Genomic DNA, 72,089 nt, shown 5'->3' on the forward strand with positions numbered 1-72,089 from the left:
AGTAGTTGGGAAGATTCATTATTTCTCCTAACTTGAGAATCAGTGCAAAACAGAGAGATAAAAGATAACTGATAAGTAGAAATACATCAACAATTCCCATTCTCTGTATCCCAATAGGGATCCATGTTAAATGTGATTTCAACAGTTGGCTATGAAGGTGACCATCCTAAAGCACTGCACTGAATATATTTAAATCCTGAAAGCACTACTTTTTCTCAGAAATTAGGTGCTTGAAGTTATCAATGGGAACTCATATTTCACATTGTTGATGATTGAAAACTTCTAAGATGGCTCCCACTGGTTCACTCTTATCCTGATGTAACCCTTTTCTTGTGGATTCTGACTGGACCTAATGACTTCCTGCAAAATCAAAGAACATAGTAAAAGTAACCATATGACACTTCAGAAGTTTTGCTTGAGAAAGTTACAGTTAGTGCTGTGCTTTTCTTCTCTTTCTATATTTTTCTCTTTCTCCCTTTCTTTCTCTCTCCCTTCTTCCCTTCTTCTCTCCCTCCGTCTCTGCTCCTGGGCTTCCTCTAAGGGAAGCCAGTTGCCATGCTGTAAGCTGCATGATAAACAGACTCACATTTCAAGGAGCTGGCCAAATCCCAGTGAGGACATGCAGTGTATCAACAGCCACTTGGAATGAAGGTAGAAGCAGATTTTCCTACAATTGTACCCTGAGAGTCTCCCAGCCCAATCAAAATCTAATAAGAAATGCTAAATCACAGACTTAGACTTTTGAAAATGCTTTTTTTTTTTTTTTTAAGAAATTGACACAGAGTGGTATAGATAAGTAAAGACAGAATGTCCTTCTCTATTGTTAATTCCGCAACATCGCACAATGGCTAGGGAAGCGATGGAGCCAAATCCGGTAGCCAGAAAGCCAATCCCAGTCTTCCATGTGGGTGCTATGGAACAGTATTTTGAGCCATTACTATTGCCTCCGGAAGTTCTAAATCAGTAGGAAGAGGCAGGAGGCAAAGTCAACCACCCAAACTAGCCATTCCAACTATGTAAAAAATGCAACACAAAAGGGATAAAGTAGATACTCTAGATATGGGATGTGGGTATCTTCATCACCAGTCCCAATACTTACCCTATCAGCTAGATTTAAGATCCACAGACACTTTGATTTAATAAATGTTTTTAAGCCAGTATATTTTAGATTAATTTGTTATGAGACCAAAGATACACAATGCATCATATAAAAGTCTCATTCATTTCACCCTCAGGAAGTTTTGGAACCTTGGAAAAATTCTATTTTATGAACAAAAGAGAAACATTTGTACTAAATACTTGTAGACAGGTAATGCTTGAATAAAAGCATAATCAAAGAAGTGATGGAGAAAACATACAATCAAGAAAGAACACAAAGCCTGAGTAATTGAAAACTGTGACAGAAATCTATGGGAGGACATATGCCATGGCTCAGTGGCTAAATCCTCATCTCACATGTGCCAGGATGCCATGTGGGCACCAGTTTGTGTCCCAGTTGCTCTACTTCCCATCCAGCTCCCTGCTAGTGGCCTAAGAAAGCAGTAGAGGAAGGCCCAGAGCTTTAGGAACCTGCACCCACATGGGAGAACCTGAAGAAACTCCTTGCTTCAGATTGGCTCAGTTCAGGCTGTTTGAGGCCTCTTGAGGAATTAACCACCAATGGAAGATCTTTCTGTCCCCTGATCTCTTCAGTAAATCTGTCTTTATAACAAAAATAAATTTAAAAACAAAAGAAGAAGAAGGAACAGTCTATGGGAGACCTACATTCAGGGTTTCTCAGGAAATTTACACTGGCTCTTATCACAATTATCCATACATTTTGAGTGGCTATGTTATTTCTAAATATGTAGGAATTTCCTCAGACATAACAAGAGAAAACAAGAAGGAATTTTGAGATCTTACTTAGAATGACTGGCATTTCACTGGGATCAAAAAGTAAACATAAATTTTAACCCTTCTTCTACTTTTTAGTGCGCTGTATGGACATAATAATCTTTGTAAAGAAATTCTCTACAGTGACTCAAGCATAGCAAATGCCCATTCTTGTTTGGGTGACTTTCAGGGTGCAAAGAATGCAGACTAACTATAATAAACTTTTAATGGCTGCAGTTTAGATACCTCGTATCTATTTATCTAAACTAAATGTGGAAAAATGTCTTTCACTAAGAAACATCTTCATTCATGAGTCACTAATGAGAGGTCAAAATGCAAAGGGAAAAAAATTAATTTTGAAAAGTAAAAATTCCGGAATGACTGCATTTTTTTTTTCTTAAAGATAATGATTCTTTCCATTTTCACCTTGGCATGCTCTTAATTTAAGTTTAGTATGAAAATTTCTACACATAAGCAGAAAGGGTATTGGACCCTTCAAGATTTCTAATACCTGATTGAGAAATAAAGTCTCCTAATTGGTCATCAGCTAATATATTCGAAAGATTCCTAGGGTACAACTGCACTCACATCTTTTCTCTTGGCACAGTATTTTGCCCCAGGCCCATATCATCAATTAGAGATAAGGGCTCTTAACACCCAGATTTGCCAGATATAGAGAAATTGCTATTAATTCTAATGTGTTTCATCAAATCAAAGAGCTGAGATAATGGATCCTGTGCCCTCTGCTTCCCTGGAATGTGTTTATACACTCTTCACATCCAAACTCTTTTTCAGAAATTATTTATTAAGGTTCAAGTTGAGTTTGTAACAAAATTTAGGAAAAGTTTTTCATTGTAGTACAGTACTCACAAAACACTTGCCATTTTGAACTCTAGGTTAATTAAACAACTACAAAGTCTAACTTTATTTTTTTTCCACTGCTATAAAGCTGATAAAACTCACTCTTACTATAATTTCCTGGCTTATTCATTTATATACTTATTTTTAAATGCTTCTACTGGAGATTCTATTGATTCTTGATCTCTGTGTCTCTGCAGAGGTTCAGAGTAACATCAAAATTTTATAAGCACAACACTGGCAATTTTTCATCATGCACACAATAGAACATGGAAAATTCTTTAGTATTCTCCAGCCCCACCTCCAATCTTAGGGTGCTGGAGTTTTATGGTCATTCTTCAACACTGTGTGACAGGTGGCAGAATCTGGGATTCTTTGTGACTCTGTGCCAGCAACAACAGCCCTAGAGCCTTTTCTCTCTTCCTCTTAAATGACAGGAGAGCTGTTTCCTTCACTTTTGACAGGAAGATAGTGATTAAATCAATATGTCAGAAGTCAAAAAGAAAAGTTATTTTCAAAAATATAAAGAATCAAGACCTCAAATAGACAGCATTCGGAAAGCTGTATTTGCTGTAGCCTTCTCGGTGTTTTTCTGAATGGTGTCCCGACCTGCAGGACACAACACACAAACCCTGAGGGAGGACTGGGAATGCCAGGCTGCTAGGCTCCGGGCTGCTGGCCCAAGAAACACACGGTCACAGGTACATAGTGAAAGAGAGTGCCCAGTGCTCTTTATTTTACTCCTCATATATATATATATATATATACCATCTTCTCTAGGGGAGGAGGAGAAAGGGAGGGGTTTCTGGAACTAATTATCTTCAGTGAAGCAGGGAAGGAACTAATCGTCTATATGGAAACGGGAGAAACTATTTATTAGAACAGGAACAAGGGCTGAGGTTCTGTTCTGCTTGCTTTGCGTGGGATGTTCTGGCCGCAGTATCCTGCTTGCTGTAGCCCTGCTTGCACAAGGTAGGTTTTGCAATGCAACACGTTGTCAGACATGCCAAGTCTAAAGCATGTAAGTCTGTGGCTCCTAACAGAGTGGGACACGTTTCTATGTATCAATACAATCCAGAGAAACCCTTACAAGTCATATATTAGAGTGTTGGATTATTGAAAACTCCAAATAATTCCTAATTCTGTTTTTAAAATTATCTAGGTGTCTGTTTACAGATAAGTAGCAAGTTGATATGATGAGAAACTAATGCTGAAGTGTCTCAAGTCATGTAAATATTGGAAGTTATAAGGAAATTTTTAAATTAAAACAATTAAATGACACTTTTAGTTTTACTTTTTATCTATTAGACACTTAAAACTTCCTTAGAAAAAAGTGTTAAATTGTTTCTCCTTTACTTTCCATGGCCTCATCCTTTATTACTTCGGTCGCATTTCCTCTTAGATGCTCTAAAGAGAGAGATGAGTGGTAACCGTGTTCATTTTGTTCATATTTTTTCTCCATTTGTCGGCCCCCTGCTTAGCCTGGGGTCCCATCTCTCCTCTACAGTGTCCTTTCTTTCCACATTTCATACCATGTCAACCATCCCTTCCTGGCTCTCGGTACTTCAGCCATCTGCTTCTCCAAGTTTCCCTGGTTCACATAGTTACTTCTACTTCTTAAGCCTGTGCAATTCCCTTTCCATCATTTTACCTACTTTTTACAATTGCTTTTCTCAGTATCCAGTTTTGTCCTTTGTTCACAAACTCCCAAATACATTTAACTAAATTCCCACCAAAATAACCTTTTTGGAGTGGAAGTATGGCCCAGGATGCTAAGCTTCATCTTAGGACACCCATATCCCACATAAGAGTGCCAATTCCAGGCCTGGTTACTCTGTTTCTGATGTACCTTCCTACTAACACACCTGGGAGTGCATCAGATAGTACCTTAGGTACTTGGGTTTCTTCCAACCACAGTGGAGATCAGGATTGAGTTGAAGATACCTGGCTTCAGTTGGTCCTTCTCTAGCTATTGTGGCCATTTGAGAAGTAAATCTCCAAATACAAATTAACTGAAAATTAAGATTTTTTTTAAATATGTTGGTATTCATTGCCTAATAATGCATACATAGGAACACACAAGTATTTTATATAGGTATAAACATGTGGTAAAAAATAAAATATAAAAGATGTCCCAAATCAAATGAAATATAAGATTTGATTTGTTAGTTATAACTATTATTGATTCAGAAACTCTTCTTACATAAAACATATTAATATTCCAGGAAGAAAATGTGATTAAACATACAACAAAAATATAAAATCTGCCTCTAAAGTCTATTTATTGTGATTTTTAACATTGATCACTAGTACACTTAAAAACCAAACCAAACAAACAAACAAACAAAAAACCAGCCTTGAGCCAGTGTTGCAGCATAGCACCACCTGTGATGTCAACATGCCTATGGAACCAGTTCAGGTCCTGGGTGCTCCGCTTCCAAACCATCTCCATGATAATGGAACTTGGAAAGCAGCCAAGAACAGCCCAAGTATTTGGACAGCTGCTTGTGGGAGACCTCAAAGAAACTCAAGATTTCTGGATATTAGTTCTAGCCCAACCCAGCCCTAGCTGATGCAACCATTTAGGAAAGGAACCAGCCAATGCAAGATCTCGCTCTCTGTGTCTCTCTCTCTTTCTGTGACATTCTAACTAAGTAATCTCTCGGAAACTTCTATATCTCTTCTATACCTCCTCTTCCTTACTTGAGAATGAATGTGATAATTTTACCAAACTCCATGGAGTCGTGGTATGTATAAATCACTAAGAACAGAGCTGATCACGGAGGAAGTCCTTAGGGTTCCTGGCTATCACTGTTGTGACATTCATGTCTCATGGACACACTGTGGCGTTTTTCTGTCCTCCTCCTTCAACTTCTGTCCAGTATCATCCTGTACTCTTCGCCGCACAATTATCCTTACACATTTCATTCAAGCAGCCACCTTGTAAGAGTACACTCATGCATTTTCTTTATAAAATACAAAAAGAAGTCTTAAATCCAATATATGTTTTCTTTAGCCAAATGGCTCATAAAACAGTTACTTTCATATTTCATTACTAAAACAAGATCATGAAAATACCATAAGCTCAGGCATGTTGGAAACATCTGCTCTCTCATCCAACTGCATGACAACCCTCCTACACTGTGAATTTGCTCTAATACTGTTTCCTCCAATATTAAACAGTATTTTTCCATGCCAATATTTATTGGCAAAGGGATGTATTTTAGTTTATATTTTACTGTTCTCTGTGTCTACTTTCAGTCATTTTGTTATTTTGTGAAATCAAAGTAAAATTTTAGTATTAATAGAAATAAACAAGAAATCTCAAGAGAGATTTTTAATCATATGTCCCCAGGCTTAGTGAGCATCTGTAGAGTGCTGAATTGGGCACTGCAACATCGTTAGTGTAGCTAAAACAGTATAGAATTTAGCCTCCTTGTTTTCAATTTTTACACTGTTTTGTATCATTAACTAATTTCTCAAGACAATCTAGTCTTTTTGAGTGGATCATAACTGTTTTAACTCATAATATATTGTAGGAGGAACTCAGTCTGGGTAAAAGAGTCAGCTCTCCAATTTTCTTGTTCATTTCTTGCATTATTAATATTTTCCTTGATCTATAATATACAAATAGCCATTTTGGAGCAAAATATCCATTTTGCCAAGTTTGGTTTACTTGACTCAGGCAAGACACCTATTTTTTTCTTTTTTTTTTTAAGATATATTTATTTTATTGGAAAGTCAGATATACAGACAGGAGGAGACACAGAGAGGAAGATCCTCCGTCTGATGATTCACTCCCCGAGTGACCACAACGGACAATGCTATGCTGATCCGAAGCTAGGATTCAGTAACTTCTTCCAGGTCTTCCACATGGGTGCAGGGTCCCAAGGCTTTGGGCCATCCTCGGCTGCTTTCCCAGGCCACAAGCAAGAGCTGGATGGGAAGTGGAGCTGCCGGGATTAGAACCGGTGCCCATATGGGATCCCGGGCACGTTCAAGGAGAGGACTTTAGCCACTAGGCCACGCTGCCAGGCCCAGGCAAGACACCTATTATCTATCTCAACACACCAAGAGAACAGCCTCTGAGTTTTGAGCCTCCATTTTCATTCAGAACATCTCAAGTCTTTATTACAGCTCAGGTCAAACCTTGAGATCAACTTAGAATGCATAGGGGTATGCCTGTAACAAAGAATAATGGTTAAATTTGATTTGTTTCTGATTTACAGATATTCTATTTTCTAGTCTCTAAATTCTAGTATTCTCTTTTCATTCTTCCCAATGGAACACTTTGTTCATGGTGTTAGGTGTATCTATTACATTTTGGGGAAGCATTTCTTCGGCTCTCTGTTCAATCATAGTTCTTCTGAAAAATCTGTCAATAACTTAGAGACCCCAGTAAAGTAGTAGCTCTGTGCATTAACTCTAGAAATGAGTTCTTTTTGCCCAGTACAGTTGCCTAGTGACAAAATTCTTGCCTTAAACATGCTGGGATCCCATATGGGTGCCAGTTTGTATCCTGGCTAATCTACTTCCCATCCAGCTCCTGGGAAAGCAATCGAGAATGGCCCAAAGCCTTGGGAAGCTGCACCTGCATCGGAGACCTAGAAGAAGCTCCAGGCTCCTGGTTTCGGATTGGCTCAGATCTGGCAGTTGTGACCACTTCAGGAAGTGAACCAGGGAATGGAATATCTTTCTCTCTGTCTCTCCTCTATGTAAATCTACTTTTTCTATAAAAATAAATAAATCTTTAAAAAATATGTTCAAGAGATTCCTGAGATACTTTCCCACATTTACTAGGTACCAGGTCAATGTAAGGATTGTGTAGACTAGTCTATCATTAATCTACATTATGCCATAGGATAATGAAAAACGATGAACTGGTTTTATTATGTCATTCTGCCCACTTGTGAGCCCAGTACTCCCTGATTTTGAATTAGAATTAATAGAAATGCTTATTCTTTTCTTTTTAAAATTAATTTGACATTTCTCAAATTGAAACTCTTGGTAACCTTCTTATCCCCTCATCTTAAAATTTGTAAGTTTTTTTTTTCTCAAATTGAATTGGAACATGCCCAGAAAACAGTCTGAAAAGAGGTAGAAAGTCATAGAATATAAAACCTAATGCTTAAAGTAAGAAGAGTTCAATAGGCAAAAAAAAAAAAAAAAGAATACACCCCTTTCAGAACTGATATATAACTATACGGTGATTAAAGTTGATAGACATGGCAATTGTCTACAAATGTTGTAAAGCAAGCACATTGAACAGTGAATAGTATTATGAAGTAGAAACCAAGGCGTGAAGGTAACAGACAGTAAAATCTATGCATTGTTTCTGGAAATACTTTTGAAAGCAGAGAATGTTAGAATAAGAAAGTTCTGCAAGGAAAAGGATAAACAAATAACAAAAAAAAAAAAGAAGAAAAAAAACATTTGTTGCTCCTAATTACATAGGACAAAATTCTCTTGTGGGTATGTTGTAAAGTATAGCCCTACAATCCCAAACAATCTATTGGACTGGTTGAATTGATTTTCCACATCTGATTTTTCAAATTCAATCAATTTCCAGCCAGCTTTTCTACTGTGCCATCTGCTTCTAGAGGAAAAGTTAACACAAATCTGTGGAGGATGAGGTTTGTTTTGATTCTTTTCAATCTAAGATTTAGTGAATCATGTCTAGGCTAAATTCCAGGTTGAATGGATCATCAAAACCCAGCATCATCTCCACATGCTGTCTTAACTTCAGAGTAGAGCATGTCATCTTTCTTGTGCATTACTTTGAACCATAGAAATAGATTCACGTTGCTAAAAAGCATCCTGATCGCACATGCAGTAGTATTTCCTAAGTAAATAGGCAGTTAACAGGCATTGCTATCCTGCTCATCTCAGCCGAACACCAAATTCTCTGCCGTGCTAACCCTAATACCTTTTAGAACTGTTTACTCCGAAGCTGATTGCTCTCATGCAAATGAATTTTACATACTTTGTGTAGGAATATCTGGCTCATGTAAGGATAAATGAACCTCACACATTTACTGTTCTGATTCTGAAATGAGGTTTCAATTATGTTACTGGGGTATTAGATTCCATTATCATATCACAATAAATTTCCATTGAGCAATAACTTTTTGTTTACTCTATAGATGAAGGATGTAGTTACTCTGAAAGTTTCTGGAAAAATACAATAAAAAAAAACTGTGTAAAAAGCCAAAAAAAAAAATTGTGGCAAAATAATACTCCATACCAACGGAGGCAAAAATATAAGGTTCCATTGCCAAGTGACACAAAAAAAGTCATTGGTCATGAAAAATCAGCAAATAATATTTGATAAGACTCAAGTACTGCAGTTCTTGTTTTGAATATTTAAGGGAATGCCTTAACCAATGATAAGATCTCCTTCTCTATATACATAAAACTATGACTCATTTAGGAAAGATAAAATTCACTTTTTTGGATATCAGTGGGCATGGGTGCTTGGTGCAAGAGCTAAGACACCATTTGGTATGCCCTCAGCAGATTGTCTGGATTCAAGTATTGGTTTTTCTTTCAATCCAGCTTCCTGAAAATGTGTAAAAAAGCATTTTCAATGGTCAGTGTACATCATCTATTGCCATATTTTTGGAAAATAGGAGGGTAAAGAATGAAAGAGTTACTACTTTTTCTTGCATAAGGTCTTTGGAGGTAAAATGCAGAAAGAAATGAGGAAACAATATCTGAAATAATGCATATTTAATCCTGGCTATCATCAGATACAAAAACAGTAGAGAATATCAGTGTGTATAAATATACACACATGTAAATGGAAACAGTTGAGAATGTCAGTAATTGTTCTCTGTGTTTACATATATACATACATATATGTATACAGATAAATGTGAACTTCATGTAACATTCTCATGAAAGCAAACTGCAGTGTAAGAGATCACTCTGTATTTGTAAACTCATAAATATTTACTCATTTGAAGATAAAAAGTTGCATGAGATTTTTATTACAATCACTGATAAATAATGTTCTGTTACAAAATATAACATCTTTCTAAATAGTCTGTTTTTTATACATGTAAAATTAAAATATCAACTTATTAATATTTTTAAATGACTCACAAAACTGATACCACAAGTACTCAGCTTATTTCAAATAACATTCATGATAAAGTTTACTAGGTGATTATATAATTTTATAAGAATTACTAAATCCAAGAAAAAATAGTTAGATAAATTTTACTGGTCACCATTCTTTTCTCTCCTATTTCAAGTTAACATTTGGCATGACTCAAATGTAATGGCTGCTTGCTTCAAAAACTGTCTTTTAAAATTAGTATATTTCTCATTTGAAATGTCAACTATTCTCCAAAGGCTATATTTAGGATAAATAAATTTTTCCCTTGAAATTGCAGTTCACACAATACTTGCTGAGATACTAAAATGAAATCTAAATGAAAAACACCTAATTATTAACTAGTGAAAATGTTTCACCAATGGAAATGTAATAAAGACACATCAATGGCTCACTTTGGTCTCAAAAATATCACATTACGACTTCTTTTCTCTACTTGATTCTCTGAAGCTCTTTCTAAATACGTTTTGCATTGACCCAATTCACATCTCTTTATAACCAATCGTTGTCATTCCAGCTTTTGAACTCACTCATAGTCTTGCTTGTCTTTCTTCTGCAGATTTCCACAACAGTTATAAATAAGCAGGGTGTGGAAGACAAGAAAAAGAAGATCAAATTGGTTCAGCAACAAGCTTTTACTTTCCTTTCTCTGTTGCTCATAGAGGATTTAGCTGGTTTTGTCATTTTCCTCCTGTGCTATAGACCATGAAAACAAAACCTTTAAAGTTCAAATACACAAACTTGGCTAAAGGAACAAATAAAGAATTGACTTGTTTCAGCAATTCAATGCTAATTGGCATCTCAGAGGTTTGGTTTTCATCAGAAGGGATACTGGCACTGATTCCTGCTAGTCAATAGTAATTAAAAAAAAAGTATAAAAAGAAAGAAATTCATTATGACATTAAGAGTGGACAAAAGCGGGAAGAGAATACAAAGAATGTTGACCATTTGAATAAGGAAAAGTTCAAATATTCTTTTCAAAATTAGTTCACACTCAGATGATTTCTTAGGCTTTTACATGTGGAGAAAGAATTCTCCAGAGTCTCTCAAATTTCTACACATCTTGCAAGCAGTACACTGAGAAGTTTCATACTGGACTATTTTTTCCAGGATATTTGTATACAAAACACCCTTGGGAGAATGAAAACTGTCTTCCTCCAGATTATGAGGTAGATTTGTTATCCTCTATATAACAAAGATAATGTCTCCCTCTGGGACAAAGTTTGAGCAGGTTTGTTTGTGGTTCATTAGAAAAATTGGGTTTTGGTAGCTTGAGTTCTCTCAACTAACACACAAACAATTGTCTTAGCAGTATTCATAGTTCTATGTGTTGTCCTATGGGACCTGAAGAGCAAGGAGACTAATGGGAACTCAGTGCTCATGCTTCCTGATACAACTTGGGTAATAGCTGCCTTTGTCTATAATCTAGGAGTCTTATGTTTTCTACCAGTATTTATGAAGCCACAGGTGGCTAACTTCAACTAACAAGCAGGGTAAATTGGAGACGCTTCACAGATCTTCAACCATTTGTGAATGCCCAATGCACCTGCCTTCCTCAAGTCTCACAGATAGTGAAGATTTTCTCTTAAGAAGGTGTTGTCTTGGTGACAACATTCATTGCTTGTTTACATTTAATCCACAAGCATCATCGCACCAAAAGCTTTTTAACTTGTCAATAACTTTTAGTGAAATAGGTACAATACCTATAATATTTAGTGAAATAGGCACAATATCTTCAACATATTTTATATAATTGTCTCTTCTGTTTGCTACTGATATTCTATGCCTGCCAGAAGAGACTTGAACTGGTGCATGAAATAGTCAGCAAAAACTATTAGGAAAAGAGTCTGGGTAGGGCTTGTCATGGTTCTTATAAGCACTACCCATTTATAAATAGATCAGAGAAGAGGCCAAAAGATGATTGATCACCATATGGACACTCAGCTTTCACAGACATGCAGATGTACACTTTGGATATGGAAGCATTAGGTGCATTAGGGTACTGGTCCCTCATGGCTAACACCTCCCCTGACTGTTCTTGATGCGTTAGCACTAGGTACATTCTGGTACCAGTTACTCAAGACTAACGTCTCCCCTAACTTGTCTTGAAACAAGACTGCCTTTAGTCTTGGCTATTACATGCTCTTTGCTACTGAAAAAAAAAAGCAATCATTTTTCCCTTTTTTGAGTGAGACATCCAGAGTCAGGTGTTTGCAATATCAGAATCTCTTGCAACAACATTTCATTTGAAAAAAAAAATCTCTCCTAAACTAAGTAAGGATGTATCAGAAATAAGGAAAAGGTCCCAGACTGAATTAGCAACCCGTTACAATCAGAAATAGTTTGGTTTGGGGGAATTACTACTTACTATGGAACTTACTTACTATGAAATAGAGGGTTGTATACCGTAGACTCAAAATTAATAAAGTTCCTAAATGATACCAAATTAAAAAGAGATATCTGGATTTTTAGACAACTATAAAAGTAAGAGATTAGTACAATAAAACTGCTTGAAACTAATAAATTATTCCTGCTATTTATTGACTTAAAGAATAAAATTCTCTTAAACTCAAATATAAGTAAAGGTATATGCTATATTCTAGGCAAGGACAATTAATGCAGCAATCATAAGAAAGTTACTACTAACCCATATTTACAAATGAAAGTTGTTACCTTATATACGATAAAGAGTTAATGAGGTGCAAAACACAAGTGTAAGCCTACACTTCTCTAACTTCAAATCCTTGTTAATTTGACCATTTTAGCATAAATGTACATACAGCACAAGATATGCAAAGTACTAGCACATAATAAATAACTGAATTGCTGAGAAATTTGCTAAGTTAGAAAATGTCAACTGTTATTTGTCAAATTCCACTTTAGCACAAACACAAGTCTGATTAATCCAATGATTTTTAATTGTCCTATACAGACACAGCAACATTGTAGCCTTGATGTGTACAAAGACAGTTAACCCTCAGAGGGGCTACACTTTATAGACCCAACTCCTTTCTACTGGACCATTCTAAATGCCCAAAATGTGTAGCACTGGGATGGGGGCTGAAGCTAGGTGCTAAGAACCAGGAACCCAATCTAGTTCTGCATGGTAAAAGGAGCTCAACTATAGGAATTATCACTATTGCCTCCCAAGGTCCACATTAACAGGAGAACAGAGCCAAGAGTCAAAGCTGGGACTCAAACCCAGACACTGAGATGCAGGCATCTTAATTGCTAGGCTAAATGCCTACATATTCCTAACCACTTCCGCACTTGGTCACTGTCAACAGCCAAAATGACAATATTCTGAGGCAAACAGCAATACCAACACACACAGTTGAACATGTTATTTGACTGTAACAATGAATTACCTTCTACAGCTGATTTAGCTTCCTCCTGAGACTACCTTTCAGGATAGAATCAAATTATGGTATCTTGGGCCTGGCATAACGGCTCAGTGTTTAAATGCTTACCTGGCATGTTCCAGGATCCCATATGGGCACCAGTTTGTGTCCTGGCTGCTTAACTTCCCTTCCAGCTCCCTGCTTTATGGCCTGGGAAAGCAATAAAGGATGGCCCAAAACCTTGCGATTCTACACCCACATGAGAGACCAGAAAGAAGCTCCTGGCTTTGGATCAGCTCAGCTGTGAATATTGTAGCCAGCTGGGGAGTGAACCAGAGGACAGATCTTTCTCTCTGTCTTTCCTCTCTGTATATCTATCTTTCCTATAAAAATAAATAGATCTTTAAAAAATTAGTAATATCTTCCTCCCTCAGTTTGTCAACACTCAAGAAAGGGTGAATGAACAGTAGTACTATGCATCAATTGTTCTTGGCATATCCAAAACGAATAAAGAGAGAATATCTGAGGAACACATTCCTTCTGTTCAAATTGTAAGTCCTCCTTGACTTCATAGACTCCACAAATCTATTTGGATTAAGTAAGACAGTTGTAAGTAAAATCATTTAAGCTACTTCTACACTCCAAAGTCACAGCTCAAACTCCCAGAGGTTCTCAGTAACACCTGTGTAAAGTTTGGAGCCAATTCAAAGGTAAAATGAATCCCCCAGACACCAGAACATTTGAAGAGAATGCTAATTTCCTTGGGGAAGTCAATATTGTAAAGCCACATTTCATCCTTTCTGCCTCCTTATAACCTCTAATAAAGAAGAGAATGGAAAAAGGAACACATCCCATCCTCCTCTGTCCACTTTGGAGCTGAAACAACTTGCAGAGTCGTAAGGGTTGAAACAGCAAGAAAAGGGACAAGTACACCATGAAGTGCCTTCTGCAAAAGCCACACTGGAAAATGCCATCCTTCATTCATCCCTTAATCAACAACTGTAAGCATAGGGCAGGTACCCAGTCCTTCTTTTACCACAACAAGACCAAAATCTGAAGACACATCATACTCATGGTGGTGGGGCTGACACATTCTTTCTGAGAATCGCCAAGATCTACCAACAGAGATAACTACCATGGGTAAATCCATAACATCCAAATTGTTATGGGAATTTACTATATACATGAATGAATGAAGGTTTGTAGATGTGGCAAAACTTTAAACCTGATAATGCCACCAGACCTACAAACAGCAAATTGAGGAACTAAAACATATTTTAAAGTTATGCTATTTTTTCCTCATTCAAAAATTAGGATACTTTCATCTTTCTACAGGCAGCAAAACTCATCAATGTCCAATGATTTGGCTCAATATCTTGGAGCAAAACTCAGCAAAGAAGAGGCCAAAGTGGACTCTGTGAAGTAGACAGATTGTACCCAAGTCAGTACATACCCGCCACTACCAATGAGTTGTGTCTCCGAAAATATTTGCTTCTTAAAACCATCTTGAGTAGACGAATATTTGTATTTACCTATGAGGTTCACATGGTAGAAGTCCTGAAGGGAAATGAGAAAGAGAAAAGGAACTTTGATTAATTCTGATGTGAGGGGCATTTTACGCAATAGAAATTAAATCTCAGAGCCTTGGGGACTGCTAGTTTCTGTAGCTCTTGAATAAAATTGGAGGTTTGCAGAAGCTTTTGTTAGGAGTACAGTCTTTTGACTTTTAGAAGAAAAAGGTTAACTGCTTTGTTTCTTTTTTCATCAACAGTTATTCATTTAATAATCTTAGACTTTTCACTGGAATTTTCTTGAAAAGCTTTCATTTCCATGATAGGTATGGAAATGTGCTCTTTTAAAAAGTAAAAAGTTCTTCCCTTGCTTGTCTGTACAAGAGAAACACACCCTTTCGGGAAGGAACAAGGTGGGTTCTCTTTTCATATTGGAAAGGAAACAGCATTTTGAAGAAAACATATTTATCTTGGTCACTTCAGTAACTTAACACAAGTAACATAAACACTGATGTAGCAGAATCACCATCCTGTTGATGTCAAATGACCGTAAAATTAGAACCAGTATGCTGTTATTATTTTCTTTATTTTTGACATTGTTAGATGTGATGACAGTAGTAGTTTTTGGGCATATGACGCCTACCAACCCTGCAGGTTGCACACATTATATAAATCCTTTCTAATCCTCACAACTATGCTGACAGTGCTATTCTTTTCATTTCGTAAAGGACACGCAGACTTTAACTGCTTTTTTCTATTCGTCTGTGCTTTCATCTATTGGCTCTCTGAGTTTCTCCATGTATAAACCTGAAGCATTCTTCCTCCCCTGATGTTTCAGTCATTCTGCTAAAGCTCTCTGAGGCCTGCCTCTTTAGTTGCCCACACAAATATTTCTTCTATATTTTAATCACAAAAATAATCCTAAATTTTCATGCATCTGAGAGTTCTGTCAATTAAGAGTAGTTTAGGCAAAACCAGCAGCTTCATTTGTTTGTAACCGTCCTGACTTCATCTTCTGTGGAACTAATGCAGCAGCATACTAAGAAAGATGAATCTAAGACACCCTTTCACATCAGAGATGGATCTGTACCTTTCCCTTCTTGCAAACTACCACTCTAACTTTCCTCTTTAAAATAATTTTCTGCTCTAGCTGGTGCTTACCGAGACCTGGATGAGAATAAGAATACAGGCATTGTAGAAAACAAAGAAAGGTACAAAGAAGATTTGAAACTAACTAGAGTTACAGAATGCTGGAAAACAGTTTCAGCTTTGAGGTCAAAGTCAAGACCAAATCCCACATTTACTGTTTTTCCAGCTGGTTTGTGTATTAAAATTTCTTTAACCTCAAAAAAAAATATTTAACTTCTACATATGTCAATGTGCTCATTTGAGAAGGGACACCACAATACCTCATTACAAGAGTTTTGTGAACATTAAATATTAACTAAAGGTAAAGCTTTTACAGAGTTTGCATATAGCAGGTACTATTTGAAAGGCTTTATGCATAAAAACTCATTTTAATCTTTACCTAACCACATTAACATATGCTATCATCATTGTCCACCTTACAACAACCACAGTGCAGTGAGACAAAGGAAATTGTTCAAGGACACATGACTATTAAATGACAGAGCTCAGATTGTTTTCCCCGGTGACTTTTGTTCTAGAATACTTCCTTCTAACCACTCTACTATTTTGTTTCTCTACCAATCATTTTCCACTATTTGGTCTTATCAATGGTTGTCAAAAGCATAATCTTTTGGAGAAGTGACACAAAGAGTGTAAAAAGATTCTTAAGAAAACCAAAACATTCAAATTTTGTGCTCTTTAAAAATGAACATTAGTCCTAATAGCACAAGCAGGAAAAAAAGTGTTCTAACACATCCCAGAACAAAAGGCACAGTTACATTTACTCTGTTGGCGCAGAAAATGGATAGGTTTATATTAAGAGGATAACCACAAAATTAAGCTGAATGATTGAATAAATATGGCCAACTACTTTATAAATTTTTTCTCCTACTATCAACCTATTTTTTCTCTATTTATTCTCCCACCATTCACCCAGAAAATAGTTCTCAAAATCTTTACAACCCTCTTCCACTCAGAGGTAAACTAATCCAGATCCTCAGCTCTATTGCCAAAGTCCATCCTGTTCTTCTTTCTTCTAATAATAAAGCATTATTTATCATCCTAGAGGGGCCTTTCTCCTTGTCCTCAGAATTTAGAGGTGGGAACAGCAAAAACTTCACAACAAGATGCATACAGTTGCTTTTTGATTCCCACTGCTATATTTTATTTTCCAAGCACAGCTCACATTTATTTAAGCTACATTGCACCATTGATGACTCACAATCTGTATGACACTCAAAATAAATCAACCAACATCAATCAATGCATATGTATTGAACACCTATTTTAAGTGTACAGGAGAGTCTGACCTTCATTTTTACCCTGCCAATGATTCCCATTGTGCTGATGAAGAGCTTGTTTTCTCTCCAGGGGCCTCCTACCCTGCCCTTGTCTTCTCTAACCCTCATTTCAGGTCTGGACTTCCTGCCCAGATCAACAAGAATCTTTTGAAATATGATCCTATCTTTCTGGATATTGGCCACTCTCCTATATCTTACGCAAGTGGAAAATGTAATGAAAATTTTCCCTAATGGTTTTCCCTTCTTGCCTAGGAATGACTCATGATTCTAAGTCCAAGAATGGAGGTCAGTGGCAATATTCTCATCATGATAGATGCAAAACTTTCCCAAACCACAAGAACTACCCAAACCACACTGGCTTTATGGAGTAAGTACTTGAAGAATCCAGGAGCATCTTGGTTGGGTGTATCTGGTTCTGGATCTCTGATGAAGTAGCAGTCAAGATTTCTGCCAAAGATTGTCTTTTGATAGCTCAACAGACAGTGGAGAATTCATGTTCAAGATGGTTCACATTGTAGTTGGCTAGAAGCCTCAGTTACTCGTGGATTTCTCTGTGACACTTTGTGAGCATGCTTAGGGCTTGCTAGCCTCTAGAGAATTTGATCTAAAAGGGGGAGGGGAGAAGTCATGAAGTGCTTTTATGATATGATTATGTGTGTGTGCTAATCGCTAGAAGCATTAAGTCAAGCCCTAAAGTCAAGGGAGAAGAGAATTAGGACCTACCTTCTAAGGAAAAGATGCTAAAGCATCTGTGAGTCTATTTCAAAATCAACTTGATAGGTTAGGTCAGAGTTCTCTAAAGAAACTGAACCAATAAGCCAGTGAGACAGGCAGACAGACAGACAGACACACACACCCATAATTCAGAAACATATCTAATGTAAACAGTTGTTCCACATAATGGCAGAGGCTGGCTATTTCAAGACATGCATACCTGACATCTCAGTTCAAGTCAGAAAACTGGACTGGGGATGAAAAACAGGAAAAGCTGATGTTTTACTTCAAATGACACCGAGACTGGAAATTTCTGTCTTACTCAGATGAGGCACAACCTTTTATTCCATTCAGGCCTCAATCACCCTCACTCACCAGTCATCTGATTTATTCAATTTCAGTAATTTATTGCTAATCTCATCCCAAAACGTTCTCAAAGAGACACCCAGAATACTGTTTGGCCAAATAGTTATGTATTTTGTGGCCCAAATTGACCCATACAATTAACCATCATAATCAGCTTTCAAACAACTTATCAATAATAACAAAATTGTATTGCTCCTCCAGAATTTCATTAATTTGCTGACCTGTTCTCAGAAAACAATAGCTTGTGCTTCGGTAGAATATTAAAATTTGTTAACTACTTCTCAAAAGCTTTTTACATTTAAATTTCACAGCATTCATGATGAGAAAACAAATTTGGAGAGATAAGTAAATTCTTCAAGGGCTCACAAATAATGAAAAAGTGCAAAATTAAAACTCAAAGGAGAGGTGCTGGATCTAGGTCTGTGGAATTTTCCTTCCTACAGCCTTTGCAGCAATTGTCTATCCCAATATTTGTGGTGATGATCTTTGGTTTTTCATAATGTTAACAACACTCAAATTCCTTTGGTAAGTGAAAATTTCTAGAGAAAGAAATACACTCATAAGATAGCTGTGAATCCACCAGGTAGAAGAGAACTGGGCTGGAGATAATGTAGCATGCCTGTTCTGCCTCCCCTTTGCTCCCCTGCAGGGATCTTTGAGACCATCAGTCATCTGTCTGTGGTACCTGATTTGAAATCTACTAGCCCAGTTCATATTTATTTTTACCTCCAGAACAGGGCTCTGTGGGAAGAACTGAAAGTCTATTTCTCAAATCAGAAATCAAGAAGGGTTATCGTTGTTATTTTAATTTTCATCAGATGGTCCTCTCTGAGGTTTCAAAACAGCTCCAAGAAAAAAGTTGAGATTAGCTATAGAAGGCAGAGTATTGCATTGTGACTTATGTTAGACCAAACACACTCACACTTTCACATCTGTTATAATATTTCTGCAGTTGAACTCCCTTTAGTTTTCTGTGTTGTAAGAAGAGATTTAGAAAAAGTAGAATGCCAAAGGAAGAAAAGGTTTTAAAAAGGTACTTGGCAAAGTGAATGGGAACATAATTTAGAATGTCTGACTACATTACTTTTTATAATTAGAACATTTCATGATTAGAAATGGTTGATTATAAAACCTCAGCCAACCTGTCAGCTAGATATTTCCAAAAGCTCTAAAAAGAATAATTTCTAACCTCAAAAAAGCCCACCTCCATAAAAAGTAAGAAAATAACACTCCTATGTCCCATGTGAGAAAAGAACAGAGGTTCCTGAAAAGTCAGGGAAAAACCAATCAACGCAGCTCCTCCTGTCTACTACAGACAGCTATGCCACCACCCTCCACACTACCATTCTCTACATTCTTTCAGCTTAGGCTCACTCTGTGACATCCTGTCATGACAAATGGCCCATAGCACCAATGACGTCCCATTGCCTGTAGCACAACCCTTTAATATCTCATCCAGCATATTGGAAACCCAGTCATCACATGAGGGAACTGAATTGCATTTCCGAGTTCTGACTCCCAGCTTCAGCCTGGCTCAGCCCCAGCAGTTCTGGGCACTTGAGGAGTAAGTCAACAGCTCAGAATATTTCTCTCTTTCTCAGCTTTGTGCCTTCACTCAATTCAGTGGAAATAAATCTGACAAACATGAGTTGAGAATTAGTACACACTAAGCTGTTATAAACACACATTAAAATATCTTAAGAAACTCTCAGATCAATAGGATGAATAGTTACAAAAAAATCTCAAATATGTCATGACGCTTGCACTGACACATACAATGCAAGGTTACATCAAAATTTCATGAAAAGATAGAATCAGAAAATACATTCCTTTTGCGGTAAAACATTACAATCCATGCATAGTATGAAAAAAAATGCATGGACTTTTTAGAAATGCCCCGAAGAAACTTATCTTTTAAATTCATTTTTTCATGAACTTTTGAAGTGTCTTTGTACAAGGGACAGAGAAGGGAATAATAAACCTGCAGACTTCTCAGTATAGCAATCTTGTTCCAGAAATTTTAAATTAAAGTATTTTCTTACCAAGAGATAAGCTAGAAAGCTAGTCAGTTGCGGGGGAGGGTGGTGCACTGATTAGGTATGGAGTGAGGGTTTGTGTTTTTCTTGTTTTGTTCTTGGATTTTTGGTTTTTGTTTTTCAGGCAGAGGAAATAGCCCTGCCTAAAACTTCTTAGAGAGATTAGCAGATGTTCCCATTCATAGCACCAATGGGCCAGGAGGCTCCTAGTTTTCAGCTCAGCAACACCAATGGAATGCTAGCTCCTCCAGTGCAGCCACTGTCAGCTTCCCTATAGATGGGCCCCTGGTGTGCAGCCAAATGACAGTTGTACTCTTAATTTTACTCTTTTTTACTGCTTTACTCTTTTGCTGTGTTGACCCTTGCAGAATGTTTTAAACTAATTTTCTATATTGAATTCTCTTTGCTTAAAATGCTAAGAGTAATTTATGCTTTCCTGATTGCACAAACTCCTAGAACAGCATTCGTCTCAAATTAAAAAAAAAATGCTATAGGTAAAAGAATGGATAAATGGACAAATATATGATTAATTAAGGTTGTATTTTTAAAATTAAGGCCCAGTTTTGTCAAAGAAATCACACACTCATGGTGACATTATGGGGTTAATGAACAGATTTGCTAAGGAGTACTGAATGTTCTAATATTTTTATGCAAACAAAATGGGAATGAGCGGGAGTTTCTTTTTAACCATAGTAAACTACATTAGAGATTTTCAAATACCACGCTGATTCTCCAGCAAATAAGAGAGGAGAAAATTAATAATCAGCTTGAATGCAGATATTATATGGTATAAATTATACTACTTTTTTCTCTTGAAAAATGAAAGTGCCAACGTAAAAATCTTGCAGTTTGTTATAAGCTTTCTTAATCCATGTGTTTACTTTGGTCGCATTTTTCATATAGCCTTTGGAGACCAAGTCAGAGTTATCTGCAAACAGTTTTCATTTTCAATAAAACTATTAAGTTTAAAATGTACAGAAAATCATGTATTGACTATACAGCATTTGTGGCTGTTAGGGCTAAAGCAAATAGACTACACTTTGCTTTTGCTAGGGGACAATTTTGTCAGTATCCTCTAGCAAGCAAAGATCAGACAGGGGAATTAGAGGGACAGTTTGATTTCTTAGGGTGATCAATGAATATGACAGGTTAATAGATGGCACACAGCTAGTGTCAGGTTCAGAAGAAGTGATGACAAGGGACAAAGGGGAAGACAAGACAAGCATTTATAGAACCAGAGACTGGTTCTGTGGGGAAAATCAGAATGCCCTGGGGAAGAGGAGGGTTATGGCTATCTTTTCTGGGATAAGCAGGGCAATCAGAACATCTTAGACATTCAAAGGGCCCAAAGGAACTCAGCTACTTCCTCCTCAAAGCTTCAGGGACTTCTCTGAATAGCACGTTGTGCCATGAAAACTGTCAGTCGTGGTTTCTGGATTAGTCCTTCTGTATGACATACTGCCCCAGGGAAGACAGAAAGCAGTCCACACCTGGTGAAAGTCAGAGTCAGGGAGACATTTTTCTTGTGTCCATGCCTACCCATGGGACACAATATAGCTGAATAGGAGAGAAAATGGTCATAGAAAGTAAATGCCCCTGCTTTGGAATTCAACATGTACCATTCATTAACCAGGCCAAAAAAATCAGCCACTGTGATCATTTTCTTAGTTACAAAATGAGAATAATAATACCTACATATGATTATTAAGAGCTGCAAGATAATAATTCTAATGGTTAGTAATGATAATTGAAATGATAAAGGCAAAAATGCATTATCTACTTTCATGCACAATTCTAAGTACTGAACATGCATCAAGTTATTTAAAGACAAAATATTTCTAAAGTACTGGCACACAACAAGTATATAATAAATGTTTGTTGTAGTCCTGGTACAGGTTGCTGGTAGAAGTAAGGGGCATGTTATTCTTTCCTTTCAAGAGCCAACCATGAAGGTAACCAGTGGCTGTAACAGGTTCATGCTGAGTCATTAACAGAAATACTTACTGAGAACATAGGCTCAGGCACATTTAGACCAAATGCAAGAAAGGAAAACACCTTTGCTCATGCTATTTACTCTCACTCATGTATTTAAATCAGTGGATATAAATAAATTGAAATTATGTTATTGCAAATGTTGGAGAAAAAAAAAGGAGATGGGTCAAGGGAGGGAATTGTAATATATGGAATATGTTCTTTATGTTAATAAAAAATAGAAAAAAGTTAAAACGCAGATTGAGAGAATCATCAGGAGACTAATTTTCAGCATTTTATTATTGAACTATGTGACTAAAAACACTTGAAAATCATTATATCAAGTTATAATAATCTAGTTTAGGTCATTTGAACATGTTTTTTATTTACATAAGGTGACCAATTTAGATTTAGAAGCATATGGTACTTGGTACAATATCTTCCCTTCTGCCCATGTTACCCATTCATCCACTTTGTTCCTTCCTTAATGCTTTTTAAAAGTTTTTTTACAATGACATATTTTGATTTCATTGTGCATGTAGAGGCTTAACACTCAATTGTGTAGATTTTTTAAAAATAACAAGTAAAAAAACCTTAATATTCAATGAATTCAGAAGGCAGAGTTAGAGAGACAGAGAGCAAGATGAATCTGCTATTTACTGATTCAGTCTGCAAATGCCTACCACCACCAGGAATGGGCCAGGTTAGCCCCAGCGCGGAGCTGGGGATTCCATCAGGGTCTCTCACGTGGATAATGGGAACCCAAGTAATGCTTAATCATCTGATGTCTTCAAGAGTACATATGAACATGATGCTGGATAAAAAATAGAGGCAGTGAAACTGCCACTATGGCACAGTGAGTTAAGCTGCAGTCTAGAACATGTGCATCCCATATATAAGCACAAGATGAGTTCCACCATTCTACTTCTGATCCAGCTCCTGCTAATACACCCCAAAAAGCAGAGCAAGATGCTATTGAGGCCAGCAATGAAACCTAGCTGATGAAACCATTTGGAAGCAAATAGATTTTTTTCTCTATCTCTCTGTAAGTCTGCTTTCAAAATAAATACATAAACCAGAAAAAAATATTAAAGAAACAGAGGTAGGACTGGATCCCAGGTGCTTAGACATGGCATGTGGGTATCCAAAACGGTGGCTCAACCCACTACTCCACAATGTGCACCAAATGCAAACTCTTAACATTAGCAATGAGAGTGCATAGGGAATCGCTCACTGAGGGAAAAGAACACTTATCTACAGTATGATCATTCTCTCACACAAATTTGAAAGATGTTAGACACGATTTAAAAGCAATTGTGGGCGCTAAATGTGGTAAAGAAAATCAGATCACATTGTATATCAGGATAAATACATAGGACATAAAGATAAAAATAGAGAAGCACTTGTATCCAAGGGACACACACAGGGTCATATTTGTAAAATATTTTTTTAAATGAACAGAAAATTAAGTAACTTGATCACAGCACTCATATTTTCAGCATAATCCTTAGCAAAGAATTAACCGCATTAGGAAACCAACGGAAGAAGACTTTAGAAAAGGACACAGTATACAGGTAATATACAGAATGTTACTCTGTCATACAGAGAAGCAAAACTTGGGAATCAGCATAAACTATAGAAAATACTTTGGAGTTAGTTGCCTGGTTTTAAATGACTCAGAGTGATGTGTGTCGGCACATACCTGCTAAATTTACACTCACTCGCTATAAGGAGAAAAACAATCATTGCACTGAAGGGTTTTTTTTTTTTTATCTTTAACAAAATAGCTCACATCTTTCGAAAATGTTTCCAACAAATCATTTTAAATAGCAAATAGCTTTTTCTAGATCCACATAGAAAAAAGAGACATGAAACTTTGTTTATGATTTGAACAAAGAAAACAGAAGGATTGAAATCAGCTGTAGCTATTTATACTTCATAAAGCATTATTGAGCCAAAACACCACTATCATTCCCTTAATTTCTCACAGTAGATATGTATTAAGACTATCAGGTGTTAAATGATTAAAACAACTAAAATCCACCTATTTTATAAATTTCTATAAATAGCAAATGAAAATATGTAGTAGTTGTAATAAAGTGATAAAGTAATAAATGTGTTTTTTGTTACAAATCATAATTCTATTTATTCATTATACATTATGTGAGGCAAATTATGTATTAGAAAAAATAACAAAACATATAAAAAAGACACAGATAAAAAATAAAAAAACAAAGGAAATCTAACGTAATTTAATTCTCTCTTACAACCCTCTGTAAACACAATACTTTCTCCCTCCTTCCCACCATTTTTCTTTATCTTTCTCTCCTCTGCGCTGTCTCTCTTTCTCCCCCACACACAGAATTTCAGGCCAATGAGACATAGATTTCAATCCAAGCTCTACCACTGTACAAGCTATAAAATTGAATACTAGGTAGTGAATTTCATCTTTAATTACCTCTTTAATTGAAATGACAAAATCATAAGCTTTGAGACATATAAATATTCTATTATAATATTTTATTGGCATATAAATATATTCTAGATAAGACACATGAGTTACTGCGGAGTTACTGTGTTGTTAAGGAAACACATGTTCCTCCATCCATGTGCAAAGTGCTGCTGCCAAGAACAAAGTTAGAGATAGGTATGTGACAACCCAGAGGAAAAATAATGAAAATGTCCCAGGCAAGTACTGTGCACAGGAAGGTATTGTGAATCCATACCCTGTAGATAACTGAAGACTATGAACCTGTACTCATCTAAACTGAAGTATATATATGTGGAACCTGAGACTCACAAGGGATCATCAGTACAATTGAGAAAACTCAGCCATTTCTGACCAACTTCTCAATTTTAACTTGATGACAAATCCAAGATTTAAATACAACTCTGCCAACCTCTCTAAACATTTCTCAGCTTACTAATGTTCTGCCCTCTGATTACAATGATAACACCAACACAGTGGTTAAAATAAAGTGCAAGAGGACCATTAACATTTTACACTGATTCTGATGCTAGATACCCTCTACATACACACAAAACTATAACCAAAGTAATGCTTTTTCTTTTCCTATTGGTACTTTATCTTTAGTTTAGTGAAGATGATATGTTTCTTAAGGATATAAATTTGAATTAGCTTCTTGATTTTGACTTCACTTCTGTAGCCTTGAACAAATCCTTGAGTATTTATAAATTCTTGAGCATGTCAGGAAGATATTAAAAATGTTTCCAAAATAAACTAAAGCAGTTTTCTTGTTCACATTTGGAGAGAAAAAAGTGATGAATTAAGCGAATATCTAGGATGTAATTAATGCTCAAACCAATCTATTAATTGTAATTTCTATTTCTCTCTCTCTCTGCCTCTCTCTCTCTCTCTCTCTCTCTCTCACACACACACACACACACACACACCACTTTCCTGCCCCATTCCTTCATCCCTTGAATCCAGGATTTCTTGGAAACACCCAGAGAATCAACCTGTAGAGAAAGTGAACAAAGTAACTTTTCACAAAAACAACCCAAAACAGCTGGAATATTGACCAAGAAAGATTTTAACTAAATGGATATTAACTGTTATAATGGCAATTGAATTACACAAAAACGTAAAACTTGTGTCTTCAAACTACATTGTTTGCTGTTTCTAACATTTTCCTTGGCTAGGTTTTATAAAAAGTTTTTTTTTTTTGCCTTTTTTTCCCCCCTGGAACATTTCCTAAAAATTCAGCCAAGTATGATAAATCAGATTGAAGCTTGGGAGCATCTCAAATCTAGTTATCAACTTATTATTTGATTTGAAATGCTCAAGAGAGTGTGCTGCTTATGAACAGAAACAATGCAAGCATGGTTACTTTGAGGAAGAAAGCTTCAGATGAATGCAAAGTGTCTGAGGAATGTTGATTGGAATTCTATAAGGTATGAGAAATCCACTGCACATAACTAAGGAATTGATATTTAGGAGACAATTGGAAAGACTATCATTGAAATTCAACTGAGACAAGTAGTAATCACAGAGCTGAATTCAGAATGAAAGAGTTGAATATGAAATAAAACATAAAAATTCTCACTAAAAGACCATTAAAGGCAGAAGTTGCAGTTGAGAGGCCTTTAAAAATCCCTTGTTCTTGACATTGTTTATCTGAAAATACCAAAACAGCCCGTACTTTGACTCTGCAATGAGGTGAACACTTTAGTATGCCATAATATTTGAGAAGGTAAACATACAACCTCCAATTAAATACACTGCTATGTGAAATCTATTTATATCAGAGAAACAAAGGTAGCAAATGTGTATATCCAATAAGATTAAACTTTTCTGGGAAATTTTCATAGTGATAAGGAATAACATTCATTGTAAGAAAAATAATCTTTTAAAATGTGGTTAGTTTTATTATTAGCAATTGCTGGACAGAATTGGAGTTATTTGCCACATAGAGATTGTGTTAAAATGGTAAGAGTAATTTGATCCAATGAGATTGTGTATATATGTATATATAATCAAAAGGTAATGATACAATTACAAAGCAGTACATGAGGAAGAATATAAGAAATTTCAGTGTGTGACAATGCACAACCTTTCTTCCTTTAGTTAGTCACACTTCATTTCAAATCTGAACACATTCTTTTCCTTTATTTTGGCTTGCATTCCTTCTTTTATCTCTTTGATCATTTTACAGTTATAGATATTTTATAATATCTTTCCTGTTTTCCCCCAAGGTCTCATTAGGTAAATTCTGGCTGTCTTCATGGCTGATTTCCCCCCAATGGTTTGCAATTTTTCTCAGGGATTGCATTAACTCTGTAGTTCTGGGCAGACTGGTATATACAAGATTCCAACTAGAGTGGTGCTCACTTTTACAAAATCATCTGTGATTTTTACAACAAGGAAACTGATTTTACTATCAATTATTGGCTTGGGGGTTTTCATATCATACCAAAATGTCAATTTGCTCATATAACCCTAACCTGGTACAAATTTCAGCTTTATTTGCTCATAGGAGCCCTCCGCCTCAAACACAGACACCATACTTCTGGTGGTTCAAACAGATACACAGCATATTCCACTGAAAGGCAGCGTTTCTATGATCAAGCTATAGACATGAATTCCAATGCAAGTTTCCCATCTTATCCAAGTCAAAGCTGCTCCTCCTGTACCTCTATTACTGCCAGCATCTTAATCTGGGTCTTAGACATTATACCCAGGAGTGCTGCGACACTCATTAGCCAGGCACTTATTACTCTTTCATCTCTAATGTGGGTATGTAGTTTTATATTTCTTTTTTTTTTTTAGTTACTAATGTAAAGAAAACATGTATAAATATTTTATCTACTTCATAGGTACAATTCTAAGGTACACCTTCCCTGCCTCAATCCTCTCTTCTTTTTATTTTTTCTCTACTTTTTTGCTAAACATATAATTGCAGTCAGCTCTATAATCAGGCTTAATGTTTCACTAACCATAATATTCAGAATAAAAAGTATAAAGACAGTTCCACAAGGGTATAATCAAGAGCCAAAAGCAACAATCAAATTATAACATATATATATATATATAAACAAAAATAAATATGGATTCTATATTAGTTACTATGTATCAGAGAAAACAAATTTATTTGTCCTTTTGGAACTGGAGTACTTTAGTAAACAATTATTTCCATTTGCTTATATTTTGTATAAATTACAAGACTTCATTTTTTTAAAGGCTGAATAGAATATTCCATTGTACGTGTGTGTGTTTTCTTTATATCTAGTCATCAATGAATGGACATCTGGGTTAATTTCATATCTTAACAATGATGAGCTAACTATGATGAGTATGGTGGTACAGATGATACTTCCATATATGGGTGCTACATACTTGATTTTTGTATTCCATTTTGTTATTATGGATTAGACTTTCATTTGTAATGGGAAGATGTTCCTATTAAATCTGTCTTTCATGTTACAAAAATCAGATGTCACCTTCCCAATTGTGTATATGTTGTAGAAAGACAGATCTTCTTACACACAAAAAAATAAATTGTGAAAAAACTACCCAGGATTTTTTTTTTTCAAATTTCTCATAAAACAAATGGTATGTGATTATGTGCGAAGAACACGTTCTCTAGAAAAAAGTTTACTTAATGATTCACCAACCATATATCCATCATGTTTTCCATCCATCAGAAAGGTATATATATAGTGCTGCTACAGAAAATCACCAAATGTGAATTTTTGGTATAATTTAAGCCAATCTAATATTTACATTAAAATAGGATAATTTTGTAGTATAATCAAGCAACCATTGTAACACTCTTAACCCAAAAGCTAGACACCAAAATGGACTGGCATGGAGTGGGGTAATAATCATAAAGGACTATGGGGCAACAAAGGATCCATTACCACTAGATATATCCAGGAAGAATCCCATCCATTGCCAGAGCCATAGAAAGGCAACAACAACAGTCCAAGAACCAGACTGTGATGAGGAAATCAAGATCTGACATCAGGGAAGAGTGAAAAAGAAGGGATCAGAAAGCCAACAGTAGAGTATGCAGGAGATAAACTGGTCCTGAAAGCACAACTGTAACAATGAACAACCCCTAAAGCTTTAGAAGATTCTAGTTGAATTCCATTGCGCATGATAGGAAATGCATTATCATTGAGAACAACCATGATTAATTTCAATAACACACATTCTGTTGTTCCCAAGATTGCCATCAAGGTACAAACACCCTAAATATACATTTCTATTATTCATAAATGGGAAAGTTCTTTCCCGATTATTTCTAAAGTAGATAGTTTAGTCAACAATTATTTTTTAAATGTGAAATAATCATATCAATACTAGTAATTATATGTGTGAGAGTTTTTACTATATGCATAAGCAGATGAATAATTTATACCAAAGCTTAAAGCTGTCAGATGCTTTACAAAGCATATTATCAAACACCTGCAAAAAGAAAGTAGAAACAGGTCCAAAAGTTGATATGCTTTGGTTAGGGTCAGAACATTCAAAATACGGCAGAGCAAATATTTACAGCCAAGTCTTCCCACTTTCACCTCAGTAGAGTTTCCAGAATGAAAACATTGTGGCATAATTTTAGCACAAAAATGATCACAGTTCTCCTAATTGTTAACTATGAATATACTATCATCACAGTCTATATAAAATTCTCTTTGAAGTATTTTCAGTTTCCCATTTCATTCTTCACCTTTGCCTCTTCCCCCAGCTATATCTCCTCTCCTTTATAGGTGAATCTACTAAAAAGTAATCAGTTTCATTCTACATCGTATACATGTTTTTAAAACGTATACATATATTTTTTACTTACCTAAACTGAATGTGGATATAGTACTAATTTTTATTCTTTAAAAATACACATTTTAAGGCCTTATACAATCCCTCAGTGACTAAATCTTTGCAATGCATGTAGCTGAATTCCATATGGGAGCCAGTTCATGTCCTGGCTATTCAGCTTCCCATCCAGCTCCCCTGCTTGTAGCCTGGAAAAGCAGTCAAGGATGTCCCAAAACCTTGGGACCCTGCACCCACATGGGAGACCCAGGGAAGACACCTGGTTCCTGGCTTCAGATTGGCTCAGCTATTTGGGGAGTGAAGGTCTTTCTGCCTCTTCTTCTGTCTATAAAATTGCCTTTCCAATGACAATAAATAAATCTTTTTAATAAAAAATCTACATTTTAGGATATGAGCATGATATTCTAAATACATTGAATTCATTGTTTCCAAAAATTTCACTATATTCCATAGGAAATATTCATATTTGATGTAAACCATACCCATAAAATAAGAATCTAAGAGCTTCTGAAACATGTTCTGTTTTCTTCTTTTCCTAAAATTTAAACAATCTATACAAACTACAGCCAGACTCCATGGTCCCACATGCTATGAATCTCTTTGCTGATGTTACTTTTGTGAAATGATTTATCAGATAGATATCAATTTGTGGGATATTTTGCTCTAATGTCATTTCTGACATTTATTATTAATAGCTAAGGATTTGGGATAATTACAGTAGTTACAACAATTTTGGATGTGTATACATTGTAGCCCGAGTGGATGGAATATAGATTTTCTGTAGAATTAGAAATGTGCCTTATAGCAATTAGTACTAAAAGTATTAGTTCACATTACAAAATAGCTTTATAATGTGTGGGAATATCATCTGCTCATTAAAATTCTAAAAATATAAGTCAATTATTCCCTTGATGACTTTAGTCACAGTAATGCGAAAATGCTCACAGTACAATGTGTTGGAGAAACTATTCTAAGCAAACAATGCAATGGAGATCCATTTTCCCAAAGACTAAGTATAGGAAAACACTAGCAAAAATGCCCAACATGAAAAGAATAAAGTTTTATTCTATTAGTTAGGGCATTTATTCAAATCTGGTCATGTTTTCTGATAGTATGCATAATGCATTTTTACTTATAATTTTAAACTGAAACTTAAATAAATGAAAGGACATCAGGCATACAAAAGATTGGGATCAAGGAAGACTCTGGTCAAACAACACAGCATGGTTAGAAGAGACTTGTATCATACATATTTACGAGTTACATTAAAATGCTGTAAGAACTCCAAGCTGTGACTGTCAGGAAAGCTGAGTTGTAAATGAAACACCTTGTTTAATTGATGTGTGACTTTAGCGTTAGCATCTAACCTCTGAAGAACATCCTGTTCTTCCAGTAAAAGAGAATAAAGAACATGTGCTTCCCCACATAACATGCTGTGACTATGAAATATAGTGACAGGAGAGCAGTTTGACAGCAATGAACATAAATGTCTGAACATTCCTATAAAACGTTTCACAGCTGAAATTGATACATGGGCCAACAGAAACAACACATGAATAACATGGAAACTGATGCAAAAAGATTTTGAGAATGTTCCCTTGGAGATAAATCTCTTCTTATTGAACTTAATGTTATAACAAAAATTCAGAAAGAATATTATTTCACAAGATTATTAAGCTGCTCAAATCTGTTCATCAACGAGGAAATGGTGATGGATACCATTAAAATGCAGTATACTGCAAACATGTAGTACATTTCACAAAAGTAGAAAAGATACCGTTGTAGCTGAAATATGGAGCTGAATAGTAGGAATGATAAAGGTGGCTCCATAAGATAAGTAAACACAGACACACCGGTACAAGTGCACATCTATACATAGGAACCAGCTATGAGAAACTGAGTTAAAAATAATATCTTAAAAGTTGAAGAGACCAGCATTGTGGTAAGCCATGGATGCTCCTTGGAGTGTCTTTTGATTTCACGGCTGGATAATTTATGCTCCAGATCTCTGCAAATGCTCTGGGAAACAAAGGAAAGATGACTCGCATTTTGCTCCCTGAAACCCATTTGGAAGATCCATGTGAAGCTCCTGGCTCCTGATTTCAGCCCAACCTATCCCTGACAATTGTGGCCATCTGGGGAGGGAAACAGCACATGGAAGATTTAATTCCTTCTCCTCTCTTTGTAACTCTTTCAAATAAACAAATAAATCTTTAAAAAGAGGCTAACCAAAAATTATAACATAAGTTATGTGATGAAAGTTAAGTGGCTTAAAGTACAGATTCAGACATTTACAAAGAATATTCAAAGAAAGCAGACGGCACAGCGTGGCAGCATAGTGGTTAAAGTCTTCACCTTGACTGTGCTAGGATCCCATATGGATACTGATTCATGTCCCAGCTGTTCCACTTCCCAAAATCTCCCTGCTTTTGGCTTGGGAAAGCAGTTGAGGATGGATTAAAGCCTTGGAACCTTGCACCCACATTGAAGACCCAGAAGAAGCTCCTGGCTCCTGGCTTCAGATGGGCACAACTCCCCCCATTGTGGCCACTTGGGGAGTGAATCATCAGATGGAAGATCTGCTTCTCTGTTTCTCCTCCTCCCAAGAAAAATAAATATTTTTTTAAAAGCAGAAACTATGAGCATGTAAATAATACAAAGAAAAACCTATCAGTGAAATTGGATGTGAAGTTCACAAATTCAAAGACTCTTTTCTAGCAGAATTCAAGATTTTATATCTAGGTCTAGATATATTTGGTTAAACTTTTGAATTAAAAAAAAATTTTAAATTGGTTACCAAGCTAAACTTCTATAGTATAAAAGAAACCCTAAATAAAATGAAAAAGCCACTGACCAATTGAGAGAAAATATTCGCAAACTATGCAGTTGATAAAGGATCAATATTCAGAATCTACAATCTAGTTAGTAAATTGGCAAAGTACAGGAACACTTTTTCAAATGATCATATTAAAATGTCCAATGGGCACAATAACCAATATTCCTGATCACTGGTCACCATGGCCAGGCCATTAAAATAAAAACCACCATGAAGCTGCACTTAATTCCAGCTGGAATGTACGTCATAAAGAAATGAGAAAACAGCAAATGCTGGTGAGGCTATGGGAAGAAACGTAATTTATCACTGATGGGAATATAAACTCATACATCTATTATGGAAAAGAGCATGGAGATCCCTCAGAAATCCAATAACAGTTTTCTCCAATGAAATTAAATCAGCATAAGAAAGAGTCATCTGAAATCCCACATTTAAAGCAACTCAACTTAGCACAGCCGAAATATACAATCGGCTGAGATGTCCATCAACACAATAAAGAATAATCACACATGCACATACAGATTCACACACATTATGGGATATAACTAAGCCATAAAAAGAATGAAATTAGTCTTTGGCAACAAAACGGAAGCAACTGTGAAGTATTATGCTTAGTAAAGGTCCAAAAAGACAAACATGTTTTTTTCTGATATGCTGTAACTAATATACAGAACACAAGGAATCCAATCTATACAGTGAAATTGACATTTTGAGGTTTGACCATAGTGACAGCCTTTGTATTCTTGAGGAACAATGATTTCTTTCTACCTGTGATTGATTGGATTCTTTACTAATGAAAGGCTAAGCCTGTGACTGTAAAATGCACTGAAAGTTTATGTTTGTCAATTAAAAAAAAAAAGGGAAAATGAAAATGAAGGGTTGGAATGCAAGAAAGTACTGCTACATTTTTAAATTTATATTATGGAATACAGTAAATTTATTCACTTTTAATAAAATAATAAAATAGATTAAAAGCTTAAAAAGTAAAATCTGATAATATATAAGTAGGAAACACAAGTTAATTTACTTCTCCCCTCAAAAATAGAAATCCAAACAAAAGAAAAAACATGAAAAAAAAGTACAAGAATTTCTCATCTTTTACTGGACAAATCAAATAATCATTTTATCATCTTAATTACATGAATGCTTATTTATAAATGTGTTTATTTAAAGAAAATAGGTTTAGAAAGAGACTTTGTAACACACCTTCCAAATCACTAGAAACAGGAAGAAAAAAAATGAATATCACCAGAGGCAAATGAAAGAAGAAAAGTTAAAAAAAAAGGAGAAATAGCAAGAAAATATAATAAATACATCATATTGTTCACCAAAAATACAGAAACCTACAAAAACTATGAAAGAGCAAGAGGAAACTGGAGCAATACTACAACCTATATGAAAGAACATTTATCAATAGGATAGACATCAGATTAATACAGGCCATTTTCATGCTAAAATGTTGTAAAGAGAAGGGAGTAGGACATAAATAAATTCACATTATAGTGTGTGCCAATGTTTAACACATATAATGCTCTATAAAAGGTGTTTTTCATGGGGCTAGTATTGGGAGCAGTGGTTAAGACACTGCTTAAGGCATCCACATCCCATTTCGGAGTTCCTAGATTGAGTTACAACTCCAGTTCCCTTTCTAGTTTCCAGTGAGTGTAGACCTTGTGAGACAGCAGGTGTTGGTTCAAGCACTTGGGTCTCTGCTATCGCTGAGGAATATCTGGACAGAGCCCTCACTTCAGTCCAGCATTCCAGCAATCAGAAGGTGGATCAGAAGACTGGAGATATTTATCTCTTCCCTTCTCTTTTGCTCTCTCTTCCTTTCTACCTCTATCCTTTCCAAAACTGAAATAATTTTTTTTTCTGAAAAGAAATGAATTTGTAAGAATTGATCTTAACAAATAGAAAATACGAATAGATACACAATGAATAAATGGAAAGATGTTACAGATGTCCAAAATAGATAAAAGGCCCCAAAACATACAAATCTAGAAATGTTTAAAACTCCAAAGTAAAACATAGGAAATTAACACAGCATCTTAGTGATAGACAAAGCACCCAAAATACCAAAGAAATAGAAAAAATTCACAAATTGGAATTCTTCTAAGTAAAAACGTTGGCTTTACAGAAAATACTGTTTATAAAGTGAAAATACAGATATCTTAATGAAAATTTCTATCCAGTATATACAGTAAACTTGACTAAATCAATCTTAAGTTGAAATACTAATAAACCAGCAAAACTGTTTACAGAAAGAATATATTAAATAAATAAGTGAAAAATGGTAGATATCACAAGGCATTGGAGAGCACAAATTAAAATTTCATTGATATTCACTTTCATATTCACTAAACTAGCAGGAAAACGGACAATTCCAACTGTTGACAATGATGTGTCGTAACTGCCATGCTTACTCACTGCTCGTGGGAATGTAAAATGCTGAAATCACTTTGCAACACAGTTTGGCAGTTTTTCATCAAGCTTTATTCACGGGCCAGTAACGCTATTTTTAGATATAAGTCAAAGAGAAATGAAAGCAGATTTTCATTAAAATGTTTGAACACAAATCCACACACTGCTTCAAGCATAATAGATATAAACTGGATGTAACCCAGATGTCTATCAAATCATGAACGGGTGAAGGAATGGTAACATTTCTGCCATGAAATACCAGTCAGTAAAAAAATAAGAATGATAAGTGATACAAAACATAAAAGGATGAATCACGAAACCATTATATTAACTGAACAATCTAAACAGAAAAGACTGAATCATAATTTCACTAACACAAATTCAAAACTCGTCAATTTGATTCAGGGTGATAGAAATTAGGACAATGACTTCCTCTGAAATGGTTATAGAAAGTTGCATAATTTTATCTAGCTCCCTGCTAATGGCTTGGGAAAGCAGTAGAGGACCCTGTATCCACATGAGAAACCTAGAAGTCCTGGCTTCCAGCTTTGAATGAGCCCCAATCTGGCTACTGAGGTCACTTAGGAAGTGGACCAACAGATCAAAGATCTCTCTGCCTCTACTCTCTCGATAAAGCTGCCCTTCAAATAAAAGTAAACAAACAAATCTTAAAAAAAAAAAGACCACAGATAAGAATATGAACTAATAATGTTAGCATAGCTTATTTCTTCTGAAAGAAAACTTGGGGGATATTTAAAGAAAGTTGAATCTACGATAGTGCAAATAAGATTGATAGTTGGGCCTGGTGTGGTAGAATAGCAACTAAAGCCTTCACCTTGCACACACTGCGATCCCAAATGGCTGCCAGTTCTAATCTGTTACAGCACCGTTTCCCAAAATCTCCCTGCTTGTGGCCTGGGAAAGCAGTTGAAGACAGACTAAACCCTTGGGACCCTGCACCCCCGTGGGAGACCTAGAAGGCGGCCCTGCTCCTGGTTCCAGATCGGCTCATCTCCAGCTGTTGCAGCCACTTGGGGAATGAATCATCAGATGGAAGATCTTCCTCTGTCTCTCCTCCTCTCTGTATATCTGACTTTCCAATAAAAATAAATCTTAAAAGAAAATTGATAGCTAAAGTTACTATCACTTAATAAGTGTCTTCTATACAGCAAACTTCGTCCTATGCCATCCTGAATAGGATTCCTTTAAATCCTAATAATGAGACTGGGGTTCTACAACCTATTCTTTCTGACCATTTGTGGAGGTGGGGGTGGAATACAGGCTCCTAGTTCTTTGTACAAGCTCCTAGTTCTTTCCAACCACACCAGGTGTCTTATGGGATCCTGACCACATCCTTAGCCTCATTGGTGACCCAAATTCTCTCCTATTCTTATTGACAGTGATTGCTTTAGTCAGTCCTGGCTACTGAGCTGCAAAGGAAAATCTAGTGAGATATTTCTGGGGAATCCTCTCCACTGTCAAGCAAATCATATGACATGATCATCCCTATCTTTTTCCTCTTGACATTGTCATGAGTGGATGCAAAGCCTAGAATTGCAGTAACCAGCAAGAAACTATTGTGCAATTATTTGCATCTGAAAGCATTGTAAATGACAGAGCCAGTATTAGTATATTGATAACTTGCCGGAGATGACACAGTAAGTGGTAAAATCAGGATATATCTCTTTCTCCACCTCATTATGAAATTAATGTTCTCTCCTGCAGTCCTTATTGTCTCTAGTCAAGTTTATGTTAGAGATAACTAACTTCATATAGCTCTATAAATCCTGGTTTATTGTCTATTCTACTGTTTATTGGTGTAACATATTCATGGTACTGAATTTGGAGAAGGAAAAGGTTAGCTTGTTGCTACTTTTCTTCTTCAGACTTGCCCATCTTTTCTGCCCTATCTTTCAATGATTGGCAAGGCTCAGGTTAAACGTTTCCTTTGGTAAATCTCCCTTGACTTGTGCAGATCTATTTAGGTTGTCCTTCTTTTGTCAGCACAGGTTGACAAATACATGCACACCCTTGTGAACTGCTGCTGTAATAGCTGTGTTGCCATGCCTGGTGCCTTACAAATAATTAGTAATGATGTAGAAGGCATTCACTAAATTATTGAATGGGTAGATGAATGTAGCCTCATCTTTCTAGATTCTAGCTCTATTACAATTCTAATATAAATTGCCCTAATGTGTTTTCATCTTCTGAGTTGCAAAATCATATTCTTCCATGCTTATTGCTTTGTGTTAAGTTAATTGTGTGTTTACTTTCTTTCTAACCTTTTTCCTAGTTTCCTATTTGTTCCTAATTCCTTCACTTTAGAGATCAACTAATGTCCTCACTCGATTTAGCATAACATCTTTCACTTAATAAAAAATATGTGAAATGTATGAGACAAGCTAGAAGGATCTCATCAGTAAGTAACCAAGCTCTTCAGCATTCTAAGGAAACTTTCTTTGAATTTGGATGGAATTATCTGCACTAAACTCAAGTTAAGGCAGATATTCCTCACCTCTTTCTTTGGTATCTGTATTATTTTTTGGGATTTATTGAATAATTAGCACCTGCACTTCGATAGGTAACATTTATTTATAGACAGTCTTATATTATGTACTAACTTTTTAACAACTGAAAACTAACTTTCTTTAAAATAAACAAATAAAGGGGGGAAAAAGCCGACTAGTCCAAAACGACAAACTGGAATACAAGATCTCTAACTCCTCCTCTCCCAGAGAATCTATCCTGTTTCCACTCAAATATTTAGAAGCTTAATTTCTATTTTATGGTGACTACCAAAGCACTTGGGACAGTAAATACTTGCTTACAATTTAAATAATCTAAATAAATGTGAGATCAAATGCAGATACCCGGGTCTGAATGGAGGAAAGGAGCAGGACATTACTGAAGCACCAGCATTCACCACCATGATATTTGCAGGATCTCACAACAATCATCCCACAGTAACGCAAATTCTAAAAGAAAAATGGTGACAATGTTCCCAAGTTGCTCAGCAATGTGAAGCAGGGGTGGAAATCGTACGTATCAACTAACATACAAATTCATGCATTTTCACATAAAGTCACCTAGAAAATAGCAGTATTAAAAAGGATCTATTTAGATAAATTTGCCTCATAAACATAAATAATTTAGGTAGAATACCAGAAAGTGACAATGTGTTTTCCACACACCATGCTCCAGAAAATGGGTAAATGTAGAGTCAGAAAACAGCTTCACAGGCCAAATACTGGGATAGATTTAAGTAATGGCAATAGAAACCATTTTTCTTTGTTTTTGACTAACTGGGTTAAAAAATAATTCACAGATCCTAATCGAAGCCATATCTAAATATCAAATTATTAGTAAGGCATCCCATCATATTTAAGACACAACAGGAGATTATATGAAAATCCTATTGGACATGATCAAAATTAGTCTAAAAATTTCTACTAGTTTTTAGGGCATCCTAGGGGCTTAGGGACTGTAAGTAAAGTAAAAGCACTTATTCAATCACACAAAATGAAAATGGGTTTCTAAAATGCCAACTGACCTGTTTTATTTTATTACAAAACAGTCACTGAAACACGTACAGTATGGCTTCATCACAGCAGTAACATTCTAATTGCAGGCTGTGAAGAGTCTTAATTGAAATAAGATTAATGAAGAGCCATGCCAGCCTCCTGCAACATCACAGTCTGTGCGAACACGTAGCTTCCATGAGTCATTTTCCTCTCCAATATAGCTCAGCTTGAATAGTGACTTCCAAACTAATGACAACATTTCCACCCAGATTTCTTTTTTATGTCTTGCATCATGTTCCAGGATATAGCACACAGAGCAAGACTCATCCTCTGCCATCAGCTAACGTTGTTAAATGTCAGGTATTTAATAAAGTTAAAGGGCAAGAAAGTTTTTAAGCATTCATTCTGCTTAGCAATTCATCCATGAGAAGGCAGAAGAGAACTTGTTGTTTTATTGACTGGATCAGAAGAAGAAATTTTCTTTCAGGTTCTGAAGTCATAAGCCAATATTTCTGGAGATTATGAACCTCTGTGAAACATGTCCATATGTGAGCATATGCATGTATATTTCTCTTTAATCATACATATATGTGTTCAGCAGTTTCCACTATATATAATAATCACAATCTCAGGCCCAGTGGCGTGGCCTAGCAGCTAAAGTCCTCGCCTTGAACACGCCGGGATCCCATATGGGTGCCGGTTCTAATCCCAGCAGCTCCACTTCCCATCCAGCTCCCTGCCTGTGGTCTGGGAAAGCAGTCAGGACAGCCCAAAGCTTTGGGACCCTGCACCTGTGTGGGATACCCGGAAGAAGTTCCTGGATCCTGGCTTCGGATCAGCATAGCATCGGCCATTGCGCTCATTTGGGGAGTGAATCATCGGAGGGAAGATCTTCCTCTCTGTCTCTCCTCCTCTCTGTATATCTGACTTTCCAATAAATAAATAAATCTTAAAAAAATAATCACAATCTCTACTAAATACAATACTAATCATAACTTCATATACTTCAAACATATACCATGTACATTAGCAGAGCTGGCTGAATTCAGCTGTTTGCAAATCATGGAACAATTCCTGAAAAGTACTGTTGATACATTAGCCAAGTTGTTTTGATATTAGCCAATGTATGAGGGAAGAGCAGAGGCCTGCCCATTCTGCAAACTTTGAGAAAGGCCCTGTCACTGATGATTTTTGCAGGGTCCTTCAGGGAGGGCATACCCTCAGCCGGCCTCTTTGTTTTACCATTGCACTACGGGAAAAACACAGTGCTTCTCACTTTCTAGTGACTTGCTGTCCTCTTTAAATATGTTGTGAGGCTAGTTTGTTGGAAGTGGAAGAGAAAATAATGGTTTAAAAATGTAGCTAAAAGAACAGAAGGGGTGGTAGAAAACGTTGGCATGTCAACTGACTTGTGCCTATGGATGCCTCATTCGAAAATGATTATTAGCACCCTAGTTTAGGTATGTAGATTACATTTTACCATGTAATGGGTTTCCTTATTTTCAACATAAGCATAGGATTGTTGTCTCTTACATATCTTACAATGGTAAAACTACAAGGAAAAGACTTATTTTCATGAACTATGAATTGTGAAGGAAGCACCACTGGCTAATTATCCTTATACTGCCATGAGCTGAGAAAATGGTTCTTCTGATTTCTCAGGTTTTAATGACTAGCTAGCAGCACTCAATTACAAACTGGTCATTAACAAGAAACCTAATTGCTTTTAACAGGTAAACAAAAAGCCAGGTCATCAAAAAGTACAGGGAGGGCCACCATATAATATCAAATGGAATGTACATGTTCTTAGGGAAAAAGCTAATGCCATAATATTTCTAGAAATATATTGGCCCTCCCCTTAAAATATATATGAAAACAAGAATAACAATAGATGATCAAGTACTATAGTACATTCCTTTTTAAAAGATTTCATTTTTATTAGAAAGATTTACAGAAAGGGGCCGGCACAGCAAACTAGTGACTAAAGCTTTTGCCTTGTATGTGCTGGGATCCCAAATGGCCACCTGTTCATGTCCTGGTGGCCCCACTTCACATCCAGCTCCATGCCTGTAGCTTAGAAAAACATTCAAGGATGGCCCAAAGCTTAGGGACCCTGCAGCCACTTGGGGAGTGAATCAGTGGATGAAAGATCTTCCTCTGTCTCTCCTCTTTTCTGTATAGCTGACTTCCAATAAATTTTTTTTTTTTAAATCTTAAAAACAAAGATAGATAGATGGTTTACAGAGAGATGGAGATACAGAGAGAAAGCTCTTTCATCCACTGCTTCATTCCCCAAATGGCCACAATGGCCAGATGTGAGCAGATCCAAAACCAGGTATTCCAGTTCTCCCACAAGGTTCAAGGTCCCAAGGCTTTGGGCCATCCTCTACTGCTTTCCCAGGCCAAAAGTAGGGAGCTGCATGGGAAATGGAGCAGTCAGGGCACGAACTGGCATTCATATGGAATCACAGTTCTTCAAGGGAGAGGATTAGCTAATTAGCCATTGCACTGGGTCCCCTCCTTTCTCAAAGGAAAATGCATGGAATGCTGTTTGATAGACAGTGAAGTGTCATGCTGTAGGAATTAAAGCCCTAGCATCATTTAGGATTTCAAAGATTAAACTATTATTACAAATTTGTCTTTGGAAAAAAGGTAGTCAAGAAAATATACCTATGATTATGTTACCAAATAAGCTATCCTTTATTAAACTGATTTTAAGTATATATTTATACATTGTATATATTGGCTCAGCAAAAATAGAAAATAAAATATTTTGAGAAAAAAATGATTAAGATAATGAGATATTCTGTGACTCGCTCTAACAGCTTCACAGTGTTTCCCTTACACTGGTTTGTACTGCTTCCTTTGACTTGAATGCCAAAGTAACTCTCCAGCTTCGTGAAGTTTGCCAAAATGATTCTACATTATTTTTATGAAATTATCACTTAGAGCTTAACAATACAAACCAACCTGCAAAATTATCAAACACCTTCTAGAATCTTTTTCTCTCCAGGCAAAGGAGTTAGAAGCTATGACAACTGACAAAGAAAATCTTACACTAAAAATCCCTGAGAACTCTAATCAAACAGAAATGAGAGCTATTATTTAAAGAACTTTATTTATCTACAAGATTAACCCCAATTCCTTGATGATCAGGCAGCAAGATAGACATGCACTTTAACTTTGGTTACCACTCCTCACTTTTTCTTTTATACTTTGTCTTCTACGGAGGAAAATATATGAAGTGACATTCACTCTAGACAGTTTCAAGAAGTCCACACTCCTTTTCCCCATGTGTTACCTCTTAACAGTTCCTGTGTTTAAGAAAATACATAATAACCATGCTTTCTTGTCTTAAGTCCTTGCCACTTTACAAATACATTTTCTCTTGTTGTGCTCTTTAGAGACAGAGAACAGCTGGTTGTCATCTTCCAAATGCTGTAACAATCCCTCATATATTTGAAGATAGTAATTAAGTCATCCTCTCAGCCTTCTCTCTACAAGAAATTCAAATTCCTTTTTAACACAAATTATATTTTAAAAAATTGGGCACAGCCATGGACATGAAAATTGTCATTCCATAGCCTCTCTCTGTAACCCCTTTTGTTCTGTAAATACTCCACCTCCGAAAGCAGCACTTTGCTTTGGTGACCTTAAGCTCCCATGGCCTGACCTTCTCGTCTTCACAATGTAACATCCCTAGTGAACTTGGCTTCTCCATTAACCTGCCACCAGCACTGCGCAGCTCTCAGGTAAACTTAGGTGACTATTACCTCCCAGTCACCTTTCCCTCTCTCCCTCCACCCCCTCACAGTCTAAAATGAGAAGCGTCAGGAGGAACAGCTCTTGAGCAGCCAGCACAGGCGTGCAGCTCCAAATATGCTTAGGCTGCTTGAACCAAGTGCACAGTTCTCAGCTGGTTGTGCCTTCTCCTTTCCAGGGAAGCTTGATAATAAGATGTTAAACTGCCCAAAGCTGTTTTCTTTTTAACTGTATGAATAGTAGAAAATGCATAGCACTCACTGTACTGATATATATAAAAAAATCAGGCCACTGACTGATTTCAGGCAGTTTTCTTACTTTCACATTTTCTTCATCTGTAAAAGGGACATAATAAACCACAGAGTTGTATTACGAGAGCAATGAACTTGTCTGTTACCACACTGCCTTACAATTTCCTGCACTTTGGCAACGGAGTGGCATTTTTATTCTTTGGTGACATGTCCCTCATGAAAGTTCAGTGAATTGGGATGGGTTAATGGTACACAGGTTAAGTTGCCATGTTGGAGTAAATGGTTCAAGTCCTGCCTGCTCTGCTTCCAATCCAGTGCTGCTGAAGCAGACCCTTAGAAGCAGCACTGATGGCTTAAATGGATGCATCTCTGCTGCTCACATACAAGACCCAATTCAGGTCTCTGATCTCCTGGCTGTGCAGGGTATTTAGTATCTATTGCTCTGATTTCCAATAGAAGGAAATAAGTAGAATCATTTTGAAAGTACAATTAATGAAACCCCTATTTGCCTTTTAAAAGGAGGCACCATCTAGATTCCCAAAGCAAAGAAATGATTCTAAGTATAAGCATTCCACACGGCAAGTCAAAATTCAGTACTCTGAAGCAGAATTGTTCCATGGATAGGGAGGTCTGCTTACATATGTAAATTCACCTCAGAGGTGAGGCATAAAACTGTTTATTTAGAAGCTACTCTCAATATCAGAGATGCTGAGGAGCTTACAACAATTTTTCCAAAATACAAAGCTGTATATTTTTGCATTGTATTATTTCACAGCTGTAGAGAATCATTCTAGTCTTATAGAGATTTAATATACCCGTTTCTCTGCACTATGGACTTGTAATATTAATGCATCGATATTTTTACTCCATTTTCCTAGGGCAAGATAACTACTGTGGAGAGAATATTTCAAGTGAAAATTTTGAAATTAAAAAAAATCTTGTGAATATAATTTAACGCATCCCCCCCCATAAAATAAATTCAACAGGTAGAAAAGAAATCCACCATGCCCTAAAATTTCTATAAAAATTGTTTGAGCACCATTTGACCATCACCTTCCAAGGGGTTAAATGATGATTCTAAGCCTTTCCCTGGTGTCCACAGATAATTATCGTAGATCTTCTTGTAGTTAACTTCTCTTTAATCTACAATGCCAGCATTCCACATAAGTAACTGTGCATGTCCTGGTAACTCCCTGCTAAAGAACCTAGACAGGATACCAGAGGAGGCTCCTGGCTTTGGCCTGTTCAGCCCCACCTTTTGTGGTTGTTTGGGAAATGAACCAGAAGATGAGATGGAAGATACCTCTTTGATCTCTGCCTCTTTCTTACTCTGCCTTTCAAATAGATGTATTTATATAAAGGAATTTAGTAGTTCATTAAATTCTCAGGAACACAGCAAATGCATGATAATTACTTTAACTCTTTCCTTCCCTCAGTCCTTCTTCCTTCCTTCTTTCCTGACTCTCATTCTTTTTTTGGACTTTTCATTATATTATTATTTTCCTTCCTCCTCATTTTGTCCCCTCCCACTTCTCCCATATTATTACAATAGCATAGTCCTTCAGCAACAGTCAAAAAGTCAATGTTCTCTTATTTCAGTGTATTATGATTGAAGGCACAGGCAGTGGTAGAAAACCAAGTATGCTATTATCAAGGTTTATTTAACAGTTTCAAGGGGAGTCCTCATTTTATTTGGGAGGGTTTTTGTTTTTGCTAACAAAAAAAAAAAAGAAAAGAAAAGAAAAGAAAAAAGTCTTGCTAGGAATGATTGAACAAAGATGGTTTTCACTAAGCATTTCAGGGGCATTTTACCTCTCATTGACAATGCTTATTCCATTTTTTCAAAAAGGAACAGCATCTATTTTAATTGAAAGTTTAATCATCGTTCAATGAATCCTACTTTTACAATGGTTGTAAAGTTTCCTCTAGGTAAATCAGAATTACTTACCTCCTACTTGGCATCCTAAGAACTTTGTGTAGGAGGTAGCTTTCTTGGAGCCCATTTGCTAACTAATCAAGATAACTTTTCCTAAGTAACACTGGGATTTCAATCACATTCTGTGTGTGTGTGTGTGTGTGTGTTTAATGTCAATTTTAAACTAGTCACAGGCCAAGTATAAAACAAAGGTAAAAAGGTATGAAGCAAAATTTTACAAAATTATACTTGTAACCTTATTGATACACAGATGCTTATTTTCTCTTTCTCTTTCTCTCTTTTTAAGAATTATTTATTTTCTTTGGAAAGCCAGATATATATATAGGAGGAGAGACATAATTTTATACAATTTACAAAATTTATAACATTGTATAAAAAACATTTGAGAACCAGTTGATCATCACTTTCCCAGGGGTTAATAGGTGATTCACTTCCCAAGTGGCTGCAACTGCCAAAGCTGAGCCAACCCAAAGCCAGGAGCCTCCTCTGGGTCTCCCACACAGGTGCAGGGTCCCAATGCTTTGGGCCATCCTTGACTGCTTTCCCAGGCCACAAGCAGGAAGCTGGATGGGAAGTGGGGCTGCCCCAATTAGAACCTGTGCCCATGTATTGATCCTGGTTCCTACCCTGGCTAAAGGGTGAGGCCTTTAACCACCAGGTTTCTGAGCCCTCTCACTTTTTTTTTCTGGTTTTTAAATTTCAGATTCCATATATAAGGAAGAATATGCAGTATTTGTATTTCCTGGTCTGGCTTGTTTTGCTCAACATGATATCTTCAATTGCATCCATTTTACTATTACATGTAGAATTTCATACTTTTTGATAGCTGAAAATAATCTTACATATAAATATATATAATTTATTTATTCAATTACCTAATGATGGCCATTTTGGTTGATTCAGAATTGTAGCTAATGGATACAGTGCTGCTATGAGCCTGCTAGTGTAGGTATCTCCTTGATCTATAGTGTTCAATCTTTTGGGCATATACCCGTTTGCAAATTTGCTGGATCATAAGAAAAGTCTATTTCTAACTATGTTTTGTTTCGTAAGAAATCTCCACACTGCTTTCCACAGTGGATTCATTAATTTATAGATGTCTACTAACAGTGTAACATTTCTTCTTTACCCATATCCTCACCAGCATTTGTTAGTCTACATTTTGATTCTAGCCATTTTAATGAGGAGATGATATCTCAGTGTAACTTTGACTTTCATTTCCTTGATAATTAATGACCTTGAGCTTTTTTCCCCTCTATTTATCACTTCTTCGGTACACAAAAGCTTTTGAGTTGGACATGCTGCCATTTGTTTAACTTTGCTTTGCTTAGCTTACCTTTTGCTGTCTGAGCTTTGGGGCCTTTTTCAAAATATTGACCCTCATAACAGTGTCTCAAAGTGTTCCTCTTACGTTTTCTTCCAGGCACTTCATAATATCAGGTATTAAATATAGGACTTTGATTCATCCTAGTTAACCAAGCAGACATCTGAGGAACATCAACCGGTTTATTAATGTAGCTTCTACTTCAACACTCCTCCTGGTAGCAACTAGACCTTTTATTTTGTTTTGTCATCTGTTTCAAAACTATTGTTTGAAATCCCTCTGTATTACCACTCTGCCAATCAAGCCCCCTTATTGCATTGCCTGATTTATATACTGATTTGTAAATATTACGTGTAACTTAGTTGTGATTTTCAAGGTGATGGTAGCAACAAAATCTGCCTCCACGATTCCTGAGTTATATCCTCAATCTTTTTCTATAGCAGATATTGAATGTCTGCATTCATCAGAGTGCACCACCCCCTACACCCAAGGCTTCTGCTCTTTTAGCTCTTGCTTTCAGTTTTTCTTTTCTTTCATCTGTGATTTCCTAATTTCCAGGTTTTGTCCTATAATTTTTTCCTTACTAACATCATTGGCTACTGTCTTATGTATTGATAGAATTGCCGTGTGTGTGTGTGTGTGTGTGTGTGTGTGTGTGTGTGTGTGTATTGTTCAGTCATTACAAAAACTATCTAAACATACCAGAGTCATTTTAATCACACAAAAGCAAATACTTTATCTCTGTTTAGTTCACTACTTCCTGTTGCATACAGCAGTCTCTGACCCCCATCAAAAGTTCATGATAGCAATAGAGAAAAAGAAGAATCATTTGCTATATATCAAGTTAGTTTTCAAGAAAATGACATTATGAGATACACAGTAATGAAGAATAGAGATTATGAGCAAACTGAATCAACTGTATATGCTTATCAAAAGAAAATGATTAACACAGGTCATACGTGCAACTGAAAGATAAAGGATGAATAAAACAGTGAATTTCCTTTAAAAATTGTTTATTTGATGTGAACCAAGTGCGGTGGACTAGCAGCTAAAGTCCTTGCCTTGAACACACCAGGATCCCATATGGGTGCCAGTTCTAATCCTGGCAGCCCCACTTCCCATCCAGCTCCCTGCTTGAGGCCTGGGAAAGCAGTGGAGGACAGTCCAAACCTTGGGACCCTGTACCCACATGGGAGACCTAGAGGAAGTTCCTGCTCCTGGCTTCAGATTGGTGCAGCACTGGCCCTTGCAGTCACTTGGGGAGTGAATCATGGATGGAAGATCATCTCTGCCTCTCCTCCTCTCTGTATATCTGACTTTGCATTAAAAATAAATAAATATTTAAAAGATTGTTTAAAAAAACAGAGAATCAGTCGGTAAAATGCTCCGCAAATTGTTGCTATAAAATCTTAAGTACACATGAATCTTCCTAAGCAAACAAAGACAAGGCAGATGAAAGCAAGAATCAATAACCATGGGAAAATGTTCGCAAAAAATGTTCACGTGTTCACGTTTGTCCATGTGTACATGTGGAGAAAGAAACAAGGATACAATCATTTCTTAACAATTGTATATAAAATTTTTATTGGTGTTTCAATGACTTTTGTGGGGTTTATTCTGGCTATTAGAGAGCACAGATTCATGCCTTGGTTGAATATTATACTATGCCTCCCTACATGTGATATTGAACTGAATTCTAGTATATTTTATATTCAGATCTTTTAAAACTGAATGAATGTATAAGCCAAAGAATCAAATTAGCACGTAATAAACAAATTCATCATGACTTTGTTATTGCACTATTTAAGCAAATATCTCATTCCTTGAAGCATATGTCCAATTCAGTAGAGATCTTTCAATTCTACAACCTTAGGGACAGTTTATCACAATGAGTTTTAATTTCTCTAAGAATTAAATAATCCAAAATGCTAAACTTGGAAGGGACTAGTGTACAGTTATAAAAACACAGGCATATAACTATGCATAATACTGTAGAATACTTAGAACTACTTACAACTTGTATTCAATGGTTTTTTCATATAAAAGCTCAGAGTGAATTAATTGTAGTAAAATAAATACACAATCAAGCAAATAACATTTTATAATTCTGAAACAAGCACGTAAGGGAAAGTATTTGAAAGATGCCTGATCCAAAGCAACTGGCAACTGGAAGTAGATATCTGAATTAGCAAATGTAATGATCTGGCACTCAACATCTCTGGTTTCCAGTATTTGAATGCATGCAATAGAAAAAGCACACAGGAAATTAAACACATGAACTATGTGAAAAATTAAGCAGGTGGAGGAACAGAGAAGAGGAATGAATGAAAGAATCTAGAGGGAGTTAATAGCTGGGAAACTGAAGAAAGCAGAAGAGAGAAACAAAAAATTTCTGAGTACTAAAAAATGTATTTATTTTGTTTAACATCTTCTATTGATCACCATTAGTGCTGATAAGTAGCTCGAAGCTGTGATCCTGAATTGATATTTAATTAAAATCTAGTTCTATTTTAATAATATGGTAAACACCTCACAATTCTGATGTAAAAGCCATCCGCAGATGAAAGATAAAAGGAGAATCAAAACTAAGTGCTAGGAAGTTTACAAAGAAGGCGGAGAATGAATCATGCAGAGAAAAACAATAATTAAACTCTGCTTCCAATTTATTGTTATTGTGGTCTTATTAAGATTCAGCTTCAGTCCAAAAGTTATTTTCTTTCTGTTTTATTTGTATTGCCAAGGAGGAAAATAAGTACAAACATCATTATATTTCTCCTATCCATTATTTCAGAGCCAAATCTTCAATAACCTGTTCCCAACTCTCCATGGACTGGGTAATTTTCTTGATCATCTTCCTTCATCACTCTGGGTAAAATTCTTTCCCTTAATTCTTGGTGCCAATTTCACTAAAATATCAGATAATGTTAACTACAAGCAAAGCTCTTCGAGTAGTTTTCTCATCTTGTGACATGTCAGATGGGCTAATAGACCGTTAGGGTCTCTGTTCCCAGTGAAGTTGGTTTTTAGAATATAAAATCTTTCTGTCCCCCTATTTTTGCCTCCTTTAGAAATGTAAGTTCCTCTGTGCATCTGGTTTTACTATAAGAGTAGTGACTGGGCAATGAGATGGAACCTCCAGTTTCTCCAGGCCCTCCACAGGTTCCTAATCACACCCACCCATTGGTTTGAAGAGTCCACTCCTCAAACCTACAGCCTGGAAACTGTGGACAGTTGTTGTTTGAGTGAGGAGATCTAGTGTGGATTGTATGGTATCACCCACCCAGCATAGAGACCTGGTGAAAAGCACCTTACACTATCATCATTAAGATGCCCACAGCTGTCAATGTATCTGGGAAGTGATATTGGATTCAAAAGAGTCAACTGAAGCAGGACTCCACCCAGGAATCTGGTGGTCAGAGAGCCATCCAGAAACTGATGTGATACCAGGACCTGCTTAAGAAAAATCTATTCTCCTGATATCCATGGTTAACTCCCTTGCTCACTGACCTGGCCAGATCTGTTGCTGTGATTCTACTAGGTAACTAAAAACCAGTGGGGAATGTGCCAGCCCAGTAAATAGAAAATGTTGACAGTAAGGTTAGGTCTTATGAAACATTTCTGGAGCAATGACCCAGCAGGGGAGTCCCCACATCTTCCCTGTCAGGCTCACTGCCCTCTTCCCAGGTCTCATATGTGCTGTTAGGTGCTGTGGCACAATCTGGCACAGCCTGCTTTACCTCGGAATTTGCCAGTGGTGTTGGGACCTGACCTGGCCTAGTCTGCCCCCAGTTCCAATTTGTGCTAGTTGGTGCTGTCACCCAACCCAGCCCAGCCAGCCCCCAGGCCCAGCCCAAAGAAAGAACAGATACTCATGAGATTAAACACAATAGTCAATCATAACTAAACATAACGAAGATGCAGTTTCCTACCTTCTTTGAAGGCACTCTCACCTTTAATTCAATTTATTTGAAAACAAAACAAAAAACATTGCTTACTTATAAAGCTTACTATGTTTTGGTCACAAACTTTGAGCTCAGGTGTTCTATATGTCACATAAATATGCAGCTCAAAACATAATGTAAGCCCACAGAGTACTGGCCTGCTATCATCACTATTACACCCTGTGTAACAATGAGATCTGATGACTCTATGCATCCCTCAGATACTCAAAACTTTCAAGCCATGATATAAATGAAGGAAAGACCATGTCCCCAATGGCATTTAGACAATGTATAGACACACAATGTGAAAAACAAACAAAACTAGACAAACACATGGTGATCCCTTAAGAGCTAACAGGAGGAAAATTTTGACTCACCTTGCTCAGAGCACTTGCTACCAACTTCTCATAGTTATCTGTCCAAGTTTGATTCTCATTTATAAATGAATGTTTTCAAGTAATTTATCAGAAACCCCTTAATTCTGAGTCCAATGTGAGCTGATAAGATAGGCACCATAAATCTGTGAGGACTCAGGAGGTATTTCTCAGTTTAGCCTGGCTTCACATTGAGACCCATCTGTGAGTTGGAGCTCATTATTTTGTTCAATTCTCAGGGATCAGTCAGAGCTCCAGTACTTATTGTCTATATTCCCCTTAGAGAAGTTCTGAGATGTCAGATGACTTTGTTTTCACAAATTAAAAACACCAACACAGAATTTTCACTTTCTTGATGATGTCAGTGTTACATGCACATCTGGTCAGCCAGGGACACCTATTATACTTTGTTCCACAATGCTCTTGCTAAACAAGAGGTCAAATGCTCACACCTCTACCCACAATTCTGGATTGTAAAAGAAGCTACTGCCAAAAACAGCATCCCATGGTCAGAGACACAGACATGGCCTGGCTTGGAGAGAACATGATTTTAACTCTAAGCATGCTCAAGAGGGCTACGGGGGCAATTACATTATATATGGCATGTATTGGGGTCTGCAGGAGGTAGACAGCATTGCAATAATCATGGAAATAGGTGAGAAATTGAGGAAGGAGCAAGTAAACACAAAAATAACAAATCATTCATATAATGCATTGGTCAGTTAATCCACAGATTGGTATAAAAATAAAGCATACATAATTATACTTTTTAAAAAATAATTTGTTTTTTAAAAAATATTTTTAGTACTGATTTGAAATGGTAAAACAAGGAGATTGAGAAAGAGAGAAAGAATGAGCAAGAGAATCTTCCATCCACAGGTTCACTCACCAAGTGCCTACAAAGCAAAGGGCTACGCCAGGAGCCTGAAACTGAGTTTGGATCTACCACGTGGGTGTTAGAGGCTGCTGTTTCCTAGGGTTCACATTAGCTGGAAGCTAGAACAAAAATAGAGTCAACACTCCAACTAAGCACTTCAATGTAGTCTGCATTTGCCCAAAGTGACTTCTTAACCACTGCACAAAATGCCCACCCAGGGATTTCTTTCTGAGAAGCAAACTGTTGATTTTGAAACAAAACTGTTGGGTTTGGGTAAAAAGCAGGCACTGAATTACCAGCCAGATAATCTGGAGCAATTTGTAATTATATTCTCTCTTGAGCTTGATTTTCAGAGAATGTCCAAAGAAAGTTTACCTTGGAACATTCTGAGGAGCCAGACCACCATAAGCAAGACACTAAGATGTGTATGGTTCTAACAGGAGGGGCCCTTTTTTTTTTGTTATCATCTTGGGTACTCATTGGAAGCTTGTTGAAAAGGCCCTCACATACTAAGTCATCAATAGTTAATTTGGGGGGAGCTACAGTTTCTCATTTTCTCCTTTACTTGCCACACAAAGCTTTTTGCGGAACATTGCTGTCTCGAGGCTATTTGGCAATATATAATTGATGGATCTCTGTACTTCTAACATTTACACACATCTCCTTTAAGATGCCACAGAAGTTCCAAAACTACAAAAACAGAAGTGTCTGATCTTCATACTCATGGTCGGTTCCACATTCATAGATTCAACTGATTATGTGCACCTGGGAAACAATTCTGCTATACATACATGTATGTATGTCTTGCCATTGTTCCCTAAAGAACACAGTACTGATATAGACCAGAAATTGCAAAGCAAAAAGAAGCTGATGTTACAAACCTTCTCTACAATAATGCCTGTATCACTCAAATCCCAATCACTGCTACTTTCAATGCATTTGAAAATGGTAACTTCCATGGTGTCTTAGAACTATTGCCAAAAGTAATCAATATGTATGTCCAATATGTATGCCAGCTGTATCCTTACTAGAGTCCTCAGCTCATTATAAGGACATTGTAATAAAAACTACCATGGCTGACAGATTCCCATCACGCACTTTCAAGTTTTTCCAAAAAGTGCAAAGAAATGGGTGATATTCAAGCTGTACTCCAAACTGTGCCTCTTGTAAACTTTCAACTAATTTCCTCCCCAGACATGATTCATTACACCTCTAAGACCATACAAAGGAATGGTCCCAAATTGTTCAGTGCATGTACACATTCCTTTTTAAGTGTGTGCCTTCATTTTGGCTGCAAATAATATTTGTTTCTCTGACTTATATCTCATCCACAAATTCATTCTTATGTTTGAGTAAAGAACCAGGACCTAGTTAGACCATAACATCTGTTGATCCAGTCAGGAACCTGCACAGGAGTTGAAAGCCCACCCAAGACATTGGTTAGTGAGTCTTCCTCATGTCTTATACCTCGTTCTTACTTGACACTTTTAATTTGGTTCTTTCCTTTTTTATTACATGTTAATCCACTGCAGACTAACTCATCTTAACTCTATCTTTCCCTCCAACAGTTGTTCTGATTTAAGTATAGAGGTCAAAACAATGAAAATCTGAGACATCTGGGTCCTTTGTGAAGATGGTTTGCAAGGGCAACTAGGATTGGTTCTTAAGCCATGCAACGCCCAGTGAGTCTCTTAGTTGCTATCTCCATCTGGTCATTGATGCTCTATATTGCCTAACCTCTGCTTTATTAGTACCTTCTTGATACAGTTTTTTTTTCCCTTTGGATCAGTATTTAACTGTATACAGCACCACTTTTTAAAAGAGGTATCCCCATGCAGTAAGCCCCTGCATGCTCATGGCAGGTACATTCTCTGACTCCTGAGAATCCTTGCTGTTTATGTAGGAAATCTTCTGGCATATAGACACCCTCAAATTTCTTGATCTAATACCTATGAGCAACCAACAACTCCCTCCACATACCCATCCTCATTATTCTGGGATTATGTCTTCTCCATCATTTACAGTGTTGTCATTTTCCATACCTATGGCAATGTCCAGAATTAGGACTCTGGATTTGGTCCTGGGACATGACTGGGCTAGGTCTCGGCCTCTATTGAACCACATAAGAGCTATGCCTGGGTGTGGACCAGACGTGGCTGGGCTGTAATACCCAACAGTAAAAACCGAAAAGGGTATTGGCCAATAGTACAAGGATACTGTTCCTGCCAGGACAAGAGGTGGACAAAGCCAACCTAGGCCAAGGACCCACTTGTGGGAGTGAGATCTGCCACTGGGAAGAGACCTAATAGAGGGGCTGGGTGAACTCCTCTTTCAGAACACAATCCCTGCAGGTGAGCACAAGAACCAAGTCAAGGAGCAGTTTAGTCCAGGCCAGGTTATAGAGGCTATAGTATCCACCAGCATACATGTGGGTCAGGTCTGGGGCAAGCCAGTTTGGGCCATTTCATAAAACCCACAGGCAGTTCTGAGAACCAGGACTGGGTGCAGGACAGGATGGGTGGGGCCATAACACTAGCCAGTTCACATTAGGGCCAGGACTGAGGGCTGGTTGGACTGGAATAGGCTGTAGCACCCACCAGGAAGAGCTGAAACCAGGGGCAGGCTGGACAGCATGAGGTTGAAACACTCACCCATGCCAGTCTGAGCAAATGAGTGCCAGTATCATGAGCCCTGGGGAGAAGGGTTCTGTCGGGTTCCACATCACCTGGCCTAGGTCCTTGGGCCCACCTGTACTGCAGGTGCTGGGTCTATGAATCCTAGGGGAATGGGGGTTACTCAGATACCTGGCCCAGGTTTTTGGTCCTACCTGCACAGTGAATGCCAGATCCATGAGCCCAGAGGCAGGGGTCTGGAGGGACCCATGTTGCCTGGCCTGGGACCTTGGGCCCACCTGCAAAATCTTGACCTCCTCATTGGAAAAGATGGAGCAATGGGCAGCAGTCTCGGATACATACGGAGGATATGGCAGTCCATTGAAGACTACAGAGGACATCAGGTACCATAGCAGAAGAAGGAGAACAGAGCAAATTGGGCAACTACACAACCCCAATGATGACAGCAAAAATTAATGAATGGAGATTCTAAGGTTGACTGTCTCAGCCAATGAACACTGGAAAAGTTCCCTCATCTTTTGATCAGTGGGATCACAGCATTTCAGAACTATCGAAGCTACTTGGGCAGAACCCTCGGAACACGCACCACATCAAGACCCTGGGTCAGTATCAAGTAGCCATTCTCCATCCCCAGTTACTGGGATGGTTGGGAGGCCGAGTATGGCTTCTTCCCTTATCTCCTCCCTTCCTCTAGATACAGGAAAAGGAAATAAGAGTTTGGAAATGAAAATTACACCCACTTTTCCCTGGCCCTCGATATTCCCACTCTGATCAACAATGTAAACATTAACAAAAGTAAAGATTAAAAAAAAATACACTGACTAACAGAGATATTGAAACAGAGTACATATCCCTCTCTCCAGGCTTGACAAATCAATGTAAACAACAGCTAGGGAGAACTTATTTTTTCAGAAGAGCTTACCAAATTTACTGAGGAATTTGAGGCCCTAACTCTGGACTTTAACTTAACCAGGGTGACCAACAGTTATTGTACCATGAAGGAAATCTGTCAATTGCAATGCAACAGGCTAGCCAACATATTGCAGGAGCTAAAGCAGTCCCACAAACCAAAGCAGAGGAGAACTACCAAGGATTGTGAGAAGTCAGGGCTTAAATAACATGATTACCTGTCCAGTGGTTCACATGAAAAATGTATTATTGGACCCATAAATTATGCCAACATCAGGAAGAACCACACAAAAAACAATTCAGCTTTGTTCCAGGGCCAGCTGGTAGAAACCTTAAAAAGACTGAGACCCAACATACATGAAGCATAGGTTTTACTTGTTCTTTTCATCAGTTAGTTGGCTTAATATATTTACATGAAACTCCAGAAACTGGTCAGGGGACCCCCAAAAACCTATGAACCAGGGCTAGGTGTAGAATATGGGCTGCCTATGGAGAGACAAAGCTGAAAAAGAAAAGGGGTTCTGGCAAGGGAAGCCACTCCGACAGGCACATCCAGAGGATACTTTTGCTCATTGTTTTAAGTCAATTGAAAACCTCATATTAATCTTCAAAAGGCTAAAAGATATGTATTTTTTTTCCCTTTTGCTATAAACTTCTCCCTAAAAAAAAAAATACTAAAGCCATTGTATTTCCCAACTAACATGTTTTCTCCACCTTTCCTGTCTTTTTCAGGAAATTTCCATAGGCAAGAAAATACCCTGGCAAACTTTTATACAGTAATAGTAAAAGGAGAAAAAAATGTTAGTAAATAACACAAAGTTACCTTGAGACTCCTGTCTACTGCCGTGGTCAACGTAGCCAAGACTGCTGGCCAGACACTAGAGCAACTACAAGACACTTCAGATTCCCTAGGTCATGAAGAGCACCTGGCTCTTGATTACCCATTGACAGAACAAGAGCATGACAAGTGAGAGATAAGTCTGCTCGTACATTAACAACAGCAACCTCATGGAAAAACACACCAAAAGGATTTATGACCAAGGAAAGTGATTCCATGGTGCTAGTAAGGAAAACCTTTTGGCTTCCACACAGTTATTAATTTAGCTACGTTTTGCCCACATGTACTTATTCTGTCAAAATTGCCCCTTCCAGAATTCCAAAGTTTCCTGTAAAAATGATGATTATGCTGGGATTTCAGTCATTTCCAGTGACTGCTGGTGATGCTCTGCTTCCTCCAATGAAAACTCCAGATTAATTAGCTGGAGATTTTCATTTCCTAGCTAGATAAGGATAGTGTCCTGACACAGCATAAAGAAGTTACAGACATGGGCCTTGCTTTCTTCCTTGACTTTCAATAAATATCCAGGGATAAAACTCTGAGAGGAGAAAACACGTTGTCAACCAGGAAGGAGCTAGCAAGAAGTTGAGCTTACCAGCCTCTCCATCCAAACTTCTCCCCACTTAACTTTCTGTGTGGTGGAAAATTATAGAGTATACAGTTTGACTGGTTAGAACCAACGCAAGCTGCAAATAACCAAAATGTCTGCTAACAACACCTACGCCATCACCTCCAGCCCATTATCAGTTTCATATAATGAAATCAGCATATCTAACATGCTTACTCCTTTGTCCAAAAATACTGCTTTTCTGTTGACCCTTATTTAGCTCTCATTCTTGAATGTCCTAGTGTACTGAACATAAGAACATGGAATCAGCCATCCACAAAAGTGTAACAAATCTACATAGGTATTATAAAGTGACCTAGAGAAGACTTAAAGGACAAAGGGGAAGACTATGTAGCTTATATGGAACAAGAGACAGGTTTTGATAACTACAGAGGTCCTGGACCCCACCAATAACCCAAAAGTACCGACGGATCACTGCACCTGCATATTTGACTCCTATTCATCACCAACTGTCTTGCTAACTGAAAATTTATTTCCTACTTTTTTCCCCCTTTTTTTCTAACTAAAGCTTTGGAGACTATTCCCAGATTTTGATTGTTTTGCTTTGAAAAATAATACCAACAAAAACACATTCACTTCAGGAATTGCCTTTCATCTTATTTACTAAAAATACAAAAGCAAACAAATATGGTAGAAAAGATTATCACAACAATAACTGGAATAAATAAACCTATCTTATGGCTACAAATACATGCATATTTCTTTACTGGTCCATTAGTTTGAACAAGCATTACCCCTTTGCAAATGTCAGCTCTCCACGGGTTGGAGAGACACCCTTTTCCTTGACTTGTTAGTGTGGTCGTAATCACTGATTCGAATTCACGTCAAAGGGTACTGAATACATTTTCAAAAAACAAAGATTTAAATAGAGATGAGAAATGGATGGAAAGAAAAATTGGAAACCTATAAATGCAATACATAACCTATTTTATTTACCCACATGTCACAGCAAAGGACTTCTTAAGAAGTCATGAATATCCCATTAATCAGATATATTCAGAACATTCTTTAAGAAAATGTTATCTAAAAGTACTTCTAATTCTTTTATTAGATATATGCATATAATTTTCATAACATATACCTATACATATATTGTTTCCTATATGTATATATAGTTTGTAATATATATACATTGTATACTTTATGTCAGACATGCTATTTTTTTGGAGTTACTGTTAGGAACTAGAATTGCTGAAAGGTGACCGTCAAGCCTTAAAATCAAGTGGAGACTTTTAGAGCCTGAAAGAGCAGGTACACATTCTGTTCACGGATATAATAACTACAGAATACAATACAAGGCTTTGCTCAAGTGTTAATTGCATAGACCAGAAACAGGGAGACACATCTCAACAGGCTATGAACAAAACAAAACAAAAAAAATAGAGCAAAGTGTCAAATCAGAAGGATAAAAGAAATCAAAATACAGCAAAATAATATGTTATAGAAAATTTAGAACCAAAACTGAAGCTGTGCAAAGCAGATCATTTTTACCCATGATTGTTAATATTCTATAGTGTAAGCATTGTTAAGGTTATGTCCCTGGTGAGATTTTCCTTTGGAAATATAAAATTTTGCTCCCCCTTTTTTTTGCCTTCTTGGGAAAACGAGTTTTCCTTGGCTTCTGATTTTACCATAATAGCACATGGGCTGTTAGGTGGAGCCCCAGCTGGGACATGATTTCTGCCTCCCTCAATTCCAGTTTTATCAGAAAATTTAAGAGTATCATGAAGTCCCACTGAGTGAATGCAAAGGACCTCACTCCAAAACTATCATTCATCAGACCAAAGTGTCAACTCCCATCTCTTTGAATCGTTATCATAAAGAAGGAACTGCAAAAAAAAAAAAAAATAGACTGCTTGAGTTGTTAGCTTATCATGAGGACCCTTTCCCGTGAGACAAGAACCGAGTTCACCTTAGTCTTTTCACATGAAATCTGCCACAACACTTGTGATATGGTCTACAGTGCTACAAAAGCTATCTTGCTGTATTAAAACTGTTAAACACATAGATGCTTCAGCTGATTGGTTAGCACAAAGAAAGACACCAAACAAGGAAAAGAAATTTAAGTTCTATTCAGAATAATATCTAATTCATTCCTGCTGATTTTTTAATTCAAGTTGGCAAGGTTAATTTGTCTCATATAATTTTATTGATTGTTGCTCACAACTTAAAAAAAAATAAATTCAGTCTCACCTCAGAAGAGTGATAATTATGTTTTTATGGCTTGTAGGAAAGATCTTAGCTACTCCCTCCTGCCTGAGGATTTCTAAGTGACAGGTCTTTCACCTTTGTGGCAGAAACATAATACACAAGCTTCACAGGTGAGGTGACCTGCAATTGGAAATGGGAAGACGCAGCTCCAATTCCTCTTTACAAAATACTCCATACTTGAGGTTCAAAGAATGAGTTTGAATCATTTAACATGATGATTCATTGGAGGAGATTTTCATTTCCCAGAAAGGAGCCTAAAAATTTACAATATAGAAGAAATTTAAAGACTGAATTTTGAAAGGACAGCTAGGGTGTCCTGGTCCCGAGTGAAATTTTCCTTCGAAAAAATAAAATTTTGCCTCACCTCCTGTTTTTGACTCCTTTAGAAAAACTAGCTCTTACTGGATCCTGATTTAACCATAAGAGTAGCAACTCAGCTATTTAGTCAGTCCCCATTAGATTGTGACTTCTACCTCCCTGAACTCCAGTTTTCTCAGAAAAATTTTTAAAAGATTAGGAAGGGCCCGACATGTTAGCCTAGCAGCTAAAGTCCTCACCTTGAACACACAAGAATTCCATATGGGCACTGCCTCAAATCCCGGCTGACCTGCTTCCCATCCAGCTCCCTGCTTGTTGCCTGGGAAAGCAGCTGAAGACGGCCCAAAGCCTTGGGACCCTGCACCTGTGTGGGAGACCTGGAACAGGCTCCTGGTTCCTGGCTTCGGATTGGATCAGCACCAGCTGTTGTGGCCACTTGAGGAGTAAATCAGTTGGTGCTAGATCTTCCTCTCTGTATATCTCACTTTCCAATACTAAATAAATAAATAAAAATTAAATTAAAAAAATAAAAAGGATCAGGCAGTCTTGTTGAGGGATACACAAGGGGAACCCCCAAAAGCCATCATTGACCAAATCAAAGTGTCAGCCTCCATCTCTTGGAAATTTTATGAGGAAGCTAATATCTGAGATTTCAACTCACTATGAAAATGTACAGAGCAAGTGGCCTAACACAGCTTTCTGATGGCGTTTGGTTTGAACAATCTAGATACGATTAGAATTGCAGCTGTATTGTTAACTTCTATCAGAGTCCTTTTCTCTATCTCAAAATTGTGGTTAAAAGAAATCCACATTTCTACCTTGAAAAACCCCTTCCTAATGTTCAGGTTTCTATTTTTAATATCTTTAATAAATCTCGTCTTGTTCTCTGAAAATATCCATATGAGTGCTGTGAGTTGACCAAATCTATCCCAGAAATGAGTCAGAGGCATGGTCTCAGGTGCTCAGAAGTCTTCATTCAGCAGACAGTGGACTATCCCATATCACCGCATGTAGAAGAGCAGAATAGCTGTGGTCAGGGGTTCCTAAGCAACAACTACATAATCAACGTAGCAATCACTGGCACATGATAGGAATCATTCAATCAACCAAGCTTACATCAGTGCACAATACAAATCATCCAGTCAACTGTAGTGGTGCTGAGCAAACATCAAACCAGTTAAAGCATCACACAGACTCTGAACTATCCAGATCCAGTCACTAAGAGCTACATCCTGTGTAGCAGCGAACAACTGAACCAGGCAAACAAGTCTCCAATTCCATGTGCAGAAACCAGTGGGGGCATTCTGCTTACTGCTTGAGGTATAAAGGAAAAGCAAGATCTCATCTTGGAATGAGTCGGTTTCTTATGATAAGCACTCTCACTCACCTTTAGGGACTTTTGGAGAACACAAAGTCACAGTAAAGGAAGGGGTTACGAAGCTTTCCAGAAACATTCCACAGGATCTCGTCATTCTGTCACCATTTTGTATGGTTTGGCTGTCACGTGAAATGTGTGTGTGTGTGAGACAAGAACCAGAAGTAAGGTCACCTTAACATTTTCTCATGAAATTCCCCACAACCCTATAAACTAAACTGTAATAGATCAGGGAGCATTTTCAGCCTTAGAAAATATAGTTATTCCCAACTAAATGTATGTTTCTTTGCTACCCTTAAATAACCACAATTTTTCCCAGCTTTGGATGTATTTATGTAATGAAGAAGTAATTTTTCTGGTCAAAAATTTTAAAATTGACTTTCACTGTTCACACTCTTCCTAAGCCTTGGCCTGGGTTATCATATGTAGAAATTACTGTCAGAGAATGGAAAAGGCCTGGATTCCTCAATATGGCCAGAAATTTTAATGCTACTTTCACAAAAATTGATGAAACAAGTATAGAGGTTATGCTTTAAAAACAACATTTCCAACTAAATAATATATTCCCAAATAAGCAAAGAGCAAAAATGAACCTTAAAGTGAAATCTGTAAGTATTTTGCATTAAAAAAACCTCAACATATTAAAAATTGCAGAATGCAGCCAAAGCAGAATTGAAATGAAAATAATAAGATTTAATAGGGCTTGATAGTTATATAATGGTTGAGCAAAATGATCAAAATCAATTAAATAAAATTTTCCTTTTCAAATAAAAATTTAAAATCATCAAATGGCAATTAAAATTATAATAACAGGAATGAAAGGAACAATAGGACAAGAACAAAAATTTAAAAATAATAAACATAAATACTAAGAAGCAAAAAAACAAAATTTGGTTACTAGGTAAGGTCCACATTAATAGGAAATTTTTTTTAAAAAACCATATTGAGAGAAAACAGAGGATAAAGGTAGAATCATCACTGCGAAAAAAAATGAGAGGGATTGCATCATACTTTGCATATTTGAAGAAAAAATAATGAAAATTTCTAAGTGCAGAAGTGATAGTGATAGTTGATATGAAACACAAAAATCAGTTGAAGGGCACATAACTCTTCAGGAAAAGTGGACAAGCAAAATACTCAGATGGATAGGAACAGACAGAGAGGGAGATACGGATAGTGGCCAGGTAGATATGCATTGGATCAATTTGTAGTTACAATCATCACCATAAGGAAAATTCATTCGAACATACTGGTTCATTCTAGCAGATATATACTATAATTTTAAAAAAATTAGTATCAATTTCATAAGAGTTCTCCCAGGAAATAATTTTTAAAAAGGAAAAAAGATACCAATTTATTCCATGAGACCTGCCTATTTTACACCCAAATTAAGCAAAAGCATTAAAAGAAAACTGTAGGTTTATAACTCTTATAAGTATAGATGAAAAAATACTTAAATTATGATATACAGAAAGGACAACACATCACAATGAAGTGGATTGTATCCTCCAAATCAAAGATCAACTGAACATTCTAAAAGAATCAGTGTAACAGACCATGTTAACAAAATCAAAAATGAACATGCATGTAATTCTGTTAAGAAATGCAAATGGGAGAATCTGGCCAAATCAAACACACAGTTTTGACTAAAATCTCTTAAAAAATTACACAGAAGTTAAAAGGTTGAATCTTTAGCAAACTAGAAAAAAACCTCATTCAGTGGGAGACAGTATGCATAATTTTTCCTAAGAATATCATTAACGGTAATATTCATTCTCATCGTGTCCATTCAATACAGAGAATGAGGCTCTAGCCAGTACAATAATTAAAATAATTTAAAGTCCACAATGAAAAAAAAAAGGGAAATATTATTTATCTAAAAGTAAAGTGGCCATCAATGGAAAAAGCCCTATTGACTATCGTAATGATGCTCAAATGAGAAGTTTAACAAGATTACGGGAAATAAAATTGAACTGTAGTTTTAGATGTGTATCTCCAAAAGTTCTTGGAGAAGATGTTATAAAAAAGTACATGTGAATTTCAAGAGTTTACGCAACAAATCTGGCTTCTTTTAATGCTATACATCTACATGCATTTTACCAAAAAAGAAGACCTATACGTTGGAAACTTCTACACACTGCCTTGCTGAGATTAAAGACATTACAAATGGAAAACCAATTTTCATGAATAAAATATGCATTACCATTAAGATACAAATTTTCCTCAACTGATCTATAAATTCCTCACCTCTTCCAAACTGAGGAACCTTTTCTATAAGAATTGACAAACCAATTCTAAAATCCACACAGAATTTAACAAATCTGAATTTCTCTCAAATATCCTGGAAAGGTAACAAAAATTCTGTGAAAGAGAACAATCTTAGAAAATACTTCAATTACAGAAGGGGCAGATTTTAGCACAAATAATGCAAGAAAACAGATAGTAAAGAATTTTGAACTACACAAATATTAGCTCTCAACTACCAATTCTCAAAATGGGTCATCTGCCAAATTTTTAAAAGCATGTAAAATGTAATATAAAAAAGAGATAATTTTCAGAGCTTTGACTAAAGTTTTCTTTCCAGCAACACCAAAAGCACAATCTATAAAAGTAAATATCATAGAATTGATAGATATTATTGAAAGTAACAAATTCCTATATTTGAAAATCACTGCTAAGTAAAAGAAAAAGACAAACAACAGACTGAAAGAAAAGGCTAACAAATGCCATGTTTAAAGGACAAGTATTCTCAAACTCAACAAAAAGGAAAAAAAAAGTCCAGTAAGAAAAAAAAATGCATGAACAGAAAACTTACAAGGAATATATGAAAGGCAAATAGAAAGATGGAAATATGTCTGACACTTAAATGCTGAGTCATATTGAAGTCTAAAGCAGTAGCATGAATCAGTAATATTAACACTATCTTGGGCCAGATGTGGTAGCCTAGTGGTTAAAGTCCTTACCTTGCACTTGCTGGGATCCCATATATATGCCAAATCTAATCCCAGCTGCTCCACTTCCCATCTAGCTCCCTGCCTGTGGACTGGGAAAGCAGTAGAGCACGAACCAAAGCCTTGGGATCCTGTGCCCACATGAGAGACCCAGAAGAAGTTCCTGGCTCCTTGCTTCGGATCAGCTGAGCTCCAGTCATTACAGTCAGTTGAGGAGTGAACCATCAGATGGAAGATCTTTCTCTCTGTCTCTTCTTCTCTGTGTATATCAGCCTTTCTAATGAAAATAAATAAGTCTTAAAAAATACTGTCTTTATTTAAAATTTGGTATCTTGTTCATGATAGTATTTTTATGACTTTTGGTTTATAATGCTATAATAAAATATTATTTTTCATGATTACTGAGCTTTTAGGTAGCCCTCGAATTTTGTGCCCAATGTATCTCATTCATAATTTCACTGACTTTGCTTAACATCATTAGTCATTAGATCAAATGAAATTCAAAATGCTTTTAACTAGATAAAGAAAATGTATTTAGGAGATCCCAAGATGGCTAATTAAGGAAAAGATGTGGTGATTTTGACCTGAGGAAGGTAAGAGGGTTGGAGAGAAATTTACCGTGGAAAAACTACAAATAGCAATGAGACTCCAGGGAGAAGTGAGCATTGTTCAGTCATGTAACAGGGAGCTCGCACCTCAGCCCCGGACTACAACAGATGGCAGCTTGTTGAGAGTGAAACGGAGGGGACCATCCTAGCTGGAGTCAGTGCCTATACTGTATGATGTAGAATCTTCAGATTTGGGTTAGAATCAGAGCTGGGGTGGAGTATCTCCAGATCATTGTGGGAACAGATCACAACTTCACAATTGTTTCTCACCTCTGCCCACCATACACACACACACACACACACACACACACACACACACACACACACACACACACACACACACACACACACACACACATCAGCACAATGGTAGTCCTGAGAGCAAAAACTGAGATTTCTGTGACTATACATTAGTGAGCAGTATATTGCTAGATCTCTAGGCATTCACGGTGTCTGACATCAGAGGCTAAGGGATGCCAGAAGGGGTTGTCTGAGGGGAATCACTGCAGGGTTTTGTGCTCACGTGAAGAGCTACGCTGATCCTATATGCTGCCATAGGCGTAGGAAGTGGTAGCCACCGTGAACTAACTCTGGAGGTTGTTCACCTTGAAAGAGAGGAGGTGAGGTAGAAAGCAGATTATCAGGTGTGACCATTCACTCCCCCTTTCTCATAAATGAGGACCGGCCCTACCCAACACAGGTGTCAACCTAGACTCTCACCGGACACTCAGGCACTAACCTAACTACACAGATGCCATCCAGCACACACCTCTGGATATCCACTGAAGAAACAGCCACCCCATCGAGCCACAGAAGCACATTCCAAAAATAAAAACCATCAGAAGAAAATCACCAAGTGCTTCCCCAAGTGCCTAAAGTAAATGCAGAAGTAAAAGAAATGAAAACAAAAGAGACATTATGGCCCTCCAAAAAGAAGACAACTCTTCAACATCAGAATGTAAAGCTGAAAAGACTAATGAAATGCCTGAAAATAAATGGGAAAAGGTGATCACAAGGTTGACAAAAAGCATAAACAAGCAAATTGATCAGAAAAAAATTATATACAATATGGATTAAAAATATTTGCCAAGAGATTTTGAGAGAAATAAAACTGAAATATTCAGAATGAAAAATTGAACATGCTCAATAAAAAATATAGTGGAAAGTCTGAACAACAGATTTGGTGACACAGGAGAAAGAATATCAAGCTAGAAAACAAATATTAAAAATACCTCAAAGAAAAATGTTGAAAAAGATTTAGAGAACTTAAAATAGTGCTTGAGATCTATGCAATATTATTAAGAAATAAAACATACAGACATTAGAAATCCCTGTGAGTGTGGAAAGAAAATATGTCAGAAGGCCTATTCTGCACATCAGTAGCAGAAAACCTCCCTAATGTGGAGAAAGAAAGGGGTATCCCAGAACAGGCAGCACACAGAACTCTTAATAAACAGGCTCAGAAATTATTTCTACTATGATACATTATAGGTAAAATTTCAATGACTAAATAAATAAATAACAAAGATTCTAAAATGTGCAAAAGAGAAACACCAAGTTACCTTCAGAGAATCCCTAATTAAACCAACAGCTGATTCTCACCAGAAACCCTACAGGCTAGGAGAGAGTGAAGCTACAGACTCCACGTCCCAAAAGAAAAACACTGCCAACCCATAACACTGTACCCAGAAAAGCTCTCATTTGTAAATGAACGCAAAACAAAGATCTTTCAACAACCAGGAATTGCAAGAATTTATCACCACCTGTTCAGCTATCACATACACAGAGGGTTATAATCAAGGTAATGAAACATAATGGAAAATCTAGCTAAACCACAAAGCAAACAATGGGATTGTTTATGGAAAAAACAACAGGAACAAGTCAATACCTTTGCATAATAACTTTGAAAGTAAATGGGCCCAGTGCAGTGGCCTAGTAGCTAAAATCCTTGCCTTAAACGCACTGGGATGTCATATGGGTGCTGGTTCTAATCCCAGCAGCTCCACTTCCCATCCAGTTCCCTGCTTGTGGCCTGGAAAAGCAGTTGAGGACAGCCAAAAGCCTTGGGACCCTGCACCCACACAGGAAACTCGGAGGAGATTCCTGGCTCCTGGCTTCGGATCAGCGCAGCACTAGCTATTGTGGTCACTTGGGGAGTGAATCATTGGATGGAAGATCTTCCTCTCTGTCTCTCCTCCTCTCTGTATATCTGACTTTGCAAAATAAATAAATAAATCTTAAAAAAAAAGAAAGTAAACGGCCTAAGATTTCTGATCAAAAGATATCCTACTGACTGAGTGGATTTAAAAAGATCCATTTATTTGATGCCTTTAAGAAGCATACCTTAGGGCCCTGCACAGTTGCCTAGTGGTGAAATCCTTAGCTTGTATGTGCTGGGATCCTATACAGCACTGGTTCATGTCCCAGCTGTTCTACTCCCCATCCAGCTCCCTGCTTGTGCCTTGGAAAAGCAGCAGAGGATGGCTCAAAGCTTTGGGACTCTGCACCTGCATGGGAGACACAGAAGAGTACCCTGGCTACACGGGGGTGTAGCATCCAAGGCCTTGGGTCTTCCTTGACTGCTTTCCCAAGCTGCAAGCAAACAGACTGCTTTCCCCAGTCACAGCAGGCAAGTATAAGGAAAGTGGAGCAGCCAGGACTTGAACCAGCGCCTATATGGGATCCTGGTGTATGTAAGATGAGGACTTTAGCCACTAGGTTGCTGACAGACTCAGTAATGGGGAATTCTGACACAATACCTTCATCAATGAACGAATCAACCAGAGAGAAAATAAAAAAAGACATAATAGAATATGCATTATTTATCAAATGGAACTAATTGATGCCTACAGAATATTTCATCCCATAGTTGTAGAATTCTTATCAGAGCATGGACCATAAGGACAGATCATACACTAGCACATAAAATAAGCCTCAGAAATTTTTTTAAAAAATGAAATCATATAAAGCACCATTTCTGATGACAACGTAATGAAGGCAGCCGGCAGCAACTTAAGAAATTCTGGAAACTATACAACACATGGAAACTGAATATTATACTCCTGCATACTCCTAAATGGACAGTGGATCATAGAGGAAATGTTAAATCAAAAAATTCTTGGAAATGAATGCAGATGACAGCAAAACATAGCAAAGCTTAAGGGCTGCAGCAAAAGCAGCAGTAAGAAGAAAGATCATAGCAATTACTGTCCACATCAGGAAACCAGAAAGGCATTGATTAAAAGACTTATTAATGTAATATCTCAAGGATCTAGCAAAAAAAAAATACTAGCAATCAGCAAAACTGAGGGCTAGTTTTTTGTTTGGTTTGGTTTGGTTTGGTTATTTTAACATACAAACAAAAGCAATATGCCATGAATGGGACCATCTAGGCAAAAAAAGGGGAGGCAGCGAAAAGATCCCAGTCAATAAAATCAGAGGTTGAAAAGGAGGCCTTGAAAAGCAGAAGCTACAAGACCTACAAAGAATCATCAGCAATTACTACAAACATCTGTGTGCCAACAAACTGGAAACTCTAGAAGGGATGGGCAGATTTCTAGACATATGAAATCTACCAGAAATGAGTCATGAGGACATCTAAAATATACATCAAACAATAACTAAGATGGATACTGAAATAGTAATAAAAATCAGCCCAACAGAGAAAAGCCCAGAACCAGACTGCTTCACCACTATTTCATTTTTTTTCCCAAACTCCAACTCAGTAGGATTTATCCCTAGTATACAGGGTAGGGTAAACATATGTTAGCTAATCAACGTTAACAAGATAGAATAAAAGACACGTGATTATCTCAATAGGTTTAGAGAAAGCATTTGCAAATACAATCTTATTCTCTCTTTTTTTTTGAGGGGGAAGGCAGCATTATTGCTGAATGGTTAATTCTCTCCACTGCCAAGTGTTGGGATCCTAAATGGGCACTGATTCCTGTCCAGGCTTCTCTCTTCCCATCCGGCTTCCTGCTTGTTCCCTAGGAGAGTGGAGGAGGGCATCTGAAAAAACGTTGGGCACCTGCACCTTTGTAGGAGATTCAGAAGTGGCTCCAGGCTCCTAGTTCCTGGCTCCTGGCTGCAGATCAGCTCAGCTCCAGCTGTTGTAGCCTTTTGGTAAGTGACCAGAGGATGGAAGATCTTTCTGTCTCTCCTGTGTGTAAATTTGCCATCCCAATAAAAATAAATATTTTTTTAAAATGTTTCCTCCACACTCCTAGGTTTTTCATTGGCTTCCTAAAATTCAAAGTGACAGCAGACTATGAAATGGGTAAACAAAATTTTTATCAACAGGAAACAATATCTGTACATGTGCAGTGACCAGTAATTCCAATGAGTAGTTAGAACTTAGCTTATATACAAAATATCCTGTAAGACACAAGTGCAGGCAAAAACTTAGAAAAGTTCGCAGAAGCATAGGGGACTAAAGCAGAAGCAAACAAATGGCATTACATCAAGCTAACAAGCCATATCACTGCAAAAAAAAAAAAAAAAAAAACACTCTCCACAAGAGAAGGGGCAACCAACAGAATGGAGGAAGAACATATTTGCAAACCATAAAACTGATAAAGGATTAATACCTAGAATCTGCTAAGACCTCAAGAAACTGAATAACAAAACAAATAACAATAAAAATCACAAAGAGGTTTCACCTCACCCCAATTAGAATGGCTCTCATCTGAAAAATCACGAAGCAATGCATGCTGGGAGGATATGGGGAATAAGGTACCTTAACTCACTATTGATTGAAATATCATCTTTTACAACAATGACTTATGGAAGGCAGTATGGAGATTCCTCAGCAATCATGAGCACTTTATGACTCAGCCATTTCACTCCTAGAAATTTACCCAAGGGAAATTATATCAGTACTCCTAGGTTTATAGCAGCTCAATTAACCATAACTAGTATATGGAATCAAACCCATGTGTCCATCACCAAAGACTAGATAAATAAAATGTGGTATAAATACAGACTACAAAATACTGCTTGTTAAAGAAGCAAAGACAAAAGAATCCATGTCTTTTGCAACAAAACAGATGTAACAGGAGACAATTATGCTTAGCAAAACGATCCAGTCCCAAAAGGACAAACATAGTATGCTTTCTCTGTTATGAGGCAACTAAGAGGGAACACACAAAAAGTAGCAATGAAATGGTCACTTTGGAATATGATTGCCATTTTTAGCCCATGTTGACACTTAAGAGGAAATGTGATCCAATAGTTTCTTACCTTTTAGCCGTGAGTGTTAAAATGAACACAAATGAAGCATGTGAATGCAGAGTAGATTCAAATCACTGTTGGATAAACTGCTAGGATGCCGACCACCTGTGCAAAGAAAACCTCAGCCAGTTGTAAAAATGCAAATGGGTCTTTCCTCATGTAGTGAAGAAGGGGGGAAGAGAGTGAGAGAGAGGAAAGAGAGAAAAGAAAGAAAAGAGAGAAAGAGAGAGACACTGCAGGAACAAAGGCAGGCAGAGGGCCGGGATGTGCTAGAGGGTTTTACATCCCTTCCAACACAGAAGCTGGCACAGGTTCTGTTTAAGACCTACTCAGGTAAGGAAAGTCAGCCTAGACTCATCGCTGGCCAGCTGGAGCTACTAGTCCAGCTCCTGAAGCCCTTTTCAGTTCCAGGCTGAGGTCTGAGTGACGTATTGGGTCTGAGGTAAGTCCACCCTGCTCCTGCATCCACGGCAGTCATCAATTAAGTCTGTGCAATTAGAGTTAGCACCATCAAATAGTATACTAAACCTCTACCTGTGGCACCTGCAAACCATGTGAATGCCAGTCCATGGCCTGGCTGCTCCACTTCTGATCCAGCTGCCTACTAATGCCCTTGGAAAGTGTCAGGATGGCTCAGGTCTTGGGATCTCTGCACCTGTGTGGGGGACCAAGCGGAGGGAGGCTCCTGGCTTCAGACTGGCTTGGTTCAGGCCCTTGCAGCCATTTGAGTGGTAAACTGGTGGATTGAGGCACTTGAGTGGTAAACTGGTGGACTGAGGCTCTCAAACACTGTCTCTTCCGCTCTTTATAATTCTGCTTTTCAAATAAAGGTAAAATCAACGAAAAAATTATGTCTGTGCCGTTATGGCAGAAGGATGGGTGGATAGAGGAGTGCTGGGACAAGGCAGTTGAAGGAGAGTGAGGGAAATGGGATTGTCTTCTGCTAACTCTACATATGGACTGCATAAAATCCGTTCTCTTTGTATTAATACTTCTTTTTAAATAAGGAAAGAAAAGAAAGTGAATATATAACCATGACAGAATACTACTCAGTCATAACAATGAAAACCACTCTTTTTGATTTCAACAAAATGAATGCAACTGGAGACTAATGCTCAGTGAAATAGCTCCCAAAAGGCTAACATCATGTTTTCTCTGATATATATGGTAATATGTAATATATATGTTATATATAAGTATATAATATATTATAATAATATATAATCTAAAATAAATTAATATATGATATGTGTTAATATAGACATTAATATATGTGTGTTAATATGTAGGATACAGAAAAAAATTACAAGAACCTATACTTACATTTTAAGATTAGATTTTTTTAGCCCTTTTCTGTACCTTAGTGGAACAGTGGTTTTTCACTCTGTACTTACTGAATATTATTGTTACGGATTCATTAAGCCTGTGATTATAATGCTAATTAAAGAAAAAAGGATTCAAGGAGAGGTAATTAAGGAAGAGTAAGAAGTGGATACTAACAGTTATCTTCATGGAATTATATCTGAATTACATGAAATCTATTCACATTATATTAATAAATATGCCTATATGTCTACTATCTAATATATGTCTATCTTTTCAAATATTTTTATTTTCTAGTGTTGCTGAGAGTATAGAATCACAAGAGCTCTCATAGACTGAAGGTGAGAGTTTCAAATTGTACCAACTGTTTGAAAAAAAAAATTGGAAACTCCTTAAAAATTAAACATGACCAGATTGACCAATTGATTCATTTACACAAAATCATTAACATATTTTGCAAATTATCTGTATGCAAATATTAAAGTTATTGAAATTAGCCAGTAACAAAACACAGCCCAAATGTTCAGTAATGAACTCCATTTCATCTCCCTAGTAGAATATTACTCAGCAATAAAAAGGAATAAACATTAGACACAAAGATACATGGATGAGTTTCAGAATATTATGAACTGAAATAAACTAAGAAAAATAAGGAGACTATATGAAACCTTTATATAAAATTCAAGAAAACATCAACCACCAGGACAGATGGTAACAATTAGCAGATGGACCAATTGGGAGTTAGTACTTGCACAGGATGGAAAGGACAAATAAAATTCTCATTGGAATATGGTAAGCATTTATTTTGATCGAGATGATGGTTTTACAAGTCAGTGCATCTGCCAAAACGTATGGAGTTGAACACTTAAAATTTGTGCAGTTTACTGCAGGTCAATCACATCTCAATAAAACTGTTTAGGAAGCATATGGTTGTACAAGAAAAAAGTAAAATCTTTTGCTAATGCATGTTATATATCATTTAGAAATGCAAACTGGAATTGTTGCAAGAATTCAGACTTTTTGTTTTCCCAAAGGAATGCAACTGGAGTCCATGGTAAAGGAAAAGATAATGTTGCTTTTCATTATTAGCCTTTAGTATAACCTGATTTCAAATTATCTAAACAGGGCTTTGTATGGCTGAAGTTAATTTTTACATAAGCAAAGTTATAAACTGACATTTCCTGAACAAATCTTGATTTACTGCAAAGATTAAAATCCATACTATAGTGGTAATTGTAATAAATACTTAATGAGTATTGTGTAAAAGAAGTTAAAATGTACTATTTTACCCTCGAAGCAGCTTGCCATTTTCCCTGTCTACTAGACTTCCCTAAGCATTCCATGAATGTTATACCTCTTTCCCTCAGATATATTAATTCCTGAAATCCAGCATGTATCTAAAATAAAGGCTTTGGGGGCCTGACATGGTAGCATGATGGCTAAAATCCTCCCCTTGCATGTGCCAGGATCCCAATTTGGGTGCCAGTTCCAATTCTGGCTGCTCCACTTCCTATCCAGCCCCCAGAATGTGGCCTGGGAAAGCAGTCAAAGACAGCCCAAGGCTTTGGGATGCTGCATCTGTGTGGGAGGTTTGGAAGAGGCTCCGGGGGTCCTTTCAGATTGGCTTAGCTCCAGCTATTGCAGCCACTTGGGGAATGAACCAGAGGACAGAAGATCTTTCTCTTTGTATCTCCTCTCTGTAAATCTACCTTTCCAATGAAAATAAATACATCTGAAAAAAAAAAAAAACCTGGTTTAAGCCTCCTGAGGAGGTCCTCCAACATTAGGAACACTATATTACTTTAATTTGTTGGATCATGCAACTGTCTAATAAAACAAAGAACTAATATCACTGTGTGAATAAAGATAACATGTTAGTAAAATTACAGTTGCTGGTTATCACAATAGTTGTTGGCATTGATCTGTAAAAATTCTGAATGCTATTGCCATATATTAGAAATCTATGTTGGGCCCTGCGCTGTGGCCTAGCCACTAAAGTCCTCACCTTGATTCCATATGGGTGCCTGCTCTAGTCCTGGCAGCCCCACTTCCCATTCAGCTCCCTGCTTGTGGCCTGAGAAAGCAGTTGAGGACAGTCCAAAGCCTTGGGACCCTGCATCCTCGTGGGAGACCTGGAAGAGCTCCTGGCCCCTCACTTCGAATTAGCACAGCAAAAGCTGTTGCAGTCACCTGGCAAGTGAATCATCGGATGGAAGATCTTCCTCTGTCTCTCCTCCTCTCCTTTCCAATAAAAATAAATAAATCTTTTTAAAAAAAGAAACCTATGTAATCAAGATGACTAATGTAA

Source organism: Ochotona curzoniae, unplaced genomic scaffold, assembly GCF_017591425.1.
Source record: "Ochotona curzoniae isolate NIBS_2020 unplaced genomic scaffold, NIBS_Ocur_1.0 contig_64, whole genome shotgun sequence".
Classification (NCBI taxonomy): domain Eukaryota; kingdom Metazoa; phylum Chordata; class Mammalia; order Lagomorpha; family Ochotonidae; genus Ochotona; species Ochotona curzoniae.